Source organism: Callithrix jacchus, chromosome 4 (genome assembly GCF_049354715.1).
Source record: "Callithrix jacchus isolate 240 chromosome 4, calJac240_pri, whole genome shotgun sequence".
NCBI lineage: Eukaryota > Metazoa > Chordata > Mammalia > Primates > Cebidae > Callithrix > Callithrix jacchus.
The window spans coordinates 86,805,301-86,877,389 of NC_133505.1; the positions used below are offsets into that span (position 1 = coordinate 86,805,301).

General features: G+C 36.0%; 1 long non-coding RNA gene across 3 annotated transcripts; it reads left to right on the forward strand.

Annotated features, from left to right (window-relative positions):
• The first annotated feature begins 3,259 nt into the window (after positions 1 to 3,259).
• Positions 3,260 to 51,767, forward strand: LOC118152896 (uncharacterized). 3 transcript variants are annotated; one of them, XR_013534846.1, is made up of 4 exons: positions 3,260 to 3,451; positions 10,246 to 10,347; positions 36,126 to 36,228; positions 51,185 to 51,767. It is a non-coding gene; the product is annotated as an uncharacterized LOC118152896 (long non-coding RNA). The 3 variants fall into 3 exon arrangements; XR_013534845.1 differs by lacking the exon at positions 51,185 to 51,767 and adding an exon at positions 49,320 to 49,646; XR_013534847.1 differs by lacking the exon at positions 51,185 to 51,767 and adding an exon at positions 41,404 to 42,042.
• The last annotated feature ends 20,322 nt before the right edge of the window (positions 51,768 to 72,089 follow it).

Consider the following 72,089-nt stretch of genomic DNA (forward strand, 5'->3'; position numbering starts at 1 on the left):
CTTCATGATTGTCAGTCCAAGTGAACACATAAAATGATTAAAATGATTCTGTTTTACTGGGATGGGCAGAATTAGTTGCATATTCAAAGCATGTGTCACTGAAGGGCCTCAGGCTCTAGTAAATGTACAAACTCTGAGAGGCTTTTATGTGTAAGATAGTCCTTAGTACTTAAGAGGTGGTAAACAACACAGGCTTTGTTTCTTAACCAGGTTTCAATGTGGTGAGATTTACACACACACACACACACACACACACACATGCCAGAGCCAAGTTAGTATTTCCATGTTTTTCTTTGCTTATTTTACCACACTATAGTAAAATGTAATAGTACTTGAGGAACTCTATAATCTAGCAACTTAAAATACATTCAATTTGACTAGGGAAATCAAATGAGGCAGTTATGGTCAATGTGAAAGGTTCTTATTGATAATTTCAGGAAAACACATTTAGAACTTTGTTTTATAGAAACTTTAAAACTTTGTTAGTTCTGATGAAGCAATGAGAAGAGAAAATGTATCTCATACCCAAACTTAAAAGCATGTTTTAAAGACCATTAAGATGTAGCCATTTATTTAGCAAACAAATGCCTGCTACATGTGCTAAGGAACCAAAATAAATCATAATTTTCTTGAGGGGATAGAAAATAATGCAGAAAAAAAATTCTAAGATATAGTTTAAAAATTATCTTTTTTCTACAATAAAAACATTTTTCCTTCTTCCATGATCAACAGAATAACTATCATGTATTAATGAATGATGGTTTTCTTATTAGTCAAAATTCTTCATTATAGCACAGCTATGTAACTACTAGCATAAGAAAGGAATAAATGATATATATGAAAAAATCTCAAATTTTGCCTATAGTGGACATTCTACAACACATTTTCTCTCACCCACATTTGCATTTTCTAACAAATGTTTAAAAATTGCATCATGATACATGTATGATCTTACCACAACTAATCTTGTTTTTAGTGACTAGAAGTTGTTGATTCTGGATACCTCAGTAACCTAATTTTAAAAGTTTAGCTCTGTGAAATTTGCTTCTGCATTTAAATGAGGATGAGATTATCCTTTATATCACTCAATATGCCCCACATGAAGCTACACAATTGAAAATTTTATTGAAAGTTAGTACTTTAAGAAAAAGTCTTTTAAAAACTATGACCCTCCTAGTTTTTATGTCTCTTCCTGTGATTTTCTTTTTGCTTTAAGTTCAAGAAAGTGAAGTCAATGGGAAGCTTAGTCGGATAAACCAGGCTTTTCATATTTCTTCTTTCTCCATTCTTATGGTGCTCTCTCATTTCTTTTTTATTAATCTAAGATATGCCTTCCAGTGAAGATCTCATTCTAAAATCATTTTTAAAGAAATTAATACAAGTAAACTAATCAAGAACGGATTTTTAATGAGAAATAAACTACAGTTTAGCAGGAGAGTAAAATATCACATTAAAGGGATGAGGGGAACAAAGAAAAAAGAAAAAAACAGAAAATGGCCAATCTTCTTTCCAAGAAACCAATAAAACCATGAATACTATGCATCTTATAGTGGTTGTTACTTCTTTTTAGGGGAATATGCTAATACTCAGACCAGCCAAACTCTCTGAAATGTCACTTACCATGAGGACTTTAAAATCACATGACTCATGGGATATGAAAATGTTTATCTTTTGTATTGTATTTTCTCTCATGTATTATTCAAAATTAAAATCATATTGGTAGAATATGAAATCTTTGTATTATATTGTTAGAAATTCAAAGAATAAAGCATTTTACAAAGCAAATTCTACTGAAAAATTACTTTCAAGAAAAATCAAGTATCAAATTAATTGGAGCAAAGTCTATTGGTAAAAGAGCAATAATACTTGCGTGTTTAATGACTTCCTTGCACTAAACCTACTTCAATGGCTTTACATTACTAACAGAACAAAAAACATCATGAAGTCCTTAACTTGATATTTAGCATGGTATAGAATCAGACCTAGTGAGAATCTGGTTTTCTTTTCTGGTTTCTCCCTGTCCCACCAGCGCTTCCACAGCCTTGAGCTCTAGAAACACCACATGGTGCTCATTTATCTGATCATCAAGCATGCATCTTTATCTGGATTCTTTCTTAATGCCTTTCACTTTTCAGGAAATGCTCTTCCACATCCCTTTCACCTCTATCAAATGTGGCCCCTCTGGATCATTAAGCATCCAAACTCCCAGGAATCTTTACAAGAGGCTCAGTTTTCTTCCTGTTCCATAGGAGAAAGATACCATATGCATTTCTCCTTTGCAGCAGGAATATAGACACTCATGATAAACTCTACCCTTTTCATCTGTGGATAACAATCCAAAAAGGATGAACCAAGAAAAATTTTTTCTGGTATCACAGATAGTTGCTGGAAGAAAACATTGCCAACATTGTGGTGAGAGCAGTATAGTGACATAAACAAGGCTTATGCTCAAAGCATGATTTAGAGTCTTACGTCTGTCTGTATCGTCTTGGAGATGATTCCCTAGCCCTCCCAGAAATGTCATGAGCTTCTTAATATTAACATATTTCAACAAGTTTCTCTCCTGCTCAAATTAATTAGATACATTTCTAAAACTAGATATCTTGGATACTACACAGTCTCTCAAATCCTTTTCAAAATTATTTACAGGTCAGGACAAATTCCACCATCTCTATGATCCTTTACTTTGTATTTCTAAATGACAATACTGCCTCCATTTAATAAAAACCTTGTAACTTATACTGTGCATATATCCTTATAAAACTTATCTTCTACTTAATAAATATTTGTTTTTAAGTTTCATGTTTACAACTATAATGTAAGCTCCTTGAAGGCAGGAGCTATGTCACATACAACATATAATCCTGACTTTAAAAATCTGAAACAGCACCTTTTGGATTGCAAAGACTTGTAATTGATTAAAGTGATTGGAAGAATAACCCAATACAAGACACAGATATTTATGAAATTGTTTTGACCAGGCTGATTAGGAGGGTTAAATGAGGTTATCCTCTTAAATCAGATGTCTTACCTATAGTAAACAGTAAACACCAAGTAATAGTGGCTATTTTTACTGACTTTTCATATATATATATATATATATGTGTGTGTGTGTGTGTGTGTGTGTGTGTGTATATATATATATATGTACACATGTATAAATGCAACTTACATGTGTGTATATATGTTAAGGTATATATATATTTATATATATACATCTATGTATCAGTTGAATTTAACAGTTGATATATGACTGATATATATCAGTTGACTTTACCAGCTGAGCTACACAGAAATTGGCATGAAAGGAATTTGTTCCCCATTCCTGTGTGAAGAAAACCTGCTCTAAGTTTGGAGGACAAGTAGGGAGTTGCTGATCTCTTGGAAAACTACAGATATGTTACAAATCATCATGCTTTTGGCCCTAAGGGAATGAGAGACAGAACAAAATGTGAGTATGATGCTTGCCATAATGCAAAGAGGCATTATTAGGCATGTTGTGGCTAACAGCATAAAGTTTTGCACCAGATTCTCACAGTTTGAATTCTAGTCCCATCACTTTACAGATGTGTGATCCTGGGAAAGTCACTTAAGTACTCTATTTCTTCATTTGGTAAATAGACATGATAATGCCGTCTACTTCATAGGAATTTTGTAATGATCAGATATTTAATATACACAAAATACATACATCTCTAATAAGTAGTTCCAGGAGACAGTAAATTTTGGTAACTTTTAGCTGTCACTACTGTGTCTGGTGTTTTACCTAATCTGACTTCCATCCAATCACCTGTGCCACTTGTTACCCCAACAATCTCCCTTTCCATACATTCTGTCATTCTGTAATTCTGCTTTTGGAGAAGGTCCAATAGCCTCATGAGTTTACCTTCTTGCTGTGTAGGGTTGGCTAGATAGATGTTGGCAAGCTAACCTCGTAACTTAGAGGTCATTGTTTCCATAAAAAGAACTCAAGCTCCAAAGCATTGATATGCACTTCACTTTTTAAATATAACTACTTTTTTGGGACACTGAAATTGGCATGCATGGAGGTGAAGGATAGATTTGTGAGTAACTATAGACTGCAAGTAAAGTGTGGTTGAGAGAGTAATGTTTCTTTCTGAAAGTAATCTGGAATTTATGCAAAATGAAGACAATGTCTTACAGAATAATCTTCAAAATGCTTTAAAATGTTTTCACAAATCTCATTTCTTTCATTAAATAACTTTTAAAGTAATTTGAGTTTTATAAGAAATTATTGCAGGAGTTCTTTGTAAGAAGAAAGGCTAATTTTACTCGAGAAACTAATCATACAATGGCATTATTTCTATAAAAGAAAAGAATTCTATTTTTTTCAAAAGACAAAAGTGAAAAAAGTCAATACTACTATACTATGTGCCAAAAACATCTGTTAAAATTAAAACCAATACTTATGTTTATACAAATTTATGGATATGAAGTTCATTTTTCAATTTACATAAAACAATTTTATGATCCTTAAATACCCATCACGATAAAGATAGGACATCCAGTGAGGAAGAACTGTAAAAGAACAAATAGCAGTTTCATCAATTTGGGTTATATTTGTTCCTCCTTATTTTCCATCAATCCTTGGTTAAAGATATTTAATGACTGACAAACTAGTTTCTCTTAATTCTAATTTTAAAACTTGGTATACTGTCAATGTTGCAATCTGGTAGCCCTTATTGGATTATCTGAGCTGCCACGGATATATTGTTCATCATTCATGAAAAATCATATTTTTTGGCAGCACATCATTAACTTACTCACCATAATAGGGGCTTTGCGTGTATTTCAGTTGTTGAAGCTCAAATAATTGAAATCAAAGTGAAGATAATTTCTGAGCTATTTTTCAGAAAATTTACATATTAAAATGGAGATTCATTATCTTTTTTGGGTTAAAAAATATAAAAGGCAGATTCATTCCACTATTAATTTGCATTAATATTATCATTATACAGTATTTTTATTTTAGTGAATATTGAGCAAAATCATCTCTCAATATGAATAAAGAATATCAAGCAAAAATTTTATATTTTTGTGTCAATACTCATAAGTGAAATAATAATCTTGTAATTTTTACCTTAGTTTTAATAATTATTATACTTTATTAATATATTTTATATGACATATAATAATTGTATATATTGATGAAATACAATGTGATTTTTTTATCTGCGTATACATTGTACATTCAAGCAAGCTGATTAACATATCTTAATAATCATTATTAAAGTTGCTACTGTCAGATTGAAAGTGTCCAGCATCAGGAGAGAGATCCAAGATGGCTGATTAGCAGCAGCTCAGGATTGTAGTTCCCAGTGAAAGCACAGAGAGTGAGTGGATGCCACACTTCCAGATGAATTTTTGTTGCTCACGGACCAGGAGATTCACAGCGGAGGAGCCCCACGAGTCACCAGCGTGACTCTTTTGGCCAGCACAGTGGTTCTCAGTGCAGAGTAAGTGGGACTGGGTGCCCTTTTAGTTGGTGTTTGGCGCTCCAGGAGGGCAGAGTCACCCATTCAGCTGATTAAAGGGAGGACTGAAGCGGGTAGCCAAACTGGGAGATTCCCAGGCAGAAAAGCGCCACGAATCTAAATGCCGCTGTTTCAGCCGGCACAGTGTCCACACAAAAAAACAGCAATTGGAGGTGCTGAAGATTGAGAGTTTCACAGCGAGCACAACTAAACCCAGGAAGGTCCAGCTTTGTGGGGGAGGGGCGTCCACTGAAGGAAAACTAAGAAACAGAAAAAACTTCATCACCAATAAGCTGGATGTCTACTCAGAGACCCAGTCTGAAAGTCAGCAATTACAAAGACGACAGGTGGGTACATTCACAAAGATGGGAAGAAACCAGTGCAAAAAGGCTGAAAATACCCGAAATCAGAGTCTCTCTCCTCCTACAGGGGATCACAGCTTCTCATCAGCAATGGAACAAGGCCTGATGGAGAATGAGTGTGATGAATTGACAGAATCAGGCTTCAGAAGGTGGATAAGAAGAAACTTCTGTTAGCTAAAAGAACATGTTCTAACCCAATGCAAAGAAACTAAGAACCTTGAAAAAAGGTTTGACAAAATGCTAACGAGAATAGACAATTTTGAGAGGAATATAAGTAAATTAATAGAGCCAAAAAACACAATACAAGGACTTCGCAAAGTATGCACAAGTTTTAACAGTCAAATTGATCAAGCAGAAGAAAGGATGTCAGACCAACTTAATGAAATAAAATGAGAGGACAAGGTTAGAGAAAAAAGGCTACAAAGGAATGAGCAAAGTCTACAAGAAATATGGGACTATGTGAAAAGACCTAATCTATGTTTGATAGGTATACCTGAATGTGACAAAGAGAATGGAGATTCCAAGCTGGAAAATATTCTTCAAGATATTATCCAGGAAAACTTCCCCAACCTAGCAAGGAAGGACAATACTCAACTCCAGGTAATACAGAGAACACCACAAAGATATTCCTCAAGAAGAGCAACTGCAAGGCACATAATTCTCAGATTTACCAGGGTTGAAATGAAGGAGAAAATACTAAGGGCAGCCAGAGAAAAAGGTCAGGTTACCCACAAATGGAAGCCCATCAGACTCACAGCAGATCTCTCAGCAGAAACCCTACAAGCCAGAAGAGAGTAGGGGCCAATATTCAACATCCTTAAAGAAAAGAACTTTCAACCCAGAATTTCATATCCAGCCAAACTAAGCTTCATAAGTGAAGGAAAAATAAAATGTTTCATGAACAAGCAAGTACTCAGAGATTTCATCACCACCAGGCCTGCTTTACAAGAGCTTTACACATAGAAAAGAACAACTAGTATCAGCCATTCCAAAAACATATCAAAAGGTAAAGAGCATCACCATAATGAAGAATTTACATCAACTAACAGGCAAAACAGCCAGCCAGCATTAAATGGCAGTATTAAACTCATATATATCGATATCAATCCTAAATTTAAATGGACTAAATGCCCCAATCAAAAGACACAGACAGGCAAATTGGATAAAAAGCCAAAACCCATCAGTATGCTGCACCAGACCCAACTCACATGCAAGGATACACAAAGACTCAAAACAAAGGGATGGAGGAAGATTTACCAACCAAATGGAGAGAAAAAACCAAAAAGCAGGAGTTGCAATTCTTGTCTCTGATAAAATAGACTTTAAAGCAATGAAGACCAAAAGAGACAAAGAAGGACATTATATAATGGTAAAAGGATCAATGCAACAAGAAGCGATAATAATTATATATATCCAATATAGGAGCACCCAGATACATAAGGCAAGTTCTTAAAGACTTACAAAGAGACTTAGACTCCCATATGATAATAGTGGGAGACTTGAACACTACGTTGTCAATATTAGACAGATCAATAGGACAGAAAATTAACAAGGATATCCAGGACTTGAACTCAGACCTGAAATAAGTAAACTTAATAAACATTTACAGAACTCTCCACCCCTAAATCCACAAAACATACATTTTTCTCAGTATCACATCACACCTATTCTAATAGTGATCACAAAATTGGAAGTAAATCACTCCTCAGCAATTGCATAGCATTTCACAGGTTTAAATGAAATATTGGTTGGCTGCTTGTTATTTTCCTCCCTTATTCCTTCCTGTCTCCATTGTTAAGCACATTTATTGGCATAAAAGAGGTTTTTAAAACCCATTTTTAGACTGCATTCTAGGCTGGGCAATAGAGCAAGATTCCCGTTCTCTCTCCCTCTTTCTCTTCCTTTTTACTCTTTTATTCTTTTTTTCTTTCTTTCTCTTTTTCTTTCTTTTCTTTTTCTTCCTTTCTTTTTTCTCTTAAAAAAAAAGTGTCCAGCATCAACTTTGAACAAGAAACATATATCTTCAGCATACAATGAAAATGTACTTTTAATTAACAATTATTCAATATAGCTGTTTCCAAAATATCAGGGGAAGGAAAGAAACACTCATTTATCAAGTATCTATACTTTTTAGGAATTTTGTATATGCTGCTTTATTTAATCTTTGTCAAAATTCTGAGAAGTAGAAAATATCTTCATTTTACCAAGAAAGCAAGAGATAAAAAGGGAAAAAGAAGAAAGAAAAGAGCTGAGACTACTAAAGGAATTAAGGGTTATCCTGTCACACCCAGTAGCTGGCAGAGCTAGTAATGCTCAGTAATCTGCCTAAATGTGAATCCAAAACCCATATTATCAACTTTAATTTTTATTTTAAAAGCAGAGACAGCCCACTTAGCATGCTGATATATTGCCACGTGTGAATTGCTTTTGATCTATCTCAGCACAGCATGAGAAACACTTATCAAGATGAGACAAGTAATTTCAACCACATTAAAGGTTCCAAGTGTACAAATTCCATAAAATCTAGCATAAAAAGAGATGCCTATTGAATAAAAACTAATTTTGGTTTGCTTCTATTATCATCCTTTAAATCAATTACATGTAACCCATGTAACATGGATAGTCCACAGACTATTTTTTCTCACCCTATTCTGCAGAATGGTACAGGGAAATGAGATTAATCTCGACTCTACAGATGAACAGATATTCATCCACAAATATGTCTACTGTATAGACACCTATGTAGTAGAAACATGAGGGAAACCACACAAATAATCTAGTAGCATTAAAAAATGGTAAAAGAACAGATGAAGAAAATTTTAATAAAATATGTAATTTAATCAAATATATCTAAAATATTGTCATTTCAGTATGCACAAAATTTTAAAAAGTGTGAGATATCTTACATTTTTATATACAGTAGTCAAAATTTAGTGTGTATTTTACACTTAGAACACATTTCAATTCTTATATCACATATCGTCAGAACTACTTTCGATTTACCTCTATCCTGATCTAAAACCTCATTTCAATTTAAATCTCCTAAAATTTATAGTTGAAAAGTAGATTTACAAACTCAATTTGTTCTGAATATACTCTAAAGTTTTCTAATAGTTAGCTGAGTATTTGCTTATAATTTAAATTTACAGTAAATTAATTATAATTCCAGTTCCTCGGTCACATCAGCCACACTGTAAGAGCTCAGTAGCCACATGTGGCTAGTGTTCATTGAATTGGGTAACACAGAGCTCTGGAAGACAAAGTGAGTATCTCCTAGTGATGCTATGAGCACTAGGGTAAGACAGGAGATGTATTATGTTGATGCAAACATAATTGCTGTTTAGCCATTACTTTTAAAGCACTAACCTAGTAAAACAAGAGTCCCAAGTTTTGGGATTAGACAAGAGCTAACTGACTGTTCAATTTGCTTAGAAAGGAAACAGAATGAGAAAGCATTCCAATTTCTTCTGCTTTAGACTGAATGTTAGCTGAGCTAATTATTTATTTGTAGATGAGTCCTGACTGGCCCTACCTTGGTTGGTCCTGGATTGTACTTTTCAGTAGCAATATCTCTGAATGTGGATATGTGAGTGCATGTGAGAGAGTGTGTGGTGTCTATGTCCGGAGAGCAGGAATTCTCAAGTAAGTTACATTCCACAACCATCCCTCACCACACGTTTCCAAACTTCGGGATTTCTAACATTTTTAAAATTTACAATTATATATTTTACTAATATAGTCTTAAGTATATATTAAAAACTAGGCCAGGCACGGTGGCTCACGCCTGTAATCCCAACACTTTGGGAGGCCGAGGCGGGCAGATCACGACGTCAAGAGATTCAGACCATCCAGGTGAACATAGTGAAACTCCATCTCTACTAAAATATAAAAATTAGCTGGACGTGTTGGGGAGTGTCTATATTCCCAGCTACTTGGGAGGCTGAGGCAGGAGAATTGCTTGCACCTGAGAGGCGGAGGTTGCAGTGAGCTGAGATCACGCCACTGCACTGCAGCCTGGCACCTGGCAACAGAGCAAGACTCTGTCTCCAAAAAACAAAACAAAACAAACAAAAACCCTAAAGTTATTTTTATTCTTCTTTAAATGCTTCAAAAGAAGGGTATATAAAGCTGTCTTTTACATCATGTTTGTGTACTTTATATCAATTTACAACTTAAAGTTTTAAAATAGAAAAGTTGGATTTTGAAAATTATCGATATGCTTAATTTTTTTCTACATTAGGTAAATTATCAATCCTATGGTTAATACCATTGAAAAAAACTAAATTGATGATTGATAAGAATGTTGCACATGAAAACTGATAGGTTAGAAGAATGCTATGAAGTGTCATGTTAATTTTGGGCATTATGTTTTATTTATAACATGACAGGTATCCTCCTGTGTACTTTAGACCTGTTAATTCATTCGATCCTAAAACAACCTATGAGTTATTTCATCATCATCACCTCTGCTTTAAAGAAGTGGAAACAAGGTAAGTATTAAAGTCAGGCTCATATACATGATTGGATCCAGAGAGAGACTGTCACGTTTAACCTTTTACCTGAATTTTGTGAAAAGAAAGAAGGCCTATTTATTAAACTTGCAGAGCCCCAAACTGAGAATGACAGCCAACATATAGTGGGACAAAATTAACATTCAAAATGGCCTTGACAGAACCAAAATTTTGTAGTATTAAAAAGACCAACACTCTGTTTCTGCTTAGAGATTAAAAATGACAACAACAACAATGAATGCATAAAACAGAATGAAAAAGAGTCTTGATACCGGTTGACTTGAGAAAGAGATTGGAGTGCTTAGCTGACCACAGATTTCAGCAACCAAACCAAAGATGGTATCACCTAATGACTGATGCCACCAAATTCTTCTTTTAACATTCCAGCTACATATTTTTACATTGAATTAATACAAAAATATTATGGTTCACATATTTAGTACTAGTCAGACCTCATCAAGAATATTGGATCCAGTTTTAATATCATGGTTTCAGACAAAGCAGAGAGAATGGAAAGTTTAAAAAAAATGATTTTTGAAATATGGCCTGAATATATCAGACCATATTTCAGACTAATTTATGGTATATTTTTGAAATATGCCATAAAAGGATGATTGAAAAACTACAGAAGGGAAGATTTAATAGGATTCTTTAATACTGGGAGGTGGGGTGGAGGCATCATGTCCATAATTCTAACTTTAGAGAATTATTCTCTCTAAAGTTCCAAAGGGAAATGATAAGGCAAATGGGTAACAGATGGGGACATGCAGGAAGACAGATAAACTTAAGTTCAATAATGTAAATGGTTACGTTGTGAGGAGAGGATGTCGCATCTCTGGAAGTAAGAAAGCAGTGAAGGGATGAATGTCAGCACTATTTTTGTAGTGCTCTCTGAGTGGAAGGATTTATATTAAATGATCACTGAGGACTGTTCAGATTCTATTAATTAATCTCTCTTCACATTACATCTCTATTTTCTGTAACTAAAATTTTATTAAATGTTATTTATCTTAATGAAGCTACATAAATATTTGCTAATTTGTAAACATCAGGTATAAATATTTTGGGACAAACAGAAAATTATAACTGTCAATATAAACTTTTGGCTATATATTCTTGCAATAATCTCTAAATTTATTTTCTAAACCGTAGCCCACTAAAATCTTTAAAGATAAAAATTTAATAAATTGGCATAACAAAAAGCTAATTAATGGGACTTGAATATGTCTTTGTACCTGTGAGGAGTCTGTCACTAAACAAGAAAATCTACTTTATTAAACAGTTGACTGTGCTTATCTAAATTTTGTGTTTGACTAGGACTAGCACTCCACAATACACCTGTGACAATGCATATTGTACTGTAAGAATCTATAGCTCTCTCTATATTAGGATAATTTTAGCTTCAAACAGAGGATTCAGGAGATAACATTTTGAATAAATTCTTTGGCACTTTATCTTTTTCAAATTCTTATTAACAAAAATGAAAGATTTTGCTGGATTGAAACTATCCATTTGATTTTTGCTAAAAAGACTAAAGGCTCTAGAAACAAATGCCAGCTAGCTAATTATTTCAAACACAAATGTTTACCAGAGTCTATGTCTTAGACCTGACAGGAAACACATGATTTTTTTTAACAATTACTCGTGGCTGCAAAAACAAAAATACACAGAGCTTTTCTCAGAATGCAAAAAAATGACTGGTGTATAATTTATTTCTAATTTAGCTTAGTGTCTGCAGCTTCTCTCCTATCTTAATTGAGACAGGAAGAAATAATGCTTTTTTCCTGATACCAACAAACAGCCTTAAGTAGCCTAGAAAGTCCAAACCTGTCATTAATAATGGCCTAACAACCCCTAAAATATACAACCATGGTAAATAATGCCACATGGTTATATTGCCAAATTTAAGTTAAAAATATATGTGTTCAATGGCCCTGAGAAGCATTTAGAGTGATTGAATTTTGTCTTGTTGATCAAATCCATACGTTGCTGAGTGGTTTGGTGATATTCAAAACACATAGAATTATATCCATGAACGAAGAAACTGTAGCCTAGGAATTTAATATTTATTGATTTACTACAATTTTTTGTTTTGCTTAGTTTTCAATTTTATATCTCTAAACTGTGGTGTGAAGTTCAATTCAGGATGATCTGTTATAAATGACAAATTGTGAAAGGTTATCATAGCATATGGCTGGGAAAGTGTTTAATTCCCTCTTTTGTTTTCTTTTCTCTTCGCCTTCTCATCCACCTTTTACTTCTTTTATTCTTCTCCTTCTCTTTCTGTACTATTTTTAGTTAAAAAAGAAGCATGCTTTAAAAAGTTTGAATTACAAAATATTTTCCTTTTATAGAGTTTTTTTGCTTCACTCATGAAATATTCTTATGAATATGTAATATTAAATGCAGACCAAATACTAAAAGCAAACAAAAACTTTTATACTTATTTGTGATTCTAGATCATTAAAGATTATGTGTTCCTGTTTAAAACTTAAATAGCTTAATATGGAAAGTTACATCTAAAACTATAAATTTGAAGACAATTTGAAATTATGTCCAATTTCAGTTTGTGCAATTCTAAAGCTAACCTGGTTTGGAAAAATTATAAACATTTTAAAGATTTTCTTACAAATTCTTGTTCTGTGTCTCACCCTTTATTTACTTAGTTGATATTTATCTGTGTGCACGCAGCACACCTCTGTGAATACATTGAATATTTAGTAACACAAATTTGTGTCCCATAATTGGATTTCTAAGTTTACCTGATCGTAGTGTGATAATCTTTTTTAAACTCCCCAATGTATTTACTAAAGATGTGCACAGGCAAAAACGGATGACCTTTAGGGATGCCCACATGACACTGTTTAACTCTGCTGTGACAAAATAAGATTAAAAATTAAGGAACAGATCAAGGAGGAAGAAATGAGCCACATTCGTATCAAAGACTTTTTACTCAGGGCTTATCCAACTGGGATGTTTCTCAGTTTTCCTTTGGGACCATTCCATGGCAGGAAAAGACGGGAAAAAATTCTGTCACAGCAAAGTTTATATATGAGTATAGCCTATCCTGCCCAAAAGGTCACAGATCAATCCAGCTTCAATTCCCATTTTAATGACCTATGCAGTCATTCTTTTTAAAGAACATTCCAGTGACTGGTGGAGAAGAATGAGAAGAAGAAACTCAAAGCACATACAGGAAGATTTTTTTACTAATGATTTGATCCTAAAATTTTCTCAGCCAGGATTTTTTTAGGCCTTCTTTTAAATCCCCAGGTTTTCCTTCCACTTTTCAGTAAAGTACTCAAGGAGCAGCAAGACCAACAGAAGATCACTCTACTGCTAGAGGGAATACCGGGATCCTAGCCATGAATGTGTCTGCTTCCATCAGTCCAGAAGAGCAGCATATCTTTCCTGAGGCTACCCATCCCAATAAAACCAATCCCTTAATCAGGAGATTGACTGACAAGTGGAAATCTTTAAGTAAAAAATTCTCAACAGTCTGTGTGAAGGGTGAGGAAAGTTAAGTAAATAAAAGCAGGGAAAAAAGAGTTTAAACCCTGACACATATGGGTTTCTAAATAAGGGCTTCACATTTTCAAATAAAAAATATTATCCGGGTCTTCTTTCCAGCCAGTTAATACACAGGTTTTTTAAAAAAGGCAATAAAATCTCTCTTTAGGTTTCACATAACATTTGTATAGCTATATATCTAGAAAACAGACCTTTGTGTAAGAACATGTGCAATAATGCAGAAGAAATTATTGTGGAGTTTAAATTAAACAAAAATTATATCCCTTTCCTGGCCTCTATACCAATTTTCAACTTGATTTTATAACACCAGAAACTACAATTTTCTCAAGACATTGTGAAATTCTAAAATATACACAACAAAATTTAATTTGTTTGATTTAGAAAATGGAACAATATATGACATCGAGAGCATTTAGGAGGTAGTAGTTATGGGAAGAGGGTAGTAGAATATCCAACTGTGTGTGACATCTGAACCTAACACCAGCACTTCCTTCTCCAGGAGGGGCACATGCCAAGTAGCAGTGGTTCTTCAGGCTACTTTATCTAAAAAAGGGAATAAAATCATGTTTTTGCCTCCCAAAGGAATGGATTTAACAGTGCAATCATTCTTTTTAAAGTGTAATAGAAATATTTAACACAAACAGAGTAAAATAGTGATGTTTGCTTTTAATAAGGTCAGGTCAGTTTTGGCTTTCCTGAGAGACATGAAACACACAGGGCTATATCATGTGCACATAAGGGACATCACAACAAAGTTTAAATTGAACAGTAGAATGTTCTGCAGTCTTTTTTTGGGGGGGGGTGCAAATATACTTGTAGGAAAAGCCCTTCATGATGCCAGAGAAAGGGGTTGCTTATGTGGAAGATTTAAAAGACATCTACCAGCTGATCCAAAAATGTTTCTGCTTGCAGCCTGTGGTGTTACCAGAAAATTTCTCACCACTGCTTTGGAAGCTTATCTCTAAAATATTTGATAAAATTCACACAACTTACCTTATAGCTGTTACATATCAATTCATCATCACTCATTTTAATATTAACAGGATTCTATTTGCTATGCAAGAAAATTCAGGGTGAGATTGAGAAAACAGGAGTTTAAGAACCACAATAACAAAAAAGCTGGAAGGAGCAAGATGCTCTGTGGCATAGCTCTGCGGAACCATAAGTGCTGAGATCAAAAAGGATGAGAGGGGCAGGGCAAATGAAGCCAGTAAGAAACAAGTGATAGGATTTAGGTCACTGCAGAACTTTTACTATATCTGGCTCTATGTTCCTACATTTCGGAATGATTTGTTCTTCTTTATGACTTCCAAAGCACTTTGTATTTTATCACTCACTTGACAGTCAGTTTATACTTCCTTGTTTTGGCACTGGTTGCACGTCTGTCTGTCCCTTGTGTATTTTTAATTGCCTAGGCTCTGTTTGTCCCGAAAATGCCAGTATTTCCAAAACGCCTAACTGGAGGCCTTGTCCATAAATGCTGGACTAATACTTATTAAAGGAACAAATAAAAACAATACAGTGAGAATGGTCACAGTAACATTATAGCAAATGTGGAATCAGATTGTCATTTTCACAGAGTCCAAGATTTAAAATTGGTGATTAAATCTCTTATCTGACTAGCTATCATAGCATTCTATGCACTCTCAGGCTATTATCACTTCGTTCATTTATAGGTCTTGTTTGTTTTGTTTTGCTTTACATCTGTCTCCCTGACTGAACTTTGTATTATGGGATAGATGTGACCAAAATGTATTTATCTTTTTAATACCTTTTACATCATCTTTAGTATTTTTCTCCCATTTCTCTAAACTCCAGCAGTTGCCCCCCAACCACCTCACCATCTCTGACCACATCTGGCATATAATGGCAAAGAAGCATGCTTGCTTGAAATATGAAAGATAAGAGGAAGAAAGGAAAGAAAAGGAGGACATGAGGAATGACGCAGAAAAAGAGGGAGTGAAGGAGGCAGACAATAATATATTTATGATAACGTTATTTTCCTCCAAGGGAAGCTATGACTAAATGACATGCACGAGCTAACAGCATTTCTGTTGATGTACCATTTAGTGAGAAGGGGCTGCACACTTGCATCCTAGTGCTGACTGAAGCAGGTTGAGGTCAGGAATCAGTCTTGCAAAGGGCAAGTTACAGGGTCATGCCAGAAGCTTCATGTCTGTTTCATCACATCACTGCTCTTTCAGAATGGAATTCTTTACATGATTATATCATGCCAACTGATTTTCTTACTCTGCAGGTTAAACAAACTTAAATGTAATGTGCCCTTTTTGTGGGGTGTCTTTGAGACATTAGAGCTTCATTTCATGAGTCAATTTAATGCTATCCTCAAATTCTGCTTTTAGTTACAGAAGTTCAACAAATTCATGTAGTCTTTTGGAGATACTGCTGATAAAGAGTTTATCTTGTCAAGATCCATGATTTCATGGATCATTAGCAATGACCAAACAGCTGCTATAGAAAAACTGCCCAGGCAGCAACTTTTCTAAACAGATCTCTGGAATGGCCCCATTATCCCTTGTTCTTTTATGGTAGTGCTTTAATGCATGGACTAGATGCCTATGTTTTGACTACAGAGGGCATCAAGCTTCTATACACAGAGTTATTTTTGTCAAGTATTTTTTTTTCTCCTCAGCCTACAAAAGCATACAATGCTGTATGTATTAGGTAAAATCTTTGTCTTATTCATTTTTCCATTCCCCAGTACACAGAGCCTTGACACATAAGAGGCATTTCTAATAAATTTTCAATGGGTGTACTTGCAATTCTGGGTAAATCAAATCTATAAACATTTCTTCCTCCAGCAATCTGGTATAGCTACAAGGATAGACTTCCTGGTTACTTTGGGAAAGGCTCATAAAGATGAAACTTATAGTTCAGATGTCAATACCACTAGTTTCTCATTATGAGATCTGTAAGAGGGGATTCAGAGAATCAGAGTAATTTTAGAATTATGAGGTAAACTGACTGTTGCTGATTTTTGTTAAAACTCTGTTATAGTTCTTTGGAGACTTCTGTGAGCTCTTCAGAATCATTAAATGATTGAGAGCAATATATAACGGTGGGAAGAAATGTGGGACATTTTTCAACATAATTTTGCCTTCAGGTGGATTTGAAAATGCATGGTCGTATCATTTGTAAAACCTCCATTGCTTGGCCCCTACATTCTCAGAAAACCAAGATAAATGAAATTATCATTGTAAAATAAATTTTAAGAACACAAATAGTCTATGTTTTTTAAAAAAATAAAGTTTCACTTTAGTATATTTTTTCAAATGTGCCTCTGAAATTTTACAAATGTTATGCAAGTGCAAAAAGAATGCTTCCAACCTTGGCAGCAAGGATTCATGTGATGATTCAGCAGTGTTTTTGGCTTCTGTAAAGCCAACACTTCATAATCTGCAGTAATGCTCATGCTTATAATGCATACGAAAGAAGGAAAATAAATACAGTACACTATAACTTTTAAAGATTGAGAAGACTTTCTGTAATTCCCCAAAAAGTTTCCTGCAGTTAGATACAGTAGAATTCTGTTATAGTAAATGGGATACTCAGAAACTCTTGTAGACTTTCAGTTTTTAGTAAAGAGTTCAGTGAAGGTATTTTGTTGTTTGTAACCTGTAAAGCTACAATCTTTCCCTGTTTCTCAACTAGTTATGTAACAAATAAAAGTTTATCAAAAATGTGATTAGGCTGGGTGCGGTAGCTCATGCCTGTAATCCCAGCATATTAGGAGGCTTAGATGGGTGGACCACTTGAAGTCATGAGTTTGAGACAAGCCTGGCCAACATGATGAAACTGTCTCTACTAAACATACAAAAATTAGCCGGGCATGGTGGCGTACACCTGTAATCCCAGCTACTCAGGAGGCTGAAGCATGAGAGTCACTTGAACCCAGGAGATAGATGTTGCGGTGACCTAAGAACATATCACTGCACTCCAGCCTGGGCTACAGAGTGAGACTCCATCTCAAACCATATATATATGATTAAAGAAGAGGAAAATCAAATGTTGTGCTTAGTCTCAAAGGACAATGGTTGTTACAAAAGGAATATGCCCTAAAGTTTTATATGGCCCTTTTGAACAACAACAAAAATAGTGAAAAGAAGTATGGAACAAATTTGAAAGAAATCGTTCTTTCTACACAGAAGTATCCCAAATCGGCGATCATTCAACTCTCTTAAGAATGATCCCAGATAGTCTCCTTAGTAACAAATTTGGTAAAGAGGCTACAAAATGCTTCTGAATGTATCATTAAGAGTAAGTCAACATTCTTGGAGAGTTCTAAAAATATACTTGGACATAAAATAGATTATTCCTTTGGGTAAGACTGTGGGATGTCTGTTATTGCCTCTGAAGATACTTACAAGAAAGCAATTTCATGTAGCCTTCCATGGAAGTTATTCACTCTCAGTCTACAGAAACCAGTGTTCAAAACCTCAAAGCAATTTCATAACATGAACATGCACACATACACACAACTCAGGAGAGATGTATAGAAGGAAGAAAAGACACATGGCACAAGCATAACACTATCTGGAGTCATGACGAGCAAAAGTATTAGCACTCGTCAGTGCAAAAGTATTACCAGAAAACTTGAGAGAAACAAATAAAGTTATCCATTCCATTGAGGGAGTTCAGTAAAGTGGTAAGATTTTTAAAAACAATTTTTCTAGAAGTAATAACTAGGTAAAAATATAATCGAAGATTATAACATATAAAAGGGGCAACAAAAATATAAAACACATAAGACTCCTCTTAACAAAAACAAAAACATATACATAAAAATACTAGCCTTTGCTGATAAGCTTTAAAAATGATTTTTATAATTATGAACAAGACAACTATTTAATATAAAGATCTCAATTCTTCCCGAGGTAATTGATTAGCCTCCTGAAAGTCAATCCAAATTCAAGAAAGGGAGGGAAAAATTTAAACAGCAAAGAATTTTCTGAGAAAAAAAAGTATAGGCAGTCCTTGACTGAAAATGGTTCTTAAGTTTAATTAGATTCCATTTATCTATTTTGGCTTCTGCTGCCATTGCTATCAGTGTTTTAGTCATGAAGTCCTTGCCTATGCCTATGTCCTGAATGGTACTGCCTATAGGTTTTCTTCTAGGGTTTTTATGCTGTTAGGTCTTATGTTTAAGTCATTAATCCAGCTGGAGTTAATTTTTGTATAAGGTGTAAGGAATGGGTCCAGTTTCAACTTTCTGCACATGGTTAGCCAGTTTTCCCAACACCATTTATTAAAACAGGGAATCCTTTCCCCATTGCTTACTCATCAGGTTTGTCAAAGATCAGATGGTGGTAGGTGTGCGACGTTACTTCCAAGGCCTCTTTTCTGTTCTGTTGGTCTATATCTTTGTTTTGATACCAGTACCATGCTGTTTAGATTACTGTAACCTTGTAGTATTGTTTGAAGTCAGGTAGCATGATGCCTCCAGCTTTGTTCTTTTTGCTTAGGATTGTCTTGGTTATGCAGGCTCTTTTTTGGTTTCATATGAAGTTTAAGGTGGTTTTTTCCAGTTCTGTGAAGAAGGTCAATGGTAGCTTGAGGGGGATAGCATTGAATCTACAAATTACTTTGGGCAGTATGCCATTTTCACAATATTGATTCTTCCTAATCATTAGCATGGAATGTTTCTCCGTCTGTTTGTGTCCTCTCTTATTTCCTTGAGCAGTGGTTTGTAGTTCTCCTTGAAGAGGTCCTTTATGTCTTTTGTTAGTTATATTCCTAGGTATTTTATTTTCTTTGTAGCAATTGTGAATGGGAGTTTGCTCATGATTTGGCTGTTTGTCTGTTATTGGTGTATAGAAATGCTTGTGGCTTTTGCACATTGATTTTGTATGGTGAGACTTTGCTGAATTTGCTTATCATCTTAAGGAGATTTGGGGCTGAGATGATGGGGTCTTCTAAATATACAATCATGTCCTCTACAAATAGAGACAATTTGACTTCCTCTTTTCCTAATCAAATAACCTTTATTTCCTTTTTTTGCCTGATTGCTCCAGCTAGGACTTACAATACTATGTTAAATAGGAGTGGTGAGAGAGGGCACCCTTTTCTAGTGCCTGATTTCAGAGAAAATTGTTCCAATTTTTGACCACTCAATATGATATTGACTGTGGGTTTGTCATAGATTTCTTTTATTATTTTGAGATACATTCCATTGATAACTAGTAAAAATCAGTGAACTTGAAGACAGGTTAGTGGAAATCACACAATGTGAAGAAGACAAAAAAAATGATTAACAGTGAGGATGGTTTCAGAGACTTATGGAACACCATCAGTCATGACAGGATATGTACTATTGATGTACCAGAAAAAGAAGAGAGAGACAGAAAATATATTTTTTAAAATGGTGGAAAAATTCCCAAGCCAAGGAAAGCAACAGAAATCAAAATACTGTAAGTCTAAAGGACACCAAATAAGATGATTCCACATATGTACACACTGATACACATCATAAATTGTCAAAAGTTATTAAAGATGAGTTTTGAAAACAATAAGGAGAATTGAAAGACTGACATCAGCAAAATGGATAATGTGGTCCAACTATTTGCTGTTCAAATTAAATGACATAGTTATGTCAAAATGAAAAGAACTAAAAAAACATATGCTGTGCAAATATTAATCAAAATAAAAGCATGAGTGGCTATGTAAACATCTGATAAAGTAGACTTCAGAACAAACAAAACTATAAGACAATGAGGAATATTACATGATGATAAAGGCATAAATTCATGGGAAAGATATATGATGCTAAATGTGTATACACAAAACAGACCATACATGAAGGAAACTGATAACACTGAAAGAAGAAATAGACAAATCTACAACTATAGTTGGGGACTTCAACATCCCCTTTCAGCAACTGATAGAATTAATATACCAGAAAACAAGGACGTAAAAGATCTAAACAAAGCAAAATAGCCAATTGAATATAATCACATATGTAGAATACCCTGCCTGATAACAGCAGAATACTCAGTAGGTTGTAGATCTTCTTAACCATGTTGATGTAATTTCCGCTATCAATTCTTCTTTAGAGATTCGGTAGAATTCTCCAGTGAAACCATCTGAACCCGGAGAACTCTGTATTAGTTCCTAAAACTGCATCTCAGGAAAATTTTCAATTAAAACAATAAAACTCGGATGCTGAAATTTAAAGTTGCATTTAAAGCAATTTTTTAATGAGTAAAAAGACAGATTTTAACATATGTGAAAGTAAATGAAGACAAGAAAGGAGCAGCAAGCCTAAGATTAAAGCAGTGGGTTACAAACAGATTAGAAATTAAAAAATAACAGCACACAGCATGTCAGGGCAAAGAGAATTCCAAAACAATGTCAAGAGAGTTATTGACAACAGAAACTGCCTGTGTGGTAAAACAAAGAAGAAGACAGAATGACAAAAAAAACAGGTAAGATGGATGCCCAGTGACATTATATTTGGAAATGATGACCAGCTATGTGTGGACAATGTCAGTACAGGAGGGAGTTTGGAACAGGTCTGAAGACACCTTTTTTTTTTTTTTTTTTGAGGGAGTCTTGCTTTGCTGCCCAGGCTGAAGTGCAATGGTGCAATCTTGGCTCACTGCAACCTTTGCCTCTTGAATTCAAGTGATTCTCCTGCCTACAGGCATTTGCCAGCATGCCCAGCTAATTTTTTTGTTGTTGTTGCATTTTTAGTAGAGACATGGTTTCACTATGTTGGCCAGGCTGGTTCAAACTCCTGACCTCAGGTGATCTGCCTGTCTCAACCTCCCAAAGTTCTGGGTTTACAGGCATGAGCCACCACCACACCTGGCTAACCCTTCTCCTTTTTATTTATCACCATGTATCAAGTTTGAGGGGCACTTTTCTATCATAAACAGGTTCCTATTTGAGAAGGGCAGATATGCATACACACAAATAAAAGAAAGAAAGAATATACAGGCCTCATGTGTTTCCCGTTTATATTTTGTTTTGACTTCTTTGCTGAACTCTAGGTTAGTATGCTCATTTGTCCAATCAGAACCTGTAACTTCACCCTGTGCTGTTCAGTGTCTCCCCAAACATTCGTCTTGCTTTTTCTTCATACCTTGAATAAGAGAGCATCATCTTCTATCAATCTTCAAAGCCAGAAATCTGAATTTCACCCTTGAACCTTCTTTGTCCATTAATTCTAACATCCAGACATTTACTAAATCTAGTATATTCTCCTTCTCCCTTTCTCCCAGCCCTTGCTTTGCATAAGTTCACTGTTGTCTGTGGATTACAAAGCCCCCCTAACTGCTCTTATGAGGAGTTTCTCCCTTATATAAATCTGCTCTTTGCACTGAAATCTATAAAGTATCCTTGCAAAAACACATACTTAGAACACATCACTGCTTAAAATACCCACTGGTTCCTTGATGCAACATGGGATAGTCACACAATTTATGTTCAAATCAGGACACTACAGAGTGATAGGAGACTCCAGTGAAATTAGAATGAGACATGCGTGTAGATCAGACCTGTCCTGGGCAACCTAGAATGTGTGATTACTTAATCTTGGCTAATGATGTATTCAAAGCCCTTCCAAATCTGGCCCCCACATCTTCCCCTGAGAGTCTCCCTTGTTCAGGTCTTGCTATATAATTTGCAGGTCCAAATGCAAAATAATGTGAGGACACTTGTTCAATGGCTAAAAATTTCAACTTAGCTACAGCAAACAATTAAATCAAGCACAGCCTCCTTCTGAGCATAGAGCTTTGTGTGACTATGCAGCTCACAAACACATCAAGCTGCCCTGCCTCTACCTCTAAAAGTATGCATTTCTACCAATGAAATTCTCACAGCTTTGCAGGTACACAATACCATTTCATAACTACTTATCTCTGTACACTCTTTATCTGTTCCACTGTCTAAGAATGCCTTTTTTTGTTTCTTTCATCCAAGACGCGACAAAACTAACACCACTTGAATCATATCTTCCCCTTATTTCTCTAATTTAATTATTCTGTTCCATGTGTTATTTTATGTCTATTATAATATTTACTAATTTTGAGTAGAATAGATTGCCTTACATGATATCTTTATCAACATACCTTTTAGCAATTTTGTGCTTTTTTGTTTGTTTTGAGACAGAATTTCTCACTCTGTCACCTGGGCTGGGCTATAATGACATGACCTTGGCTCACTGCACTCTCCACATCCTGGGCTAAAGAGATCTTCTCATCTCAGCCTCCCAAGTAGCTAGGATTACAGGCTTATGCCACAATACCCAGCTAATTTTTGTATGTTTTTGTAGAGATAGGATTTCACCATGTTACAAAACTGTGCTAGTTATTTTAAAGGGTTTGTTTAATAATTCCAAGATCTGAGCCATCTCTGTGTCTGCTTCTATGGACCTTTTCCTTTATTGGTCATGGGCCCCATTATCTTACCTGTTAGAATGTCTTACAGTTTTTAATTATGTACAAGAAATTCTGTATAAAAGAATAATACCTACTGAAGTGAATGATCTTAACTTCCAGAAAATATTATGCCCCTTCTTTTGTTTGAATGCTAAAGTGGAAGTCTTCATCAGTATGAGATGCAGTTGAATGAAAATGACTTTCTTGCAGCTTTAGTTACATTCAATTTACCACTGGCTTCATGTGGTTTGCGGCAAAGATCTAAATTTTCCCTTCAACATGGCTTAGGATCTGAGCCCTAGTCAGATTCAGGAGTTTTCTTTGTTCTTTAGAGCTGAACCACTACTTTTCAGTGCCAGAAATGATATCCCTTCATTTTATAGCTCAGCTGCCAACTTTTTGATTCACTGGAAAGAAGTCTTTGCTCTCCAGGGTAATCCCTGGTTTTCAGCTCTGGGTATCTCTTTCACCCTGACTTCCATTCACCAATTTTACAGCTATGATGCACTGTAGTGTCTCAACATTTTTATTCTTCTTTGTCCCAGTCTGATTAGCTGAAAGACCAGTGAATCTCAAGTCTACTCATCACCTCCCTCCCCTTCAGTGGGCTGTTGTATCATATTTAGGGCAGGCTCCGCCTGCCTCAGGGGAATCTCTCTCAGCTCTCTTGCCTTGTTTCCAGTATTTTTATCCTCAAGCATTGGTGGGAAAGATTTGGTGGGTGGTTACAGATTTTGCTCTGTGGTTCAGGCTTCTTAGAAATATAATCTCTCATGCCAGCCTACACACAACAATTAAAAGTTCATTAAAAGTTTAACTGGTTTCTCCTTACCCCCTTCTATGGCAGGTACCTCCTCCTCCACTACTTCACATGGAATGAAAACAGCTGTGGAACTCTTTTGTGAAGGGCTTGTCATTTTTCTGGAAATTAGTTTATTTATGTTTTATTGCATCCTTAACTCTCTGAAGGATTTTTAAAAAGAACTGTATGTTTTTGAAGTTTATCCAGCTTCTTTTGGTTGCTAGGATGAAAGCAATGATTTCTTGTAACTCTATATTCTAACCAGAAGCCCACATAATATTTTATAATTTGTCAATAATATTTGTAAGTTTCTGAGTTGTGAAATATTTATCATACAATAAAAAGATGTCTTCTACATTAAGTGTTTCCCTTTATAATCACTTTCTTAGGTAGCAAATTTATTCTATTTTAGTTTTAGTTTTAAAGGTTGTAACGGCAGGATATTAGATTATCTGAAGTGAATTTTTAAGATTTTTTTTTTCATTTCACTCATTTATGACCTAAAATGGTTACCCACATCATCATCATCCTGGAAGTATAACATAACCCGTCCAAGTTAAAATTTGGAAGAAGACTGTGAAATCTTTATTTTTTATTCTTTTTTTCTCTGTTGGTTAGTTTCTATTTTTTTTTTATTGTACTTTAGGTTCTGGGGTACATGTACAGATCATGCAAGATTGTTGCATAGGTACATTCATGGCAAGGTGGTTTGCTGCCACCATCCCCTTATCACCTATACCTGACATTTCTCCCCACGTTATCCCTCCCCATCCTCCCACCCACTATCTCTCCCCTAGGCCCCACCCTGACAGACCCGTGTGGTGCTCCCATCTCTGTGTCCACGTGTTCTCATTGTTCCACACCCACCTATGAGTGAGAACATGCAGTGTTTGATTTTCTGTTCTTGTGTCAGTTTGATGAGAATGATGGTTTCCAGCTTCATCCATGTGCCTACAAAGGACAGAAAAGTCATTGTTTTTCATGGCTGCATAGTATTCCATGGTGTATCTGTGCCACATGTTTTTTGTTCGGTCTATCATCAATGGGCATCTGGATTGGTTACAGGTCTTTGCTACTGTAAACAGTGCCACAATGAACATGCATGTACATGTGACTTTATAATAGAACAATTTATAGTCCTTTGGATATACACCCAGTAATGGGATTGCTGGGTCAAATGGCATTTCTATTTCTAGATCCTTGAAGAAATCTCCACACTATCTTTCACAATCGCTGAACTAATTTACATTCCTACCAACAGTGTATAAGTGTTCTTATTTCTCCACATCCTCTCCAGCATCTGTTGTCTCCTGATTTTTTAATAATCACCATTCTAACTGGAGTGACATGGTATCTCCATGTGGTTCATTTATCTCATGATCAGTGATGATGAGCATTTCTTCTTATGTTTGTTGGCTTCATATATGTCTTCTTTTGAAAAGTATCTGTTCATATCCTTGGCCCACTTTTGGATGGGTTTGTTTGCTTTTTACTTGTAAATCTGTTTTAGTTCTGTATAGATTCTGGATATTGGCCTTTTCTCAGATGGGTAGATAGCAAAATTTTTTTACTATTCTGTTGGTTGCCAGTTCGCTCTAATGATTGTTTCTTTTGCTGTACAGAAGCTCTGGAGTTCAATTAGATCCCATTTGTCTATTTTGGCTTTTGTTGCCATTGCTTTTGGTGTTTTAGTCATGAAGTCCTTGCCTATGCCTGTGTCCTGGAGGGGGTTTTGCCTAGGTTTTCTTCTAGGGTTTTTATGGCATTAGGTCTTATGTGTAAGTTCTTAATCAATCTTGAGTTAATTGTAGTGTAAGGTGTCAGGAAGGGGTTCAGTTTCTGCTTTCTGCACATTTCTAGCCAATTTTCCCAACACCATGTATTAAACAGGGGACCCTTTCCCCATTGCTTGTTTCTGTCAGATTTGTCAAAGACTAGATAGTTATTTTGGGGGATCAACTTGATAGTCACAAAGTTTTTTAGAGCCAGTGGCTTGACAATAACACTGATGCCACACTTTGAGATATGATAACTTTAAACAAATTAAGATTCAAATGGAGCATCTGTGTCTGCTGTGAACACTAACAAACCTGAGTTTTCAAGTACATTAACCTTTCTGGTGCTTTTATGAAGCACTTTCTTACGTACACAACAACAATAAAGATAATTAATATTACTCTCTTCCTACAAACTGATAAATGAAAGCTAAAGACTTGCCAGAGGTTAAAAACATTGTTGTAGGTCTCCGAGCTCCAAGCCCATACTTACTCCACTAACATTCTGTTAAAAACTACAGGAATGTGAACACATTTTCCAAGGTATATTGGCTTTAGAAATGGGAATTCAGTCCCAATAAAGAGAATTACATGGAGGAATAAAGAGTTTTGCATAATTCCTTTCTTTTTTCCCTTCTCCAAATGCATCATGTGATTTACTTCTAGGAAGAGTTCAGTTCTTATCTCATGGTCTTTTTATAGCAGCCATAGCACCCAGGAACTATGCAGAATGATTAATTTACTCCAGGGTGGTGTGTGAAAATGGATGATAATTTGCTTTTAGAGCTTCATGGACAGAGGATAAATGTACAGATCTAAGACTGTTCTATGGCCTTCTTGATTGCCCTCTCATATATTAGCAGTTTCTTTCTACACTCTTACCAGTGGGTCCCTGTTATCTGCAGAATAAAGTTCCAACTATTCAGCCTATCATTGAAAGATCTGCACAATTTTATACTATCTACCTTGCTAGCCTTATCCCTTCTCACGTGATGCTTATTCAGCCCATAATAATCCATGAACTCTTTGCTACACCTAAGGATAAACCTTGATGTTGCAGAAGAAGCACTAGACTGAGAGTATACACATACACACACACACACACACACACACACACACACACCCCTTGGGGTTAATTTTGACAAATTTTTAATCCTGCTTAGAACTCATGTTGTGTTATATCCTTCTCTATATTATGAACAGGCTGGTATAGAGAATATCAAAGTTCTCTTCAAATTCTAATAATTTAAATGGATTTATTTCTGTTCAAACTTTTAGTTAGTTTTTGTTACTGAAATAGCCCAAATTTAAAAAATATGACATTGTTAATTCTTCCATAGGGTTACCTTGGGAAATAATTGCTCCAGCCTTAGATGCTATTATTTGATAAATATGTCTTGAAATATTCAATGGTTCAACTTAGAAATCTAATTGTTTAAATTTATTTTATCAAAAATGTCATATGAGATTTGTTTCTTGCCAGTTTGGATATGAATAAACTGCAACAGAAAGCATTTTTAAAATTTAAGTCTTTAGGCGTACTTGTGCTCTTAAAGAAAGGACAGGAAGAGAAGCACTGACTTCACTTACAAGAACATTTAGTTCATGAAGCTTCTCAACAAATTTCCATACCTAGGGACTGAACCCAAACTATGTTTCCAAGAATTTCTTATCCTTCAGTCTCAGTAAGAAAGTAGCTAGACCATTTGTCAACAAAGGAGAGCTTTTCTGCTGAGGTAATTGACTAACCAGATGCTTGAGATGGTCATCTCCCGTCAGGGTGTATTTTGCTGCCAGGGACTACACCTTCTATTTCAGGTTTTATAAAAATCTATGTTTCAAGAGTGATTTCACACACGGAAATTGATGAGACGCTGTTTTTAAACGAATAATCTATCTGGATTAGTTCACCTCCAAACGGGTCCAAGAGACACCCTACCTAGTTCACCCAGGCAACACCCATCACTGCCAATGACAATTGAATGACTGCAGCCAAGTTCAGTAAGCCAAGCCAAAGGAACTATCCCTGGTAATTTAATTAGACATGGAGCTAATTTTTCTGAATATATTTTCCTTAGGGCCAAATTTATGGTTTTTTGATAAGAAATTAAGCACCTGACCTGAACTTTTGCTTCCACAGAATTCTTCTGGTGCCTTGTCTGTAGTAACAATTTCAGGTTCCTGTATATCTACTTTACAAAAGCCATCATGACTAATAGCACCAAACAGTAAAATGATGTTTCCTGACTAAGTTATTCATTTACATACTCATAGTCATTTAGAAGCAAAGCCATCGACAAAATCTTAGATAAAAATGATTTCAGCAATTTTACTGGAAAGGAGAAAAATGAAAATAGAATTCTTATTTTTGAATGAGAACCTACAACAAACCTACTTTGTATGTTATCTACCTAAATTTAATCCCAGGATAGCCCTGTGAGATATAATTGTTCATCTTTTATGAACAATAGAAATGAGGTGTGGAAATACTCAGCTTCTTGTCCAGGTCACTGAATCCAGGTCTTCCTGACTCTTAAGCTCCATGCTTTTTTAGAATACCTTCTTGACTTTCATTTAAATAATTTTTGACCCTTAAAAAGTTTGCTGGCCAGATGTGGTAGCTCACATCTGCAATCCCAGCACTTTGGATGGCAAAGGAAGAAGCATCACTTGAGACAAGGACTTCGAGACCAGCCTGAGGAATATCATGAGACCCTCCCTCCAAAAAAATAACTAAATCTAAAAGAAAAGAAAAGAAATAGACAGGTGTGGTGGTATGCGCCAGTAGTCCCAGCTATTTGGGAGGCTGAGGTAAGAGGATCACTCAAGCCCAGGAGCTGGAAGCTACAGTGAGCTATGATTGTGCCATTATACTCCAGCCTGAGCAACAGAGAAACAAAAAAAGAAAAAAACAAAGTTTGCTTTTATTCTGAAGCAAATTTCTCAAAACATACACACAAAAAAAGTGTGCTTTCAATTATGAAGAAAAATCTTCAATTTTGTCTGGGTTGGGGTGAGGGTTGAGCCAACTAAAAAGTATCAGTAGTAAAAATTCTTGCAAGTCCGAATGTGTCTCTTTGAAATTGGTTAACTTTTAGATACAATTTGAATCAAACCAATACTTCACTCTTTAAAAAACAAAAAGAGAGGTATAAAGTAGATTTTTAAAGTTCTAATGAAGCAAAAACGATATTTGAAACAGTTATAGAAGTGAGATATTTGTTTACTCTTATGTTCTTCAAGCCTGTATTTTAAAAAAGCTTTTTTTAAAAAAAAGCAGAGGAAGAGAAGACAAAAGTTACACACATCAAAGCAAAATTCATAAGGCATAAGAATGAAATTTAAACTATCAACTCATAGCATTAATGTGAAAATAGAGCTTATTCTGTCTTAAATTATATACAAGTGTCCTAAAAAATATTGGTTAATATATGTTGATATATTAAACTGACTATTTCTGTCTTGATATAGAGAGCTAGATCCTAATAAAATAAGAAAGAGCTTGACAGAGGAGATAAACATTTTCATTTGTTAAAAATCAGACAAATTCCTGATTGACATATGGACTTCATTGTCTTATGAGACCTATCAAAGTAAAAGTGAGAACAGAAGAAATCTTACAGTTTTGTTCCCCTGAAGTTATAAGATTCATTTCCTAAAAGTCAGAACCAAAATAACACAAAGACACTGAACTGAGAGGAGCAAAATAAACCCAAGTTATAGAATTTCTTAAACGTACCAGATTCTATTTTTTTCTCCTATAATAGAATGTGGCAGTGTAGTATTTCAGGTTTTTTTACAACTTGGATGCACCCTAGTTTCAGGGTATGCTATAAAACTGTAAGCTTCCAGAAACTGTGGGCACATGGTTTTATTGGGTACTGAGAGATGCTTGCTGCTGATGGATCCTAACTCCTTCAAATTCTTCAAATTCACTAATATTATCATCATTTGTGTCATTATTCACCATGTGGTATATAAAAAAGGGCATTTTTTTAATCTAACTCATTCCTCACAGTCAGGGATTAGAAACAGTTCATTTCCAACAAGGAAGCAAAGGCCCAGGTGTTACTGAAAAAGCAGAAAGTGTAACTGTGGAAATTAATCCAATCAACCCCATGTCTCCTCCATTACTCAATACCGAAATGAAAACAAAAATGCCATCCTTTGAGCCATAGCCACTATAAACTATAGGTGAAACATATATGCTAAGTTAGGTAGAAACTGATGATTCTAACTTCTTTTATAGAAATGTAGATGATGGGGAAATGGATGAAGCAAACCATCATGGCACATATATATCTTTAGAGCAAACCTGCACATTCTGCACATGTACCCAGAATTTAAAGTATTTTTAAAAAATGTGTGTGTGTTTATGTGTGTCTAGTATACAACTCATTCTATCAAAAGAATACAGAAACTAAAAAATTTGTGTAAAATAATTTCTATATTCTATATTTGCTCTGCATATATAGTGAATTATAAACAATTACTTAGTTTTTAGCAACATGAATTTAAAATTGATATACTACAAATGAGGTTATTCTATGTTAGCATCTTTATAAAGGATTTTTCATTGTTCTACTGGGAGGAAATAAGTGGCAGAAAAAATTTCTAATATTTATTATCCAATCTGAAAACTCATTGTAGATTATCTCGTAAATTGACCCTAGTTTTGATGATAAATTAATTACAACTTTAATTCACAGAAAAATGGAACTTTTTTTTAAAGAAAAATAACAAAGTTCTTAATTTGGTACCAGTTTTTCTCCTTTACTAACACTTATATTCAATAGCTAAGGGGAAAAAAGAAGTAATTTACACGTGATGTAGCAAAAAGCTCGCCAAATAACTGAAAAGTACAAAGTGGTGTAACATTCACATTTATCTACATTTTTACATTATTAAAAATGATGAAATTATATATCTAAAGTCCTGCCAAGTTTGTGTAAAATATTGTCTCAACTTTACAGACATGGAGACAGCTAAGTGATGTATGTGTATGGCGCACAATAAGACAGGACTAGTCAGTGTGCTCTACAATTTTTCTTAAACTATGGTTCCTAATTCTGGCTCTCATTTCTGTTTTTCTGGGACTTTGTAAAACTACCAGTGCCTACACTGCACTACAACTAGTTGAATGAGAACTTCTGATTCTGTGTAACCAGCCTTAGAATTTTCTGTAATGTTCCAGTAGTTTTAAGTTGAACCCAGGGTTGAAAAAATAGTACCGTCTTTCAACAATATAGGAAAATGAGATTATTAAAGGGTAAAATACAAATGAATCTCAAAATCTTACTGACTTATTTAGTGGATTGAATTCTAATATTCTTTTAAATAAATGAGGGACATTTTCATCTTTAGTCAGTAACAGTGGACCATGTCCCACTTAGGTTGAGAAGCTATTTAAATAACTTTATTTAGATGGTAGAAATCCAGCAAATAAACAGCTGCATGTTAAGTAGCGTCTTCTACATCGAATGCAAGGGCTGGGAAATGCATTCATTTATCCATCAAAGATCTTTGTAGATTTAATAATTATATACCAGAAATCATTCCCAGATGGAATCATGAAATTTAGTCAAACATAACCTCTCCATTTAGTAACTGTTAGTAAGAATGTGTATGTTTATTCATTATATGTAATCGAGACTCATTATATACCAAAACTTGTTTTTAGAATAGATACCTCATAAAACAAAAAGATAAAACCCATGCTTTATGGAGCTTTTCAGGGTAATATAGGAAGTATTAGATGTGGAAAAAAATGAAGGCGAATATGGAGTGCTGGTAGGAAATGAGATGGGTATGGTATAAATGGGATATTTGGAAGGGCCTCATTGAGAATGTGACATTTAAGGAAGTACCTGAAAAAGAGAAAGGGTAAACCACACAATTATTTATGGAAGAGAGTTCCAGGTAGAGAAAATGCAACTGCAAATGTTCAGAGCCAGAGACTTATCTGGGGAGTTCAAGGAAGAGCCACGCAACAGCCAGGGTAGCTGGAACAGAGGAAAGAAGAGAGTTACACGAGGTGAGGTCAAAGAAGTGACAGAGGCCATATGGTGTGGTCACTAGTTACAACTTGCATGTTCTGGGGAGCCAGTGAAGGGTTTTAAGAAAGAGATTGAAAAGATCTGATTTTCCTTTTAAACAAATTACTATAATCATTGTGCTTAGGACTGACTGAGGGAGCACATATGGAAGAAGGAGAACAATTATACAATTATTATACAAGATTCCAGTTTAGATGTACCCTCTGCAGAAATTGTTTTGGAAGTAGAAAGAGATATACGCTTTTACCACAGTGTTCAAGGATGGCTTTATAAAAGTTGGTGTGTTACATGAACCTTCAAACCATAAATAGGAGATCACCTGGAAAGAAGGAAAATGACATTCTTCAAAAAAGGGAAAATAAACAGAAGTGTACAACAACCATGGTGCATTTAGGAGTGATTATACATTAGAGTGCTGCATGCACGGTATGGGTTGTGGGTATTGGGACTGGGATAGAGACTGGAGATCCTCCTGTACTCTGCTGAGTAGTTTAGACTTTATCATATAAGCCATCAAGGAAAATTAAAAGTTTTTAGCTAATCTGAAAGAATGTGAAAGAAAGGTTAGAATGAGGAGCAACTGGAGACAGACACCAACTATAAGGGTGATTTGTTTGTTTTTACTGTGGCCACAGTCTATTAGAGAACACAAGTAAATATTCATATTACGTGGGAGAGCTATAAAATAGTGTACACAGAATTTCAATAGAGGTAGCAGGAAAAGGAACAGTTAAGCTAAGTACAAACATCAACAATGGCTTCACCAAGGAAGTAATCTTTAAACTAGATCTTGAAAATTAGCAAATTATTTTTTATCACGTATGGTGAAGAGAAATTCCAGGCAAAGAGAGTATCAAAGGCACAGAGACCTTAAAAAGCATGAAAAATTAGAGGATGTAAAAAGCTGAGTTAAGGACAAGACATAAGGAGAAAAAAGGCCAAGAAAGCAGAAGAGTGCAATTGATTTTATGAAATTTAAACATGGTTCTCTAGGCTATGGAGAGAGAATGGAAGATATTAAGTGTGGTCAGATTATGCTTAGATGTGTATTTTCAAAACCTGCTCTGTAGCAGTACTCAGAAACAACTGAGACTTGCTGAGACTAAAGGAAGAAAGAATGGATAGTAAACTCTCAAAACAGACCAGGACAGATAAGGGATTACATTAGACCAGGTGTACTTGTAGTGCAAAGTAAATGCTAAGTTTTCTTTTTCTTTTTCTTTTTCTCTGGAAACATTTTTTAAAATTTCAACTTTGATTTTAGATTCAGAGAGTATATATCCACACTAGTTACACTGGTGTATTGTCACCCAGATAGTGAGCAGAGCACCGAAGAGGTCGTTTTTCAGCCCTAGCATTGTCCCTCCTTTTCCCCTTTTAAAATTCACAGTGTCTAGTGTTCCCATGTGTTCATGGGCACCCAATGTTTAGCTTCCACTTATGACTGAGAATATGTGATATTTGGCTTTCTGTTGTTGCATTAATTTGCTAAGGATAATAGCCTCCACCTAATTCCTTGTTTCTACAAAGGACATGATTTTATTCTTTTTTGCCTGTGTAGTGTTCCATGGTGCATATATACCACATTTTTTAATTCAATTCACCATTAATAGGCATTTAGGTTGATTCCATGTCTTTGCTATTGTTAATAGTGCTGCAATTAACATACATGTACATATGTCTTCTTGGTAGAATGATTTCTTTTATTTTGGGAGTTGAATGATAGCTCTGTTTTAAGTTCTATGAGAAATTGCCAAACTTCATTCCACAGTGGGTGAACTAATTTACGTTCCCACCAACAATGTATAAGCACTCCCTTTTCTCTTTAGCCTCACCAGCATCTATTTTTTAATATTAGCCATTCTGACTGGTATGAGATGGTATGTCATTATTGTTTTGATTTGCATTTTTCTGGTGATTAGTGATGTGAAGCTTTTTTTCACATATTTATTGGCTTGTGTGTCATCTTTTGAGAAGTATCTGTTGATGCTTCTATGCACTTTTAAATGAGGTTATTTCTTTTATGCTTCTTGAAATTTTTATTTCTTGATTCCAGATATTAAACTTTTGTCTGATGCATAGTTTATAAATATTTTTTCTCATTCTACAGTGTGTCTGTGTATACTCTTAATAGTTTATTTTGCTATGAGAATGCTGCACTTAAAAGGTGTTGCAGAAAATAAGTCAATTGGATTTGGTGATAACTGATACATAGGTAAGAGAGAAAGGAATTTCAACAACATGCAGGTTTCTGTCTTGGGCCTCCTACAGAAAGTAGAGAAAAGGAAACACGTTAGATGACAGGGGTGGAAAAGAATCAGTTTGCTTCTGAACATATTAAATTCTAGATAAAACTTCTAGATTTAAATGTTTCATAAACAACTTGAAATATGCATTGAAAGCTCAATACCTGAAATAAAACAGGCATTCCATAGGTATTTTCTCAATGTTAAGATGCAACATTTTAAATGAGATGAAATTAGGCCCACTTAACTTGTCACAGTAACAATATATTCCAACTCTTCAAAGAATAGTCCTGTATTTATATCATACATTATTCATGTGCAAGGTAATGCATTCTGTGTCCTAGCCCAGCTTCCAGTGCTAAATTCTATACTACACTACTTGTGACCCAGACACAAAATCAACAGCGCAATTAAGAAAGTAGCTCTGAATCATCTCCCTGAGATAAACCCTATTGTGCTTCCATTTTACTTTGGTACAATTAAAAAGATATACTGTCACATCATTTTACTAAATGTTTAACTACTATTCTTGAATTAGAAAATCTTTAGTTTGGATGTAATCACAAAGAACACAATGCATAAAAGAGAGAGATGTGATGGGCCTGGAAAACAGAAGCATGTATTTTCCATTCTTTGAGCTAATACTCTGATACAGTTCTGAAAATGTTGCAGAGCTATTTTGCAAGGTGAATGAAAAAAGTGCTCTCCATGGTTTTTCATTATGACAAAATATAATTCTGTTTAGTTCATTATATAATCATTGTATTATTAAATAATCCATACAAATTAAATAACTTACTGTGCTTTATAAGACTAGGTCAAAAGAAACTCCATGATATTTGTGGCATGATTGAAAGCATTTTCTATTGAGATGATCCTTACTCTTTGAATAAGAAAAAAAATTTATTCCTTGTGGGTCATAAAAGGACTCATAACACTCATGAACTGTGAAAATCTGTGACTGATGAGAATTAGTAAAAGAATCATGAATTCTCTATGAGTTTACATTATAAATTAATAGAATTTAAAGTGTTTTTCTTTTCATTTACATACTGATTTATTGCTTTCATATCAATGTCTCATTAAGTAATATAAACATAATTACAACACATACAATTATATCATGGCATAAGTTCCCTGTCAAAGAAAGAAAATTGCCATGTTTATTTGAGGATACTTAATTATTATGTATACAATATGTACATATGTCTTAGTGTGTTTATCTATAAAAAGATGCTGCATATTATGTCCAAAATTATTAGTCTGTTTCTTATTCTTCCTAATATTAACAACCATGAAGAAACTCAAAGAAAAAGGCCTCAATATTAATAGCAGCAAAATTCACTAAAATTTAAGATAGATCATTTATTTCATTAACCTGAAAATCCCACATATTATTAATTCTATTTTAAAGGCAAGAAAAATGAGGCTTAAAAAAATTTTGTCCCAACATCACATAACTAATAATTGACAGTTATCTTAGTCTCAACCATCTACTGTAATTCAGAATTTAAATCTTAATATTTGTTCTCTACTCTAAAATATGTTAAGAAAAATGTGACACTGATGTGGAATGATTCTTCTTCTAATCTTCCATCAGCAAAAGACATGCTCTTTGTGCTTCCCACATGAATGGAAACATTATGTCAGTGATCCATGCACAGTCTTAGCCTAATTCCTCTTAGCCACTAACTTATCCCAAGGATCATATTTGGAGATGGTATCTGCAATTTAGGAGCAGAATTATTTGTGACTTAAAAGAAAGAACAATTAATAAGAAGTCTCTATGTCCAAGTTCTACTTCTGATTCTGCCTAGACCCGAGTTTGTGTCTAGAAGAGTCAAACTAGGTAACCATTCTAGAAATCTCTTCCCTGAGCTGTGACATGAAGGGATGGACAGATGATCTCTAATACCTCATTCCAAGTTTTGATGTTTTTCTTTGTGCAGACATATTTGGTTACACTGAAACTTGATGAATGTCACTGGCTTCATAGATGAAATGAATGAACTTCTACATGCTGACTGGCTGACACAGCAAAGGAAGACAATGGTTTGTTCTATGGTTTATGATAAATACTAAGTGACTAAATGAAAGATGATTTGGTTTTAAAAGTTGGGTCCAGGGTCAGGATTCAGATGATTAATAATTTCAATCAAATATTTATTTTATTCACATCAGTTTCATGCCTTTTCAATTGGTCACTATCAACAAAGGGCCATCAAAATCACTGCTGGAAATGTCCTAACATTGTAAGGCAATAATGAAATAAAATATTTCTGTAGCCATTGGTGAAATCTCTGCATGAATATTTCATAATGAACTTTGCCTTGGTAGAGAAAAGTCTATGTGGACTATTGAGAAAACAGCTTATTTCCTGAAGCTGTTTTCTCCAGCTATTTATTTGGTCACTAAGCTTAGAATCAGAACTCCAGAATTCTGAGTCTGTTTGATGTCTCATTTAAACTAAATGTATTAAAAATGCCTTTGGTTGCTTTATTAGAAAACAATTTTGCTGTTCATGTATTATCAAAGGGAAAATCTTCCTATACAAAAAGCATAATATTAATGTAGTATCATAGGAAAGAGCCAATAATTGCAAAATGATTATTTTGTATTCAGTTCTACTCATAATTATTCAGTTCTACTTATTTATTCAGTTATACTTATAATTGTTTATTTGCACCTTTAAAAAAGTAGTAAGACAGTTTCATTCAAGTGAGCAAACCATAGCAACTATAAACAGGATTTATTGACTATAGAGAAACAGTAATGAATCTTTTCAAGAAAAAGGTAAAGAATGTTATTCAAGAATCTAGCTAGATGCAGTTTTAAAAGCCCTTACCATATGCCCTGGGTTACTCTTAAGTATTTGGGTAACACATTTTTTATGCTCTCTGAGGTATATTTCTAGGGGAATATACATACTCATCATCTAGATGGCCACAAGAATTCTTACCCTATTACTAGGATTTTTGGTTCAGTAGAAAATCCACCAGTTAACAGTTTTGATTAAAATATTCTGAAAACAGGGGTGACAAATGAAGGACAAACAATAGTTTCATATTTAGCTGAGCAAAGAAAGTATATTTCAGAAATGTTACAGACATGAAAAAATTGAAGTATCAATGGAATTTTAAGCATTCTTGAGAAAACTTTATTCAATTCATAAAATAGTAGATGCTAAAGCTAATTATAAAGCAATTGGTTAAGGCTTTGTTTTTGAGGACCTACAGGGAAGACATTGCTCTATTATGCTTCCTGTTAATAAGACCTGATTTTATTTTGGTAATTTCACTGCCTCTAGTATCAGTCTGCAGTTCCAATTTGATACGGCATAAATTCCATTATCAGACTAGTAAAAATTTAGCATTTGAAACCCTTCATATAACTATTACTTTTTTCTATCATTATTCTTGTTAAAAAGGGTACAATAATAGCACTCCTAACCAACATTCTTATCTTAAGTTTCCCTAACCTTGTGGTCACCTGTCATTTTTTCTTCCATTTCATCAACTCATGAAATAGGTTTCTCAAAAGAGTGCTGTGGGTACTTTTTACAGGAGCAATCCATGGTTTCCAAATGCTAGTTACAACCCCTCAAGTACAACTAAAATTGCCTTCACACATGGCTCAACAGGGTGGTCGAAAATCATTCTAATGTATATAGTGTAATAACCCCACCCCACAAGACAGACCCAAAGTTATCTTCTCTTTTGTAGCTTTTGTTCCATTCCTTATCTATGAGTATATTCCAGTGGAATTCATTGTCATCTTTCTCACCACATTTTGCAAGTAGGTTGATTAATATCTTCACTACCTTTTTCTCTTCTACCTCTTTTTTTTCCTCCCTCTTTCCCCTCTCATTCCTTTTCTTCCCCTCCATTCCTCTACTTCTCCCATTACTCTCTGGGCCAACTGAGGACAGGAACGCTGTGGCATACACTTTAGTTTCTACAGAATACACCAAAGTGCCTGGCACAGAGTATTCAATAAATGTTGAATTGAATTAAATTGTTCTTTTTTTTTTTTTTTTTTTTTACAAAAGACTATGAGATCTTCTAATCCAGAAGCAGTTTAATTATGCTAATTGGCATCAATTCAACTGTGACTCTGAAACCAAACCAGACAGCACCAGAATCATTTAGGAAGATTTTTAAAATGCAGGTTCAAGGGTCTTACTCTAAAACTACTGAATCAGAATCTGTGTCTGGAGCAAAGCCTAAGAAATGATATTTTGGCAAAGTTTTACAGTGATATCATTCCTTTCCTGAGTCTTGGCTTTAAGTAAAACCCTTTATTACCTTGTGCTATTAAGAAAATAGAAAAGTACTTGTATTAGTTCATTCTCACACTGCTATAAAGATACTACCTGAGACTAGGTAATTTATAAAGAAAAGAGGTTTGACTCACAGTACTGCATGGCTGAGGAGACCTCAAGAAACTTATAATCATGGTGGAAGAAGCAAGGCATGTCTTACATGGCAGCAGGAGAGAGAGAGAGAGCAGGAAAAACTGCCACTTTTAAAACCTCCCCACTAACACTAGAACAGCATGTGGGGAACTACCCTCATGATCCAATCACCTCCCACCAGGTCCCTTCCTTGATACATGGGGACTACAACTAGAGGTGGGATTTTAGTGGGGACACAGAGTCAAACCATATCTATACTCCTTAGAAAAAATCATGCCCTTTTTTGTATCATGATTCACCCTATAGGAAAGCAAGGAGACTTGAAAAGCATTCACAAGATAAATGCATTGAATTGCATTTCTGACCATATTAAATAATAAAGTATACTAAAAAGCTGTTATCAAGACTGCAGTTTAAATTATTCAGCTATGTAAGAAAACATTTGGTAAAGGCAAAAATTTGAAAGCAGGTTTTCGCCTTTGTTGTGGAATTGTTTATCCTTCTAAAAGAAGCTCATCGAGCTTTTCCAGTTGTATTTCTGTTTGAGATAGTTCTCGTATATTGTTCTTTTTACTGTGCCAAATGCAAACACTATGACCCGCAATGCCCTTTAATGGCATTTGCATTTGAGCTTGGGGTGTTTGCATTTGAGCAAACACTCAAATTTTGAGTGGAGTATTAGCATTTGAGCTTGGAGTGTTAGATGTCTACATCCTCCTCTTTGGAAGCGATCTATATTTCTTCTGTCAAGGTATCTCTTAAAGTCATCTTATTTATGGCATGTCGTAAATCATCAGTAGAAAAATGGCTGTGAGATTGGAATGCTGTTGGGTGACACTAGACTAGAAAAGCTGAGAATGTCCAAAGCTTCAGCCATTTCTCCTGCAAGTCAGGTCCCCAAGAGAGACATCAATAGAAGGAAAACAGTAAAGCAAAATGTTACTTGTGTTTTGTTAAGAGCGACCCAAACTCAAGTGGAGCTGTCACTTAAAAACTGGGATAGAGTATGTGATTGGGGCCTATGGAGGCTTCCTTCCCTCTTTCCCTAACAGAAATTTAATTCTGACCATTTTATTACCTTTGGGCCAGGACATGTGGGACAGAATAATGGAAAGATCAGGCTCATGAGCACCTCAATGAGAAATGGCCTGCTCTTTCTCAAAGTAGGAGCTAGCCATAGCCTATTACTACAATTGTTAGAGGGAAGGAGAAAGAAGTTAGTTGATAATTGTATGGGCTTCGTTGCAACTAGGTAAAGGGAGAGGATAATGTCAAGAAAAGCAAATAGTCAAGTTCCTTCCATTTCAAGAGAATATAGTGACATGGAAAAGAGAAGTAGGCAGAGAGTGGAAGAACTTCAGTGAGACCAGTAAACCAGCCCTTCTGGGGAGTAGAAGGTGAAGGGCTGGAAAATGAAGCCCCACTTTGGTGTTAGGAGAAAAGTATCTAGCCCCACCCTCCTCTAGAGGCCTAAAGCTACAGTTGGATCCTTTCTAAATGGCAGGCACTTTTCATAAACCAGCACAGTAGAAATAAAGACCATGCAAATGAAAACAAGCAAAGGCTATTATTTATTAAGAGCTTGCTATAGAAAGAGAGTCAGCTGCCAAATGCAGCCACCACTTTACATTTGGCAAACCAAAGGTAGACAGAAGAGTAGGAAAGCTTTATAGTGAAAAAAGGGAAGGCCTTAGGTACACCCTGGTGTGAGCCTCTTGGCATATAAAGCTGCAGATGGGCTAAGCAGAAATAGAATATCCTATGGGATTGAGAATGTATATTTGGCTTATTCTGGTAGGCACAAAGTTAGAAGTGGAAACAAAACTTAGGGAAGCTGTCAATTGTTAATCTAATTCTGTCCATTTTGGGCTGAGTGCTTACAGAGATTATAGCTTGGCTTCCTGAATTATTACTAGAGATAACATTCTGACTTCCCAAAGTTCTTACTTATAGCAGACTGGCTTCCTGGGCAAGGTAGTTACAGGTTATGGATCAAAGTCGTTTCTTTAATATAGGATTGGTCACTGTATATGTCTCTCACTTATAATCTTGTTGCTCAAGGCATGATCTATGAGCCAGCCATATTGAGGTCAACTGTGAGCTTGTTAAAAATGCAGAATATCAAGCCCCTCCTGTGATCATTGAATCAATCTACCATGCAATTCTTATGCACATTAATGTTTGAGAAATACTGGGTCATAATTCACCTTCATTGTACCACAGGGAGGCATTATCCTATTTTTAGAACAAGGAAATAAAGACTTAGAGGCATTGGTGACTGGCCTGGATATGTCCAGTAAGTGAAAGAGCGAGGTTGTAAACCCAGCTGATTTCCAAGCTCTGTCTTTTGTGCTCAAATGAACAAAATCACTAATTTTTCTCAACAGAGTAAGGACTAGTAAGGGTCGTGAGATGACAAGGCCACATGCCAGTGGACTAAAAGATAACATATTCTTCATAAGAAGCCCCAGGCAAGACAATGAAGTGTCAGTGTAGATTTTGATGAGGTCTCAGGCAGAAACCTCAGGATTAGCGAGCATTAGGTCCCCAAGGAAAGAACATTCCTGCTGTTATGGGTAATCTTCAGAAGGCTCACACTGGAGCAGGGACTACTGAGCTTAGACCTGTGATATTTCTTGTTTCTCATAGGAAACAAATGTATTAATAATCTATTACACTATTCTTAAGATGTATCATTTCATAGAAAATAAAATCATACAGATTACAACAAAGGTAGAATCCTGCAATACACACATTTTCAAATTCCTTCTTTGTCCAAAAATAATACTTTTTTCATTTTTATTCTATTTTAGGGAATAAGGAGAACTTGCCCTTGATGTTCCAAAGAGCTACAAAGTTGTGATTATATGTTTCACCATTAAAACTGCCATAATTTTTTTTTTTTTTTTTTGCATCCAGTGGAACTATGAGGCTGTAAGCTTTTTTTTTTTTGCCTCTGAGAGAGTGAGTGGCCATGCCTAAGAAGCTCAGCTCAGAGTTGTAGCAGATCCTTCCAGGTTTCCAATGGTCAGGTAACATACAGCAGCTTCTAGAAACACCACACATGACAGTTAAAGGTGAATTAACAAAGATTGAGGTCATTTGAAGTTTCAATTGAAAAGAGGGGCTCTTTGCAGTTAGGTTTTAACTCTTGCTTCTGTCTCTCCTTGTCTACCTATAGAGAGACCAGTTCAGTAAAAATGCAATTAATTAATTGAATTAGTTGACAACATTCTTTGTATAAAGGATTACACATTTATAGAAAAAATGACTAAAGAATTTTTTTCTAATGTCTTGTAACAGCATTTGAGAAAAAATAAAATTTTTTATTCATTTATATTTTTTTCAACACATTTACAACCAAGAAATCACCCTTTGATTGATGATAATGAATACAAACACTAAAAATAAACAGTTTAAACAGGGAGTGGTCACAAAAATCCATCAGATGATAGCAGTTAACAATTTTTAAAATAGCCTCTACTAAAAAAATATAAAAGATATTTTAAATATTTTTATTTCAATTTAATCCCAGGAGGAAAAAAAATCATATTCTGTGTGAATAAAGATCCAGAAGAATATGGCTGAATTGTCTACTTAATAAAGAAACAGAACACATTCTATAGGGTAAATTTTCAAAACAAAATTTATCCTCAGCATAATTGATATACCAGTTTTAAGTCATAATCCATCAATGAGTGAAAAAAGATAAACCCTCTAATTTCTGTTTCTCTCTTACACACACACAGAGTGTATATTTTTTTCCGAAATACAATTTTAAGCTTTCATTCTTCTTCCATGACATGTATAGTCTCACACTTTACTTACAGGAAAAGGCATTAAGAAAAAGGAAGCCATTTCACTTCCGTTTGAGATGGCAGACCTTCCTTAGGACATTGTATTCAGTCAGGTTCATGTTTTATTTGTACAGAAAGCTAAATACTGTGACGTCATGGAAACACTGGGGATTAACTTTCATGCATCTGAAAACCAACCTAGAGACAGCAATCTTCAGGTGAAAGACTAGAAACAATTCTGTTGGTTACGTCTTTCAAAAATCTACTCAAGTTGTTTCACGGAATCCCGAGGCCAAATGGAACTCACTTTAAAAACTATAAATCAGTGTGGCAGCTGAATACATTTGAGTACCTTTATTTTTTTCTTCTTCTTTTATTTCTTTATTTTTGATAGGGAATATATCCTTAGTTCTGATTTGATACAAAAAGACTCTTTTTGAATTTCAGGGTGTTTGTGGATTTTTTTTTAATTTTTAATTTTTTATTGCATTTTATGTTTTGGGGTACATGTGCAGAACATGTAAGATAGTTGCATAAGTACACACATGGCAGTGTGTTTTGCTGCCTTCCGCCCCTTCACCCACATTTGAGTACCTTTAACATAATTTTTCTTGTCACACAAACTGTATACATTCTTAAATACATTCTTAAAAGGCTTAAATTTCTCTAAGATATTACAGTTCACGTATCTGATACACTTTCACTCTACTTCACGTATTTTTCTTAAAAAGTATATGAATAATATTAAAAATATAGGTAAAATATTTTTTCAAAGCAGACATAACAGTAACAAAATTGTAATACAAGACATACAGAGAGCCAAAGGGAAAAGGCTTAGATCCTGGAATTTCAAATGAGTCCAAGCATAAGTTATAACCACAATCATCCTTATTTAAAAATGGTTTATTATTAATTCTGAAAAGTGAGTATAAATAAAACAGAGATCATCCAACATTTCAAAATGCCCCAAAATGTCAGAAAGTATTTTAAGTACAATCTTAGTATGCATCATTTACATTTATTTAAAAAGTCAGGTTGCAGTATTATTTTTACTTTATAATCTCCCCTTTCAGTATTCAACCCCAGAGAAGACATCATATTTCTACCTGGACTGCAAATTCAGTAGTAGTGAGGAATACTTAATAGGTGTTTGTGGTGATTTCAGGGTAAATTCACAGAAAGGAGAATCTTGGATGAGTCACAAAGACAACAGCTTTAAGTACAATGGAAAATGCTTTAAATATGGTGCACATTTTTCCCATTAAGAGGATAAATACCCTCAAGTACAAGAATATAGAAAATAAATGGATGTAATGTTGGTTTGCCTGCGACTACAGAGAAATCATTTATTCATTCTGATAATGCCCAATGCTCTAAGCAACAAGTGCATAGTAAATTGAGCTAAAAGGTTATAATAAGGACACAGGTCTAACTTGAAAAATGTTTTGCAATGGTTGCATTTTTTTCTGATTCTCAGAATAAAGTAATAAGAGTTTTAGGGAAAAGCTTTAACATATAACCTCCTGTACCAGTTCCACAAATGGTATTGTTTATCAATGAACTGAGCTAAATGCTGACTATCAAAATCTAAAAGCAATTGCTTCAGGTAAGACACACTCTTTTAAACCTATTTCTCAAAACTATTCCTGTTGAATAGAGAAGCAGTAAGACAAAGAGAGGAAAACACTGTACAGAGTCAGAAATCTCAGGGTCCTGCTACTCATAATTGATGTGGTTTTGGGAAGGTCACTTACTTCACCTCACAAGTTGAAGAAACTATAGTGTTTATCACCAAAGCCCTCTCCAGTGCTAAACATTTATGATTTTATTATTTCTTGAATGTTTCTCTTTACAATAATAGTAATAATAGCAATAACATCAACAGTAATATATTAAATAAAAACAGCAATGGGAGTCAGGCAATTTGTATTCTAGTTAGTTTTCTTACATTAGATTGTGAAATGATCTAGCATGAGTTGCTTCACTGCATCTTAGTGTCTCTTTTTCTTGTCTTTTTCCTTTCTTTTCTTATTTATATGGAGGACAAGAAAAAAAATTTCCAATCTACCCATCTGACAAAGGGCTAATATCTAGAATCTACAAAGAATTAAAACAGATATACAAGAAAAAAATCCCATCATAAAGTAGGAGAAGGATATGAACAGACACTTCTCAAAAGAAGATATTCATGCAGCCAACAAACATATGAAAAAATGCTCATCATCACTGGTCACTGGAGAAATCCAAGTCAAAACCACATTGAGAGACAATATCCTTCCACTTAGAATGGCGATCATTAAAAAATCAGGAGACAACAGATGCTGGAGAGGATGTGGAGAAATAGGAATGCTTTTACACTGTGGGTGGAAGTGTAAATTAGTGCAACCTTTGTGGAAGACAGTGTGGCAACTCCTCAAAGATTTGGAAATAGAAATACCATTTGACCCAGCAATCCCACCACTGGGTATATAGCCAAAGGATTATAAATTATTCTGTTATAAAGATGCATGCACACGTATGTTTACTGCATCACTGTTCACAATAGCAAACTCTTGGAACCAACCCAAATGCCCATCAATGATAGACTAGATGAAGAAAATGTGGCACATGTACACCATGGAATATCATGCAGCCATAGAAAAGGATGAGTTCATGTCCTTTGCAGGGACATGGATGAAGCTGGAAACCACCATTCTCAGTAAACTGAAGCAAGAACAGAAAACCAAACACCACATGTTCTCACTTATAGGGGGTGTTGAACAATGAACACATGGGCACAGGGAGGGAAACATCGCACACTGAGGCCTGTTGGGGAGTGGCAGGCTAGGGGAGGAATAGAAGGGCGTGAGGGGATGGGGATGGACAGCATTAGGAGAAATACCTAATGTAGATGACAGATTGATGGATGCAACAAACCACCATGGCACATGTATACCTATGTAACAAACCTGCACATTCTGCACATTTACCCCAGAACTTAAAGTATAATTTAAAAAAAATTCTACTTAACTCTAAAAGGCAAACCTGCAAACATGCATACACATGCATGCACACACACCCACGCCTACATATATAATAGTTGAAAAGCAAAACAAAGCAAGATGCCTATTTAAATACGTATTTTTCCTACAACACACTAAAGTCCATCAATGCCTTAATTAGCATTTCCTTGTTATTTTGTTTTGTGTTGATCCTTAAGTAAAACATGACCTGATATTTCTATTTAATTGAAAATATCCTGAGATTTTCAGGAATTTGGCCTTAAATAGATATTCCTACAAGTTCTTCTGTAATGCATAATACAGAAAAAAAAATTGAATGATTTCAAATATTTGTTTTATCAGAACTGTTTTTACTGAATGACTCTAGTAAATAAACTAGAGAAACTTGTGGGGGGTATATGGCAACATATTCAAACTTATGGACATGGCATTTGACAGTGGGCATGGAAAAATATTGAGGCACTGTGTGTATGTTATTTATACATGGAAATGAAACCCCTTGACTCTGAAAACAAGACAGGGAGTGGAGTGTGTGGTGTGATAAGAAACGGTGAAAACAGCCTCCTGAGCATGCAGCTTGAACGTTGTACAGGGTCACAGGTGTCTCAACAACCCACCTCAAATGACCATCTAGTGAATGTTTGTAGTTAATACAAGCCCTTTCAATAAATACTTGGTAAATGGATGCTGGCAGACTCTCTCGGAAGAGGTACCCCCTAAACCTACTCAGCTCCAACTGTCTGAGTACTTCATTCTTGGCATTCACTGCAAGCTATAAGCTCTATAACTGGTTCCCCCAACGTGATCGCCTTGAGTTTATGCCTGAAGGAGGAGGGATCATCAATTTTCGGGGAATCCCATCAGGAGGATGGGTGGGAAGCACATGAAAATACCAGGGGTTAGGTTGTCATGGGTCAAGAAATGACCAAAGAGCAGAAAGTATTTTTAAAAACAGTGCAACACTACTAAAGGCTATCCAGTGCACTGTGGAGCCTGGAGCTCTACACAAGCTGATGCTCTTAATTCGGCAGGAATGTCCTTGGTTTCCTGATTACAGAACCTTAGATTTAGAGTTGCAAGAGCAGGTAGGTGACTGCCTGAAAAGAGGATATAAGCAAGGTCATTTTACTAATGTTACTCTTGACCACCTGGGCACTGGTACGCTCTGTGTCGTATCCTCTTTATCTGCTAGATTGCAGTGAGTCAGACTGTCCGTATTCTCCACCTGAAGGGAACTTAGGAGACTTAAAGGAGAAGGAAAAGCAGGAACCAGAACAAGGAGAGACTCCTCTCCCTCCTTCATTCCCTTCTATGGGGAATAACGAAGATATTTTTTTTTCTAGTTAGAATAAGGATGTACCAGAGACTTTTCCTCCCCCTATAGAAAAGCTACTGCCCTCTTTTCCTCACCTTTAAAGGGACCTGTATCTATTGGCCACATTTAGGCAACAGTGCCTCCAATCCCCCTTGAGGAGATTGGAGACCACCCAACAGATGGTTCTTGGATAAGAACCGCAGTCAGCAAACATCTATATGATGGGGTGGCCGTGCCTCCTTGACAAACTTCCCTGCTGGAGGGGTTCCCCCAAGAGGGAAGGAAAGTGGCTGATTGTGGTGGTCTTTCTAATATGTAAGTTCTCACTTCCTACTTCCAGCATTGGCCTTCTTGGTCTTGTCTTTATTTTCTGTCTTCCTGGAGTATAAAGGAAAGTTGCATACTGCCTTCTGGGTTTTATCCCAGAAAACTCTGGCTTTCTTGCTGCCCAGAGACCTGGGGAAGGAGAGTTGCTAAGATGCCATGGAGTGCCCATTTAGTCACTAGCAGTCTAGGTAAGTTGCCCCTTCCTGGGTTTGCAGTGACAGAGAGGAGGTCAAGAGGTGCAGACCGAGTCCCCAGGTGGCTGCAGGCAGCTCCAGACTGGTCCTAAGAATCCTCCTCACCATAGTCACATACCCTAGTAACTGTGCCCAGAAAGTGGCCTGCTGCTTGCTGTGCTGCTGCTTTTCCTACTTCTGCCCTTCCCTGCCACCCCTTGCATGTCTCAGCTCACAAGCAATTCCTTGTTTTCCCTGACCCCTAGGGAAAGGACTAAGAAACACTCCATGTGCACCCCAACCTTACTAGCTTAAGGTGAACAGAGGGCTGTGGAGCAGCCTAGAGTATAGAGCTCTGCGGGAGAAGCCTGCTAATGAGCGGCACTCTCCCTTAGCCCTATATTAAATGCAACTAGGCTAAGGTGGACAAACTCTGCCAGCTACTGTTATCTTCAGAAGGTAGATAGATGCAGCAGTAAAGAATGCTTTTTTCGCTTTTTAATAAAATGTCGAAAAACACTGTGGCTAGGAAACTTCAAAGCAGACCCTGTGCTGCATGTCTGCTCCTCCCCCGAGTTCTCTGCTTAAAAAAGTAATAAAAAACCCCGTATCTTTTCCTTACAGGGTCCTTACCTAACAGGGTCCGCTCCAAGCGTAGGTGGTCTGGAGGATGAGGGGAATGGTCTTCTCTCAGCCTGTAACCCTGGCTCTCCTGCCTCGGCGCAGGAGACTTTAACACCTGCTCATTTTCTGCCCTCTTGCCGCCTCTTGTAGTCTTCCTGCCTTCCTCTCAGGGCAAGAGTAGCAACAGGTGTCAGGCTGCTAAAAAGAGAGGCTAAGGAGCCCGAGCAGGTGAAAAGAAACTGGCCACAGCCTTACTTTCCCAACCAAGCTCACTTCTAAAGCATTCCAGCTTTAGAAGGCCTATTCAGGAAAATGGCCACTGTCTAAGGATATTTTTTTAAAGTTTGTTTTTTTTTCTTTTTCTTTCTTTCTTTTCTTTTTTTTTTTTTTTTTCCACACTTAAGCTAACCCAATGCAGGTTTATCATCCTGGCGACTTGCAGTCACATTCTAATGACTTTCAAGGACTAGAATGTGGTAAAAATCACTTAAAATATCCCTCCCGTTTATGTCTTAGTTTAACAGGTAGGCTTTATCTTTTGCTATTTCTGTATTTTATGTGCTATTTACCTGTCTCATAACCCCTCTAAACACATACGAAAGACTACAGATTTAATAGCTTCTCTTCTCATAAACCGGCACTGATGTTGCGTCCAGTTATCAGGATATGACCCTGTTACTCTTTTCCTACCGCTAAGCAAGGAACAATTTAATACTCTCTTAGCTTGTAATCTTGATTGGCAAATGGCAATGGCTGACTTTATTGATAACATCAGCTTTCATTTACCCGCTTCTAAGCTCCTGAACTTTTTATAAACTGTGCCTATTAGATTTGTATCTATTGTTGTCTCTGAGTCCTTGCTTCATGCCACTACTGTCTTCACAGATGGTTCAGAAAAAACTGAAAAGACAGCTAGAGTGTGGCAAGATGCCATGAAAAACTGGCAGCACAAAATCCAGGAACATTTTAAAACCATGCAACAGGCAGAGTTAGGAGCCCTGATATTGGCCTTACAAACTTTTTCTTACCAAAACATAAATATAGTTAGTGATCTGCTTATGCACTTGATAGCATTACTTCTTTAGCTCTTGAACATATGAGGGGCATTACTAATGAGTCTCTACTAGCTTTATTTCTTGCAGTGTGAGAGCTCCTCTGTGTCCGTCATCACCATCTTTACATCACACATATTCACTCTCATTCTAGGTTACCTGGTCTTTTATCAGAAGGGAACACTTGAGCTGATGCTCTGGTAAAATCACACGTGGTTTGCAGACTTCCCTGCATTTTTGCAAGCTCAAGCTAATCGTGCTTTTTCCATTAAAATGCCCATAGTCTTAAACAACAGTTGTATTTAAAGCTGACTGTGCTTTTTTCATCAGAATGCCCGCAGTCTTAAATAACAGTTTTATTTAATACTTGCTCAAGCTCACATGATTATTAAAATTTGTCCTGATTGCCAATGGCATTCTCTCTCTTCTTTTTCCTTAGGGCTTGGTGCTAACCAATGAGGTTTGGTACCTAATACTATCTGGCAAACGGATGCTACTCAGAACCAACCTTTGGATGTTTTAAATTTCTTCACATTACCATGGACTCTTATACAAGTATAATACATGCTACCCTTCGGACCAAAGGAAAAACTAAAAATGCAGTTGCTCATTTGTTTAAATCTATGACTTTACACCTTCCACAAACTATAAAAACTGATAATAGTCCTTACTGTCTTAGTGTTCAATTTACATGTGCATTGCGACTTTAACACATACAACATAAAACTGGCATTCCCTATTACTTAACCAGTCAGGCCATTATTGAATAAACTCATCAAACTCTTAAAATATATATTAATAAACAAAAAAAGGTGAATATGGGACTCTCTCCTTGAGAGTAGGAACTGTCATTGGAGAATTGACCGACAGGGATGGTGGTGACTCAGATGGCATCTGACATTACTTGAGGACAGCTAAAGAAATTGGATCAACAAGCACCTATCCAGCTTGCTGCCATGGAAGCCCCTGCAAATGCAAAGAACTGGTTTCTTATGTATCTGGTGATAATTGGGAAACATCTGAGAAAGTAAGACTGGCATGGATGTTAGGCTGGCTGGTAATTCTTGTCCTTTGCCAGGTGGGATCAGATTAATAACATGTTTATCGGAGTCATGTTCTAAATCCCATTTTTAATGTTATCACATGGTGGGACGCTGACCTGCCTTTGTCATCTGATGATATTTCTTGGACAGGAGTTAATAGATGCTGGTCTGACCCCTTAGCTGAAAATTTGAGATGGATTAAACTTTATAACTCCTTGACTTTACAAAGTAATCCCTCTCTTTGTTTTTCCACAATAGCACATGATAAGTGTGGTACTCTTATTGCTCAGGAGTATTTTTACTATCAGCCTAAAAGGGATACTAAGCTTGCAAATATGACCTTTATTTCTGCTATTACTACTAATGTTACTGAGGTCTCCAACGAAGCTACACAAGTGTCTGATCTTCCTATGTGCCATCCTAGTAGGGAATGGCAGTATAAGTTACAGGCCGTCCATTGGTCTCCATGCAGACCACCTGTGCTGCGCCAAGGGCCTCTGTTTGATAATGACACCTTACTTGATTGGGGCCCCCCTCATTATCTTATGTCTGCTAATCAGACTATTGAATTTGAAAGTCCATCCAATGGTTCTGTCACCTGGTCAGAGTAAGGCTTTTGGGACCAATATTACAACTAAAAGGGAAACAAGCTTTAAGTCCTGCTCATACCCACATTTGGAGACTAGGTCTTTCCTTTTTGAATGGGTTCTTTCACATGGTGACTACATTACTAGTGGTGGCAACTATACCCTCTCTTTGCACAATAATGTTACTGACACAGTCCTGATTTGTACTACACACTCCTATATACTTCCGTTTGGGCAAGGTGTTCCTAAAGTAGAACAGAATCTATCCTTGATAGTATTAAAATCTCTTCCAGAAACTGGCATGCTACATGCTTGTCTCATCAAAACATTACACAGTTAAATATAACCTATGTCATGATATTAATAGAGTGAGCAGAACTGTAGCTGCCTGCAAATTTAACGTGGAACTGAGAAGGAGGTTCCACCTTGCAGTTATTTAGAAAACCACATCTGCAAGGGACTTATCAGGACCATTTGTCTTCTCAAATTTCCACTCTTAAGTGTGAATTAAAGAAACAACTTGATGAATGGTCACAGCAATTACAAGCAAGTACCCTTCAGCACTTACAAGGAGGCTTTCCATGGTTAAACCCAAACACTTGGTTGTCTGAGTTAAACACATGCATTTGGGTGATGGCCGCTATACTAATTCACTTTTTGTATCTGTTTGCTAGGCATCTGCAGATGGCTCTGTGCTGCCACCTGATGCATCTACGACCAAAGAAGAATGATAGAAGCTTACTTTGCATTGAATGACCAGCATGTTCTAGGAATTAAAGAAGGGGATGATGTAGGGGTTGCATGGCAACATATTCTAGCATCTGAACATAGTATTTGAGGTCGGGCATTGAAAAATACTGAGGCACTGTGTATGTTATTTGTGCATGGGAATGAAACTCCTTGACCCTGAAAATAGGACAGGGAGTGGAGTGTGTGGTGTGATAAGGAATGCTGAAAACAGCTTCCTAAGAATGCAGTTTGAGTGTGTACAAGGTCACAGGTGCCTCAGCAACCCACCTCGAATGACCATCTAGTGAATGTTTGTAGTTAGTACAAGCCCTTTCAATATATACTTGGCAGATGGATGCTGGGGTGGACTCTCTCAGAAGAGCTACCCCCTAAACTTGCTCAGCTGGAACGGAGTACTTCATTCTTGGCGTTCACTGCAAGCTATAAGCTCTGCGAAACTGAACTTATAAATGATATGAATAGCATTGTTTTGTATGTTGGAATTCCAATGGAAAATTTCTCATAACGTAAAAGATTCCTATTTTTTAAGCTTGAACATCTTGAATAAACTGTTCTATAAATTCTCTTTTTTCTCCAACCTTGAATAATTTTAAACAATTGGCCAGAGAAGAGACCTAAAAGCTACATTAATTAGATACTGAGAAAGCAACTGTTATATTCTCTACTTTTAGTAGCTACTGGCGACTTTCTTCTATGGAAGCTCTGAATGCAGAGAAATGTGACTCTAATCCTGAGAAAATCCTGGGATAATCAAAAGGCTTGCTAAAAGAATACATTTCAATCCACAATGAAAATTCTAAACTGAGCTAGTCTCTTCTAGTAAAAATACGGAAGTGCTGACTAGAGGTCAGTCTTTCTTGGGGAAGGAAAGCGCCCAGCATGCCATGCGTATTAATGGAACAAATTCCTTCACAATAACAAGAGATGGCAAATGCTTTCCTTGTTGTTATTTTACTGGGGAGAAATAGTGCAATCCTTGCCTGCTTTAACTTAATGAAAATCACCATGCTTCATTTGCTTAAGATTTTGTGCATGGTACTTTGTCATATTATATTAGTGATTTTGGATTACCTCTGTATATTTAGTAGACAAATTCTCAGACATAAATTTTAAAACAGAATGGGAATGAAACTGAGAGCCTGGATCACTGAATTATTTTTCTCTATTTTCTAAAGAAATGGGGGAATAAAATAATAGTAGTGTAAATGACATATTACCAGATTAATATTTGACTCTCATTGGATTGGTTCAAGTCTAAGAATCTGTGAATGAAAACACTTGTTTGCCATAATTTTCTGAAATAATTAATATTCTGCTTTCAGTATTTCATAATTCTATGGGTTTCTCTTATTAAGCCATCCTGAGCCTGTCCACCTATAGGCAGACTACTACTACACTGATGAGGATGACTGCTACTACTACTAGAAATACTACTCTATTTTTCAAAGCTCTGCAAATCAAATGCCACCTCACCTATTAAAGTTCTTTCCATTCTCTCAGTATTCTAATTTTGCCTCTTCAAACACCAGTCAAAGCTCTAGTAGAGATACTAATATGTCTTTATTACTTTATCACATTATTATTTTAGGACAAAGTAGAGGCACTTTTTAAAAGAATCTAACAATGTGCATTCTTATAAATAGTAACAATATCATAGGGAGTGAAAAAAATAAGTAATAATGTATTTATATCCTCAAAGGAAGGAGCATTAAATAAAGAATGAAAGAGAATAAATGAAGCTAAAATAAATCCAGTGACTAAATAAAAATAACAGAATTCAAACGTGTTAAGTGACCACCACTTTCTAAATAATATGTTTTATGTTTAAATCTTTAATCCATCTGGAGTTAATTTTTGTATAAGGTATAAGGAAGTGATCCAGTTTCAGCTTTCTACATATGACTAGCCAGTTTTCCCAACACCATTTATTAAATAGGGAATCCTTTCCCTATTGCTCGTTTTTGTCAGGTTTGTCAAAGATCAGATGGTTGTAGATGTGTGACATTACTTCTGAGGCCTCTGTTCTGTTCCATTGGTCTATATCTCTGTTTAAGTACCAGTACCATGTTGTTTTGATTACTGTAGCCTTGTAGTATAGTTTGAAGTATAGTATGATGCCTCCAGTTTTATTTTTTTGTTCTCTTTTGTTTTGTTTTTGTTTAGGATTGTCTTGGCTATGTAGGCTCTTTTCTTGGTTTCATACGAAATTTTAGGTGTTTTTATCCAATTCTGTAAAGAAAGTCAATGGTAGCTTGATGGGGATAGCATACTGCCCAAAGTAATCAATAAATTACTTTGGGCAGTATGGCCATTTTGATGATATTGAGTCTTCCTAACCATAAGCATGGAATGTTTTTCCATCTGTTTGCATCACGTCTTATTTCCTTGAGCAGTGGTTTCTAGTTCTCCTTGAAGAAGTCCTTCACATCCCTTGTTAGTTGTATTCCTAGGTATTTTATTCTCTTTGTAGCAAGCACATTGAGATACCATCTCCCAGCAGTTAGAATGGCAATCATTAAAAAATCCAGAGACAACTGATGCTGGAGAGTATGTGGAGAAATAGGAACACTTTTACACTGTTGGTGTGAGTGTAAATTAGTTCAACCACTGTGGAAAACAGTGTGGCATTTCCTCAAGGATCTAGAAATAGAAATATCATTTGACCCAACAATCCCATTACTGGGTATATATACTGGGTATATACCCCCCAAATTACATATTATTCTGTTATAAAGACACATGCACATGTATGTTTATTATGGCACTGTTTATAATAGCAAAGACCTGGAACCAACCCAAATCCCCCTAAATGATAGACTCGATAAAGAAAATGTAGCACACATACACCATGGAATACTATGCAGCCATAAAAAGGATGAGTTCATGTCCTTTGCAGGGACGTGGATGAAGCTGAAAACCATCATTCTTGGCAACTGACATAAGAACAGAAAACCAAACACCGCATGCTCTCATTGATAAGTGGGTGTTGAACAATGAGAACACATGGACACAGGGAGAGGAACATCATACACCAGGGTCTGTCAGGGGGCTGGGGGGCTAGGAGAGGGATAGCAAGGGGTTGGGTAATGGGGAGGGATAACATAGGAGAAATACCTAATGTAGATGAGGAAGGGATGGATGCAGCAAACCAGCATGGCACATGTATACCTATGTAACAAACCTACACGTTCTGCACATGTGCCCCAGACCTTAAATTATAATATAAATAATAATAGTAAATAAAGAGATCTGAAACACCAAAAAAAAAAATAAAGAATATGTCATTAGGACTATTTCAGGCATCGGACAAGGAGCAGGAGTCGTGTGCTCTTGTCGGGGAGTGGTGACAGCAGCTAGCAAGGAGCCTCCTCCTAACTGCAGCCATCAGAAAACCCACTGTACTGCACTGTGCACTCTCCTCTAAGTACACTGAGGGGTCTTCCAGTGCAACTCTTATTGTAGGAACCCTACACAGTAAAGGAAAAAGAAATGAGTGAATGAAGGGATGCTGAAAATGTTCATTATTCTTAGCATTTTAGTTTGGAAAGAATTCATAAAGTTGCAAATAGTCATTCTGAATTGTTTAATGAAACACTTTGTTTTGAAATGATTGCTAAGCCATGCCTGATCCAAAACATCCCTTTAATTCTGCTACCCGCTTGGTAGCTTTATAAGATGTTTTCTGGTTTCTCTAGGATTCAGGCCTGAGAATGATTCCTGTTTAATGAAGGGCTGCAGTCAAGCGTTACAAACGTCTGTCTTTCTGAGAGAGGCAGAGATAAAGTAAACCCGAAGAACTTCAGGCTGCTTTTATTCTGTCTGTTTTGTTTGGTTCTTGGTATCCAAACTATCTTCGAATGATATAAGTCAGGCTGAAGTTCTCATATGATTTTCTTCTTAGACTTGAAAGCAATAACATAGCAACATGAACAAAATAATGATTGTTGACTGAGATTCAGCCTTTTTTAAAGGCTGCATTCAGACCATTTGTTTACATGTAAATAAAAAAAATAGAGACAAATCACATTTGTGAACCTGTATTATTAACCACAGCTATTCCAGGGATGGTTGAGAGGAGGTGAGTTGACCCCTCATAAAAATCTGCAGAGGAAATCGGTGCAGAAAAGCTATATCAAACATAAGATCATTTTACTCCTAGTATCCCCTGTGTCCTATGCTCACTTGTTAGCACTAGAGCAGTAAGTTACTTGAATAGCAGCATGTGTCCTTGTCCTGGCAAGGCTGGAAGTGCAATAACAAGAATGATGACGTGTCATTTCAGCTTGTAGATTTCGCAAACTCCTCGGCAAATTGTCCAGTCTGTCTTGCGGTGAGTTATTACATAGAAGTGTGACCCTCTACCCCTATGCAAACTCTGTAACTCTATCCTTCTGTTGAGGTTTCTTTTCTTTAAGGTGAAGTTCAGAATTCAATACCATTCTACTTTTTCTGACTATTTCTCAGCATCTAACAATTTCTTTTATCTATAGTAGTCCATAAATCATATTCCTTTTTTTTAATTTTTTCTGTCTTTACTTAAATAAAATGACTTTTATTTAAAAAAATTTTAAATACAATGATAATATCATATCCTAACATTAAAACAACAGACACCTAACAGTTTTAGAGGTAATTTGGAGATGCATTTGTGAATTAAGCTTTCCTGAGTCTGCACAGATTACTTTTTTTTTTTTTTGAGACAGAATTTTGCTCCTGTTGCCCAGGCTAGAGTACAATGGCGTGATCTCGGCTCACTGCAACCTCCACCTCCTGTGTTCAAGCAATTCTCCTGCCTCAGCCTCCCAAGTAGCTGGGATTACAGGTGCCTGCCATTACACCCAGCTAATGTTTTGTATTTTTAGTAGAGATGTGTTTCCCCATGTTGGTCAGGCTGGTCTTCAACTCCTGACCTCAGGTAATCTACCCACCTCAGCCTCTCAAAGTGCTCGGATTACAGGCATGAGCTGCCGCACATGGTAATCTCTAATACATAATATTCTTTATTATTATCACACTTTAAGTTCAGGTTTCTTACATAGGTACAAACGTGCTGTGGTGGTTTGCTGCAACCATCACCCCATCATCTACATTAATTATTTCTCCTAATACTATCCCTCCCCATCCCCCCACCCCCTGCTATTCCTCCCCTATGCCCCCACCCCCTGCTGTTCCTCCCCTAGGCCCCCCTCACCCCCAACAGGCCCCAGTGTGTGATGTTGCCCTCCCTGTGTCCTTGTGTTCTCATTGTTCAACACCCACTTATGAGTGAGAGCATCCTCACAAACCATATTTCAAATGCTTAATGCCCACCTTCCTCACCACCATATACATGTACATGTTTGACATTTGCCACAGTTCTTCACCTTCATAATTGGTTCTCTGTTCTAAAACAAACACCTGACTAATATGAAGATCTGTCATTTTTGCCTAAACCAATAGTTGTTTTCAATGTGAGGTCTGTGAACTATGTTCCTGAGTTTTATCTCAGCTGCTTACTAGAAAGGCAGATATCTAAACCCAAAAACCTCAATTTATAGTAGCAAAATTGCTGGAGGTAATGCTGAGAAATCTGCAATCTCTAATACGTAATATTTTAGATTATTCCAAAACTATATTTTGCAAGACACTGAATTATATAATGTATAGTCAGCTCTGTGTTTCCTTTCATGCCTATTTATAAAACAAACCAGCTGGAGTGGTGGCTCATGCCTGTAATCCGAGCACTTTGGGAGGCAAAGTGGGAGGATCACTTGAGCTCAGGAGTTTGAGACCAGCCTGGGCAACATGATAAACCACTGTCTTTGCCAAAAATACCAAAAGAAAAATAGTGGAGTAAAAGAAAAATAGTAAAGTGGGTCAAACCTGTGGTCCCAGCTACCGGGGGAGCTAAATTGAGAGAATCAATAGAGCCCAGGAGGTCAAGGCTACAGTGAACCATGATCACACTACACTCCAGCCTGAGGAATAGAGTAAGATCCTCTCTCAAAAATAAATAAATAAATAAACAAGATTGTGTAAGCAATATCAAATTTCACATTTCTGCTCTCTGAAGTCCAGTCAAAATATTTCCACCAGCACTCACTACCCCACCTGTCTACCATCATCTTTTTTGTTACTAGCTAAAGAAAGGTACATTTTTATCTGACTCTGTGGCTGGCGCCATTGTGAGTGGGAGCTTTTCAGTTGTGTTAAGAAGAACCACCCCTAGTTGCTGGATGCAAAGGTCACAGGTGACTCACCAGCTTCTTGATTACCAGGCATTCATTCTATTGGCTCAATTTGGGTGATCAGATTGCAGCTTGCATGATTCCCTGAAAAGTGAGGCAGAAGGTTAGAGGTTGGGAAGTTCTGGTAAACAACAGACAGTGTTAACAGCAACCCTCAGGTCAACATGTTACCCTTTTCATTAAAAGTCATATTTCTCCTCTTGTTTAAATTACAGGTGATTAAGATTACTGCTCATACTTTTAGTAAATCCAGTAAAATAAAAGATAAATTCACATGCTCTAGTGGGTGAAAGATAATTACTAAAATAATATGATCATGTAAGCAGGGGTTAAGGGAGGAATGCCATGATTTTTAATAGAAACCACTTATAGCTTAAAGGATTCATTATGTTAGCAACTTATTCAATTTTCAAACATCATAGTTGAAAGCATTGACTAGGTAATTCACTAAATTTTTTTCTCTCTTTTTTCCTTCCCTTTCAAGATCTCAGGATTCATGAAACTCATTACATTGAAAAGCATCCCATTCCAACACTTTGATTATTTTGCTACAAAGTTCTTCACCAGTTTGAGAAAACTTTTCCACTTTTGAAGCTGGTTCTGGATTAGCAATCTGGTGCCTCGTTATCAATGCCAGTCTTGCACCTCCCAGATAAAACTTTCATATAATTAAAGACATTCCTCATGCCCACACTGTAAGACACAGAACATGTCCCTTGCTCCTGTGACATTTTCAGGCAAGCTGACAATAGATAGCTCTTATCCTATTAAGTTTCTAGGAAAGTATCAGTTTAGACCACCATGCTAGAGAGCATGCTTGGGCCCGTGGAAAAGTTGCATTCATGGCAGAAATACTTGGGAGAATCCCTGGGTTTTTGGGAAATTGGTTAGACAATAAAGCTTGAGGGAATGACCAAAAATCTGAACAACTTTGAACAAAGGTGTATCAGAATCATTCCAGGATTTCGCTTTGGGGATACATGGATGTAAGAGGGATAGTGAGGTAGGGACCAGAGTGACAGGGAGATCTGATCTAGCCTAGTGAAAAAATAGACAATTTCAGAAGTGTGGAAGGAAATAGATTAAGTACTAAGTTCCAAGTCCCCTCTCCCCAGGACTTCTTCTCAGGCAGGACATAGAAATTGCAGGGTTGATTGGACCCCAGATCCTAGTGACTAAACTCAAGAAAGAGCTGAATTTGTTGTAACTTAGTCTGCTGACCAATGTCACAGCACTGGTTAATGCAGGAGGGAGAAGCTGCAGTATTCAGATGGGGTCCAGTTGCCTGGACATTCATAAGAAGCATTCAAAATAGACTGTTCCACTAGTAAAACTGTAGAAACTAGGGCATAGTGGAGAAAAAAACTAAATTTAAAAGCTTTCTGAGGTGGAGATAAGGAAAATTAAGAACTAATGGCTCAGAGAGTCTTCGGGGTTATAGCAAAGGGTCTACAAGTCAATTGATGCACTGACGCTGGGAGGGCTTTTGATTTAGTGATCTCAGTCTTGTCATTGTCTGATAGAGAAAAGAAGGAACTCTAATTACCTCATTTACCTAGTGGTACCCTCTGGAACAGACTGGCTGGGAACGAAGGCTGATAGCAGAAGCCATGAGGTGTAATGTAGTTGGATTCTCAAGAACTTGGCATTTATGCAGAACTAATTAATAACTGTATCATTTATCATACTCTCCTAATATGCTGGGTATGTGAACCTTAGTAGCTGGGTGAGAGTGGAAATCAGTGTCTCTAAAGCATAGGTGAAGCAGAGATTTAATTGTCATCTTAATGAAACAAGGCAGATTAAAAAATCACAGGGATTATGGCAAGAAATTGCAATTGCTCCCACACTTATGGGCTGAGGAATGATGTTTCAGTTTTGGGGGATGTTGTCTTTCTCCAATGAAGTGGGAGAAGAATCAGCAGCCGCCAGATCAGCTAGATTGATGCAACTGCTCAATGAGAGGGCAGGAATTGCAGTTTGATCACACAACAAACAATATCATAACAAAATAATGGCTATTTCACAAATTTTTCAGTATCCATGTACACATAACCAAATGAAAAATTTATAGTGAGCTCTGCACACATAGATGCTAGACACAAAGCAACTTTGTAAATAATTAAATTCCATACATTCCAGACTTAAACCTTTGTTGTGTTAGCTTGGGAGAATTGTTTGATGTGAGGTATGTCTACACAATGGATACCAAGGAATAGATTGGAAAGTAATGGGTCAAGTTAATTACTTTTATCCAAAGAATAGAAAACAATAGATTAGACCAGTTTGGTTTTTCCTCCAGAAACACTGGTTTTCATTCTATTAAAACGATTTCAAAAACACCAAAGATAGTTGGCAAAAGAAAGATACTACCTGATAATCTGGTTTTATTGTCTTGCTTTTTGAAACAGATTTTTTTGATTATTTGTTTCCAACATTAAATGAGGAGGTAGCCTTATATGGCAAAGTAAATTCAATTTTGGAAAAGAAACAAAGTATAGTCATCCCACAGTATCTAGTGGGGATTGGTTCCAGGACCTCTCACCCTCCACAAATACTAAAATCCATAGACACTCAAGTTCCGAATATAAAATGGCATAGTGTTTGCATATAACCTATGCATATCCTCTCATAAACATGAAATCATGTATAAATTACTTTTAATATCCAATACAATTTTAATTTTATGTAAATAGTTGTTATGCTATATTTTTATTTGTATTATTTTTATTGTTATGTTCCTTTTTTTTTAATATATTTTATCAGTGGCTAATTGAATCCCCTCAAGCAGAACCCATGTATACAAAGGGTAGACTACATATAGCACAATCAGATGTTGTGTCATAAGTAAATAACTTAATAAGCCCCACAAAACAACTCCTTATTTGCCAAAAATAAAATATACACTGCTTTCCTTTGGGGTTAAGAAATTGTAGCTCCTTAGTAAATATGAACTGTTTATTGGAGAGTTCAATAACTCATCCATCGTCAATCATCAGTCACAGCTCAAATTATTCCCATGTGGTTGGCCCATTATCAAGCTGTGACTTAAGGGTTCTTATCAGAGTATTCTAACTTTTTGCTGAGTTAACACTTCTATCCACTATGACCCAGAGGTTACTCCATAAAGATGAGCCATGAAATCAGTTCATTATGTCAGTCCTATTTTAATCCTCCTCAGTATATACCCAATGCAGAGACTCTGAATTCTATCTTTTATTCTTCTTCTAGAAATTATTAAATTTCCAGTAGAATCTGTTATCAATTTTTGAATACCTTAATATAATTATTCTTATTCTCAATTTATATAGAATTTGATAATTTAGCATATCTTCATATAAATCTTATTCTACACAAAACAACTAAAACTAGGAAATGTTATAGTAAGTGGTAATTATACAATGACTGCTTAAAAACTAATCCATGTCCAATTAAGAAACTGTGAAACATATGGGCTATATCCAAATGTGCAGATGTTCAATATAAAATGGCATAGTGAATTCATTGATTTTTTAATATGGTTTCAATCTTAACATTATGTTATCCACACCTTCTAAAATATGTTAAAGATAATGGCATAACTTCCCTTTTCTTTTTAGTTTTTTTCCTTTTTGTAAAAAAAGGCCCCCTTATGTTAAAAACTGTCAATAAACTAGGTATTAATGGAATATTTCTCAAAATAGTAAGAGCTATTTATGACAGACCCACAGCCAATATCATAATAAATGGGCAAAAGCTGAACATTCCCTTTGAAAACCAGTGCAAGATAAGGATGTCCTCCCTCACCACTCCCATTTAACATAGTATCGGAAGATCTGGCCAGAACAATCAAGCAAGAGAAAGAAATAAAGAGTATTCAAATAGAAAAAGAGGAAGTGAAATTGTCTCTGCTTGCAGATGACATAATTCTATATTTATAAACCCCATCATTTCAGCCCAAAAATGCCATAAACTGATAAGCAACATCAGCAAAGCCTCAGGGTACAAAATCAATGTGCAAAAATCACAAGCATTGCTATACACCAACAATAGACAAGCAGAGAACTAAATCATAAATGACTTCCCATTCACAATTGCTATAAAAGCAATAAAATACCTATGAATACAGCTAACAAGGGATGTGAAGGTCCTCTTCAAGGAGAACTACAAGCTGCTGCTTGAGGAAATAAGACAGGACACAAACAAATGGAAAAACATTCCATCCTCATGGATAGAAAGAATCAATATTGTGAAAATTGCCATACTGCCCAAAGTAATTTATAGATTCAGTGCTCAAATTACCATTGAAATTCTTCACATAATTAGAAAATAATATTTTAAATTTCATATGGAACTAAGAAGCTCATACAGCCAAGACAATCCTAAGCAAAAAGAACAAAGCTGGAGGCATCATGCTACCTGACTTCAAACTATACTGCAAGTCTACAGTAACAAAAACAGGATGGTACTGGTACCAAAACAGATATATAGACCAATGGAACAAAATGGAGACCTGAGAAATAACATCACACATCTAGAACCTTCCAGATGGTTCTTCAACAAACCTGACAAAAAGCAATGGGGAAAGATCTCCTATTCAGTAAATGGTGCTGGGAAAACTGACTAGTCATATTCAGGAAACTGAAACTGGATCCCTTCCTTAACACCTGTAGAAAAATTCACTCAAGATGGATTAAAGACTTAAATGTAAAATATAAAACCCCAAACCATAAAAACCCTAGAAGAAAACCTAGGCAATACCATTCATGACGTAGGCATGGACAAAGACTTCATGAAAAAAGTGCCAAAAGCAATTGCAACAAAAACCAAAATTGACAAATGGGATCTAATTAAACTAAAGAATTTCTATACAGCAAAAGAAACTATCATCAGAGTGAACAGATAACCTACAGGATGGGAGAAAAATTTTGCAATTTACCCATCTGACAAAGGTCTAACATCCAGAATTTACAAGAAACTTAACAAATTTACAAGAAAACACTCTATCAAAAAGCAGACAAAGGATATGTATGAATAGATACTTCTCAAAAGAAGACATTTACATGGCCAACAAACACATGGAAAAAACTTCAACCTCGATCATCAGAAAAATGCAAATCAAAACCACAATGAAATACCATCTCATGCCAGTCAGAATGATTATTAAAAAGTCAGGGAACAATAGATGCTGGTGAGGCTGTGAAGAAATAGGAATGCTTCTTGACTGTTAGTGGGAATATAAATTAGTTCAACCATTGGAAAAGACAGTATGATGATTCCTCAAGGGTCTAGAACCAGAAGTACCATTGACCCAGCAATCTCATTATTGGATATATACCCAAAGGAATATAAATGATTCTACTATAAAGATAAATGCACAAGTATGTTTACTGCAGCACTATTTACAATAGCAAAGTCATGGAACCAACCCAAATGCCTATCACTTATAGGCAGAATAAAGAAAATGTGGTACATATACACCATGGAATACTATGTTGCCATAAAAAGGGAATGAGATCATGTCCTTTGCAGGGACATGGATGAAACTTAAAACCATCATCTTCAGCAAACTAACACAGAAACAGAAAACCAAACACTCCATGTTCTCACTCATAAGTGGGAGTTGAGCAATGAAAACATATAGACACAGAGAGGGGTACAACACACACTAGGGTCTTTTGGGGGGTGAAGGGGGAGGGGGAGAACTTAGAGGATGGGTCAATAAGTGCGGTAAATCATCACGGCACACACATGCCTATGAAACAAACCTGCACATTCTGCACATGTGTCCCATTTTTTTAGAAGACATTTTTAAAACAAGAAGGGAAGATAAATGACATATCAGCAATGCAAAAGTGAGACTCTGATGGTCCAAGCCCTAATCCTGTTTAAGGAAAACCATGCCCTGCTCCATTTATTAACATTTATGAACAGAGGTCCTTTTGCTGAAGAATAAGGCTTCACAGGACATGAGCCTCACTGTGAACCCACATTTGATTAGCATGGAGATCACCTGGATCATTTCTGGAACTGTCACTGTTTATGACACTGGGTAGGTGCCTTGGCCTTATCCTGGTCAGTCACTGGTGACTCAGAAAGTGACCGTTGGATGTCTCACCTGAGTGTCCAGCAGATCTCTCTGAGATTTCCTGGGTGCTCCTGAGACAGTGTCTCTAGCACCTGCCTGGTCTCCGGATCCCCAAGGCTCTTCAACAGAAACATTCTTGGTTTACAGATTTGCCCTCTGGTGCATAATTAGAGATGATTTTCTCATCTCATGGACAATAGGAATCAGAAGATGAAACAGGAGTTTGGAGTTCTTTATGAACTCACAGATCCCAAAATAATTTTAAAGAAATTTGTCTCTTGAATAATTTGGGGTTTATTTGGAACTCCATTTATTAGCATTTTGTGAAGTATTTATATACTTGCAGTTCATATCCATAGATCCTCATCTTTACATATTGATTTCTGACTCATTTGGTCTGTATACCTGCTACACTTTCATATCCACCAATGCCCTGTCACAGAAAAATGTAGGCAGCATTTACTTAACAATGAAATCTGAATTTTTTATTCATAGGAACATAATGACTCCCACAATTCTTTATCAATTGAATTAGTAAAATCATCTCTATTCTTCATATTCTCACTATTAAGGTATTTGAAATCCTAGAAGCCCACTTTAAAAAACAGTTCTCATTACCTTAAGTTATATGAATGTTTCATATGTAATAGAAAATTTAAGGACACATCAGCAACTTGTGGAACACTTATTTTAGCATTTTTCTAACAAAGGTAGACCCATCCCCTGAGAGGAAAGCTCCTCCCCAGTCCCCTCTGCACCTGCTCTGGGGCTGGATCCTGTACTGGGTGATTCTGAGTGCTCCCTTTAACCTAGCCCTTGCCTTACAGGGAGGTTCCTGTCAGGACTCACGAAGCATCTCTCCCCTCACCCCCAACTTCTCTAGTCCAGCATCAAATGGCTGTGTTCTGGTTTACAATACTCCTTCAGTGACACCATATGCTTCTGACATCATCTTTTGAAAAACATTCATTAGCCTTACTAAACCTATTGAACTCTGCAGGAAGACCCAAAGCAAGTACTCTGTGACACAGGAGGTAACCCCTTCTCTGAAGCTCCAGATGCCCTGAATCAGGGGTAGATGCACAACGAATCAAAAATCTTGCAGGAGTTTTGGAGGTCCTCATTTCTTCATTGAGCTCTTATAGTTGAAGGTTGCATCTAATAACACAAGCAGGTGCAGATACATTCAGATTAAAGCCCACTCCATGTCTTCTATTCCAATTTCACACGTTTCCTTCTTCCTAGTATCTAATCTATAGAAAATGACTCCTACACTGACACTAGGTGCAGGTATCTGACTCTTTTTTCCTAGAGCTCTAAAGCAAACAGGTGACAAATGGAGACTTGGGAAGTGCATGCAGGTTGTTATTTTCCTTTTCTCAGCCAGGAACCCTGAAAAGACCCCATGATAAAGAAGCTGAGGTCAATGAGGGAGTTTCTAAGACCTTGGTCTTAAAAATGTTGATGTCAGAGACTTCAGATTGCTCTATTGTCCTTTTCTTATTGTCTGCCATTATCTTTCTGTTCCATTATGTTCTCCTCCTCAAATTCTCACCCACAGCAAATGTATTTAGATTGTATTTTTTAGAGTCTTGGGGTTTCTGGAGAGAAAGTCCAGAAAACGGAGAAGTAAAAGGCCCTCTGGAACTGTCACCTTTACCTAGTCCACATCTGTAGTTCAGATGTCTATAGTGCTTAGCATGTAAGTGCCCTCAACAGCTTCTGCCTTCTGCAGCTTCTGTGCACGTAAGCAAGTGTCAGCTGTGATTCTGGACATGCCTGTCTCTCCAGTTTTGGGAGTGGATAATTTTTCTTACAATTTCAGTTATTTAATAGATTCCAAAGGTATTGACATTCAGATTGTGCAGATGTTTTTTGACATAAAAATGAGGGTGATGAATTTTATAATCTACATGTTGAAGCAAAAACAAAAAGTACAATCAAAGGTCATCTTTGATGTGTTACTGGAGGCAGAATTCTGATCTCATCACATATAAGTGCACCTGGTCTGACGTAAATGAACAGGCAAGGGCACAGAGGAAGGACATGGCACAACACTTATAAAAAAGCCTTAGCAATTTTAATATTCTTCTGAAGAAGCTGAGATTGTGAAAGTAGAAGAGTGTGAACTGGTCACGTCTCAGGTAATGTGTTCTGGAAAATATTACCAGTCCTGAGTTGGATCCAATATGTGTACCTGGGCACTCAAACCTGAAACAGAGATTTTCATTCCTTAAACATAAGACATTCCAATGAGAAAGCTGTCCTCAGGTGAGCTGCAGAGCAGGCAGGAGGATATGAATGTGTCCTTGGCTTCCCAGAACTGCTGAACCTGAAAGACCAAAGCCACCTCTGAGGCCAGAGACCCACCTCTGAGTACATCACATCAGCACTGTCTTCAGAAATCTTTGGCTGTGGGGGAGGACAAGGAATGTGATTTATTTCTTTCTGCTAACTAAATGTGCTTCAGAAGAAATGAAACTGAAAATTCAATAATCATGTTTGTTGCCATTAAAAAAAAAAACCAGGGACAACCAAAGTCTTTAACGTTCTTCCATTGAGTTGAATAAAGGTCAAAGTTGCTAATATGAGAGCTTAATATCATTTTATGTGACATTTAAATCGATCTATTTTCTAACAAAAATATGGAATGTGTATATTTATGGACTTTTATACTTGAAGAATACAGAAAAGAATTTCTAGTGACTAGGGACTGCCCTTTAAGAAAGCTTAGTCCTTACCTCAGATGGTCCACCCACCTTGGCCTCCCAACATGGTGAAAACCCATCTCTACTAAAAATACAAAAATTAGCCAGGCGTGGTGGCACACACCTGTAATCCCAGCTACTCAGGAGGCTGAGGCAGGACAATCACTTGAACTCGGGAGGTAGAAGTTGCAGTGAGCTGAGATTGCATCATTGCACTCAGCCTGAGTGGTAAGAGCAAAACTCCATTTCAAAAAAGAAAAAGAAAACTTACTCTACTCCCAACAGCTGATTATCAGGACACAGCACACCTTAATCATTTTCAACCAGAATAAATCTCCCCACATTTTGATTATCTTTCATGTAATTTATTCATGCAATGCCCCTAAAGATGGAGAGTAATGCCAGAATACTGTCCTAGCTTTTTTAGTGCAACTGATGTTGACAGATATAATCAAGATGTCATGAGAAGTTATTTTATTATATTTTTGATTTTTAAAAAATTTATTAATAAAGATTGCTTTTGATTTTTTAATTGATATGTAATAGTTGTACATATTTATAAAATACATGTGATATTTTCTTCTTCATCTTTCTCTTCCACATTCATGTTCTTCTTTAAAATCGTTATTTAATCATAGTTGTATGCCCTGCTAATCATTACAAATACAAAAGGAAAATAAATATATCTGAATCCAAGCTTAAGATTTCATTCATTGTTATCTTATCTACTTCCATTCTCTATCTTTTCACCTACTACTGGCTGACCTTTCTTTAAAAACAAACAAAACCAATAAAAAACACATTTTCAAAAATTCACAAGTAAGGTCCAGAGTTCAGCTAAGCTTTGATGACTGGGCAGAGGTTACAACAAAAAGGATAGAATCACTCACAATGACATACTTTAAGTGAATGAGTAACAAATTTTCCAGGCTTCTAATATTTTCTTTCATGAGAAGGGAGTTCCAATTGACAAGAAAATACTTAACCTGAAGCAGTACACTTAGAAGGAGAAACCAAGCATGTGTGACCCTTATTCACTTTTTCCTAGAGTCAAGGTTCCAAGAGAGAGCTGTGTTCTTCTAAGCTGTATGAACTCTAAGCTGTCTAGATATGGAAGCCAACAATTGTTAGCACAGCTTGTGCCAATGACCAAGCTATTTCGTGGAGGTTTGATGTTAAGAACCATATGCTAAGTCATATTCTCCAATATTACTTTTATCAGTATAAAGCTAACTTTTTTTTGTCTCATTTATCAATTGGTAGGAAACTTGAATGGATGGATAAAAACAGTAGAATAAATTGACCCTCCTCAAAAAATACATTTCTCTTTGATTTTCAACCCTATCCCATCCCACCCGCATTCAAAAATTTAGGACTAGGCCTCCAGAAACAATCTTCATTTATATTTTGAGAATAGAGAATTAAAGTTTAAGTTCTTCAATGTGAGATTATGTTATATTTCAGTACCAAATTCCCACCCACCAACCCCCAAATAACTCATAAATATCCCAGTTTTTCTCTCTTGGTTATAAAATCAGTAGAACCCTAGTTAGTGGTGGTATCTCATAAATGAAAAGTGGAGTACCAATGATTACTACTGTTTGAAACACTAAATAAACATTTCTTTTGCACAGTTGACCCAGCCAGCATATGTCTGGATGACCTTCTGAGCTCTACAGCCCTACCAGCTGTAGTTTGAGACTGAGACAGCAATCTCATTTAAAAAAATGCAGGCAAGTTAATATTTATTATTTTCTGTGGTATGGTATTTCTTTTCTCTTTCTTATTCCATTCAAACATGCCATATTCCAGCGATAGGGCCCATAATCTATTCACATAGGCATTAGGACAAATCGACACAATTATAATTGAGGGTTGGGAGATTTGGAGGAGGTCAGAATCATCACAATTTCTATTATGAACTTTGTAGACCCAAACCTATGGAACCTGGAAAATGCTATTTACATGTCTGCTGACTGGTAAGCCAATATCTGTTTTTTCTCATTGCCAATGACTTTTTAGTCAAAAGGGTAGAAACTATAACGGAGGTGAAAGGAAAAGATGATTCCATTCCTCTGGCTTAGGAGTTTTGGGGAAAAGAAGTTGAAATTAAAAAAAAAAAGTCAGGAATGAGACATTATTTATTGGATTAATTACTTGCCCCTCCGATTTAGATCAGAGTGAATGAGGATCATTACCTATGTTACCAGAAACAGGGCAGTGGTTAGGGGTAAGGAATTGACAGGGAGAGGAAGACTTTAGTCTGCTACAAATGTGGAAGGCTGGAAGAAGTTGGCCTCGCGGGCTGCCTCTGTACCCACATGGGATTAGGCAAGAGGAGGAACATTAAAACAAACTCAGAGATCCAGTTAGTGAGGGAGGTGTAGGATCTGTTACTTTCCCAGATTCTCTTCAATCCCATGTGGCATGCATGAGACACTAAACTTCTCTGTTTCCCATAGAGATGCACAGTGGCACAAGTTGCATTTTGTGTCTATTTGTTGTTATTTATCATCTGTATCTTTGATTTTACTGATATGCTAGCTCAGTGTTCACATTTTGAATAATCACCATGGCATTTCTACCATAGTAGGCAAATCTGGGGTTGTTAGTAGTTAAATATCTTTTTTTTTATCTCTTCTGTCACCATAGCAACCAGCTACCTATCCTTAATTTTGCTGACAATACCAAGAAGAAAGAATGTCCAAACCAAAGTCCTCTTGAATGACTATATGGTGACTTAAGCACTTAAGATCAAATCTTCCTAAGCATGGGTCCTTGTATTGCCTTTAAAACAGAAAAGCTCTCGTGTTCCTTTAAGATCATTCATTAGTCAGAGATGTAACTAATGTTGGCATTCAGAGCTATTAGTCCCTCAAATTCACTAGGACATATACAAGTGCCAGTGGATCATTAACCTGATGACTCAGTGAAGGTCACTGGGATACTAAGGCTCACATTACTTTACATCTGAAAGTTAGTAACTCAGCTGAGAACCACTTGCCAATGGCAGCCCTGAGAGGGATGTACAAATTAAAGCCTACTAAAAAGAGAAGGAAGGATCCTGCAGCTTCCTTTAGGGAAATTTCAGGCTCCCCAGTGCTCACAAATGTTACATCTTCTTTTTGTTATACTTGACAAGGGTTTTTAACATGTATATATAAATGCCCAAGCCTTACAGCCTTTGGTTAGCAAGTGCTTTGAAAGTTCATTCTGAAACTTCACTGTCAGCTGCTCCTTGAAATATTCTCTATTCTCAGTAAAATCTATGGAAATTAAAAAAGAAAAACAAAGTATTTCAACATTTTAAGTACTGATTTAAAAAGTCTTTGGATAAAACATGTTTCCTCATGATTAGTTTTTCACTGGAAAGCAGGTGGAAGTTCTTACAATATCTTGACTATTCCAATAGCCTCTTGGCTGCTCTTTGTGCTTCCACACTTGCCCTCTCCTGGCTGTTTTCAATATGGTAGCCAGTGTTGGAGGTCTCTAAATATAAGTAAGATTAAATGTCTATCTTACTGAAAACCACCTCATAGCTTCTTATCACACTTAAAGTCTAAAATTCCTATGACAACCTGCATGCGTCTATATATAACAGCTCCCCTGACAATTCACTACTATCTCTTTGCTGTACTTTTAGCACACCAAACACACTCCACTGCCAAAGCATTTGTGCTTGCTACTCCCTCTGCCTGGAATTATCTTTCCCTAGATATGACTATGCTCATTCCCTCACTTTATTCGTGTCTTGGTCCAAAATTATCATCTCAAAGAGGAAGATTCTGACCAATGGCCTTAAAAGAACATACTCCCCATACTATGCTCTATTTCAAAACACAACTATCTGACATTACATGTATTTTTTAATTACTGTATTCCCCAAATAGAATAAAAATTCTGTAAGATCAAGAAATGTATTTGATTTTCAGTGTATAAAATAATAGAATAGTAGTCACTCAATAAATATTTTTGACCAAATTAATTTTGGTTTACACATATGTAAATAAAATCATTGTATTTATGTGATGTGAATTTGTTGCTTGATTTGTAAAGTTTAAATATGGGTATCATTGGTAGATATAAGAGCATACCATCTCTACCTTCTCAAATTAGTTTTACAAATGGCAAGCTAATTTGCTATTACTTTAAACTTCTAACAATACTGGCATTTGTGATGAATTCAATAAAGAAGTGGTGATGTTACTTTACACAAAGATTTTTCATGGAGAAAGAATTTGTGTCATTTATTAAAAAAATTATGGGCCAGAGGTTGCATTTGACACTGGTAAAAGAATGCAAACCAGAGGGTACTTGGAAAGGATCATTGTTCTTTGACTTTAACATAAATTTTTGACACGTTTTGTGGCAGATTTTCTTCTCATTTACATTTTCATTTAGTTAATATTAAAATAAATAAATAATTTCCAAATCATAATAGTGTATATAGAGCAAAGGCTTTGGAGACAGGCTAATTCTATATTAGGGACTCAACTCCAGCACTTAATGAGATGTATATTTCCATCTTCAACTACAGTCTGTTTTCTTATGTATTAGATGGAGATCAAAATACCCACATTGCAGTGTTTGAGAGTGGGTAGTTACTTAATTAATATTCTGTAATGAATATAGCCTGCTACAAGGCATATGGTAGGTGCCACAATTTCTTTCCCCTTCTCTTCCATTTACCTTCCCCTTACCTGTGCCTAACCCAAACCTTATTGGGAAAGTAAGGGTAGACTCACTTAGATTTTTTTCACACACTACAAAAAAGTTAATTCTTATGTTTGAATGATATGACAGTCATGCATTCCTCAACAACTTGAATCTCTTTTTTATACTACATATGCTTTTTTAGAGTGAGAAGTTTGGAACGTTGATATCGATCTTTTTTCCTCCTATCTCCATCTTCACAAATGCAACATTTTCTGTGGCTTTAAAGATGTCAGCAGATGTTACAGTAAGACTTGATATACTGGACACATTTTGTGACCTTAGCCAGCCAAATATAATTCTGATGAACATATCCTGGCTAGTCTACTGCCTATGTTCACTGCTAGAACTCTAAATCCAAGTACATGCCATTCCATTGTATCATTCCAAGAGATTCAAGGAATTATATTTAATTACAGGAAACATAAATTATCAGTGTTGCTGTTGCTATTAATCTGTTGAAGTTTTGCTAGATATTTTAGATTGTTTGCTTTATCTATGATTTTGAATGTATGATAACAATCTAAGTTGATATAAATGAAAGTTGTTAAGTATTAGTTATCTCCCTTGTTCTACAAAAACCATATCTAGTTATAATGATTTAAAATTGAACTATACTAGTTTGATATGCATCAATAAAATATGTTATAACAGTTCTACTATCCTGTCTCTCTTGACCCACATTACTTAAAATTAATAAATGTATGTAAGAATACAGAAAATTGAGCATGGTATATATTTTTGGTGGGAAAAAGGGAACTGCTACTCAAAGTAAGATAGCTCATTTAAGTAATTTGTGATTCATAAGTGTGTGTGTATCTGTGTATATACATGGATATATATGTGTGTGTGTGTGTGTATATATGTATGTATGTATCTATATGTATATCTATATAATTTGATATTCTATGTGCTAAGCCAATAAGAATTAATGAAGGAATTGGTATGCTTACTTTAGAATGAAAAGTTTTGCGTGAAAATATGTAAATAACTTATTGAAAGTTATATATCTCTGAGTGCAGAAAGGCAAGCTTTCTTATCCAGTTCTCTTTCTAAGACACTAATGGCTTAAATATCTAGAAACTCAAAAGTGGTAAGAAGGCACAAGAATGAC